The sequence below is a fragment of the Hirundo rustica genome, chromosome 23 (assembly GCF_015227805.2).
Source record: "Hirundo rustica isolate bHirRus1 chromosome 23, bHirRus1.pri.v3, whole genome shotgun sequence".
NCBI classification, from domain to species: Eukaryota; Metazoa; Chordata; class Aves; order Passeriformes; family Hirundinidae; genus Hirundo; species Hirundo rustica.
In genome coordinates, this window is record NC_053472.1 from 2073556 (window position 1) to 2143286 (window position 69731).

The following is a 69731-nucleotide window of genomic DNA, read 5'->3' on the forward strand; positions in this document are numbered from 1 at the left end:
CAATCTATATTATGTATATACAATACCCATTATGTATATAAAGATACATTATCTAGAATATAATTATTATCTATTACATATTGTAGTAGTTATAAAATTCTGTGACAGTATATATGTATGTGTTATGTACATATAATAGATATGACATATAATGTATATAAATATATTATCATGGAGTAATAGGATCCTATGATAATATAACATATATCTAATAGATGATATATATAGATATATAATACAATTAGTTTGTGATATTATATGTGTATTATGCACATATATATGATGCATACATACATAATGTATATTATATGTGCATAATATGCACAATATATTATATGGAATGGTTCACATATATTATATATTTGATATGTGGTTCATATGATAGGGTTCTACATTATAGAACCATATAATTCTACAATAAGATAGGTATATAATATCTATAGATGAATGTATAGAAAAGAGGTAGGAGCTCCTAAGGCAGCTGCAAAACAGAGTTGCTTTAACATTTCTGCAGAATAATTCTGGCTCCGTGGATTTTGTCTATTCTCTCATGTAATATTTTGGTCCAGCATCTTAAAACCGAATGAACCATTTATTATCAATAAGATGTGGAAAAGAGAGGTTTAAAAATCTCTCTGGGATGGAGATAATAATAGTGCTGAGAAAAGTGCAAATAAAGACAAATGCAAAGAGATAAAAGGCAGGAAGTCCTTTATTGAAGGGGTAAAGGCAGAGCCACAAACTGTCTTCAAAATTTAAAACAAATACAAACAAGAGGCTAAAAATCAGAAAATTGTATTTCCCCCCATCTCCTGAAGATGAATTCCAAAGCTTAGTTTTGGTTGGGTTTGTTGTGCTTGCACAGCTTGGTTGGTACACCAGGGAGGAGGGAAACACCAGTCAGATACCAGAGTGGATAAACAATGAGCAAAGACATCCCTTCTCCGAGCTCCCTGCAGCTTTGGGAGAGGGGATGTGGGAGCAGCATGTTAAAACAGTCTTTTAATCTCTTTTTTCTTTTTTTTTTCCTCCTTTCCAGACAGCTACTGTACAAAACCAAACAGAAATTTGTAATAAATACCTAACACAAGAGGCTCAGTACATTGCTACAATCCTTCACTGAAGGGAAACATACATATATATATATATACACATATATATATATAGCCTAATATATAAAACCTCTTTGACTTAAATCAGCGTAAAGGCTACTTGTTTTTACAGAAGCCTGGGGCAGGAATTCCACTTGGCATCACCCACACCTCAACACAGCATCACTGCCTCCAGTCCCCCTCTGCCAGGGGGATCCCCACCCTCTTCCTCGCTGGAAAAGCAGCAGGATTTTCCCTCAACAAGGAGTTTTTACATCTAGGAAGCTCCAGCGAAGCAGCTGCATGGTGATTATAAAAAAAAATGGAACAGCCCCTTGGTGTGCATGACTCCTGTGTGATAAATACAGACGTTTTCCTTGGCACTGCCTCAGACTGATATTCCTGACCCATCCTAAATGCTGGTGGTGACACTGGAGAGGAAACACATGCTGGCTTGGAGTTAAAACCCTTGCAGGCTCAGAGGGGAGAAAGAAAATAACCCCGCAAGGCTACATGACTTTAGCATCCAGCTATTTGTTATAACTTAAATTCCTGGAGATTAATTAGCAGATGTAGAACATTGCCCAAAGGTAGGTCTGTACCACAGCCCAAACAGCTCTGCATCCAAACTCTGCAGCTGGCCTTCATGGTTTTTTTTTTTCTCCTTTCCTAAAAAAAATAAAGGAGCCAAGCCCTCAATACCCTCAATCATGAGCTGTATCTCCCGTGGTTTTAATAGGAATTGTGTATGGGAGGTGAAACAGGAATATTTCATGTTTTTGGGTAAATGGTGAGGTTTCTGTCTTCAGCAGAGCAGCTCATCCCACCATCCCATTCCAAACCTGTCGGGACAGCCAGGAAAGGGTCTCACACGAGCTTGGCTTGCCCAGGCAAAAGGGACAAGGAAAAGGATTTGATCCATAAATGTGAATGGGGAATCTGAAACAAAAAATTCCAGCCCTCCTCCCCTTCCTATGAGAAAAAAGCAGATCCCACTGGAAATTCAGCATTTTGGTGCCAAAAAGGAAGCCAAGGCAGGGTATGAGAGGAGCCTGGAGATACTGAATTGCTCATCCAGCAACAGCAAAATCTTTCCAAATTCCATCCCTGCTCCCCAGGCACTGGCTGCTGCTAGCACACGGCCAGCGATTGCTTCGGAAAGGGCAAAGTTCAGGGTCTGAACAGCCATCTGTGCTGGGGCCAGGCAGCAGCTGGGCTGGGGAGAGGGCTGTGGCTGCTTCCCACTGGGAAAGAGCAGCTCCAGCCTTGCCAGGCTTGGTTTTGCATTGAGAATTGCTCAAGCAAGGCTGGAGCTGGCACCAGATCTGAGCATTTTCACATATCCCAGGAAAGCAGGGGTGAAGAGCAGCACTGGTCACCTCTGGCATGATCTACAGCTCCTGGGCTCATCCCTGCTGCAAACCATTATCTCCAAAATTACAGCAGAGCTGAAAAAATGAGCCCACAGGGGACTGAAAGCCAAGGATGGGAAAGGAAACGCTGGCACACCGGAGTGCCTGCTCCAGAGGTCATCGCAATAGGCACTTCACAGTCGGAGCACTGCAGAATTAGGAATTAATTAATCCTCACAGTGGACCTCTAAGATCAGGTGTAATTAGGCCTTGGTTTTATAGCTGGGGAAAGAGAAGGGTGGGATAACAGCTCTGGGAATAACCGCCAATGCTGGGGATGTTTGGACACAGGGGTTTGTCGCCTTGTAGATTATATGTCCAGCAGAAACCACCTCTCACCTGTCCTCCTGCCTTATTCATGCTAGGATCTGGCTCTCAGCTTATTCCTTCTCCCACTCACACAAGCAGTTTATCTCCCAAGTGAAACCCACAGCTGACAAAACACTCCTCATGCTCCAAGACACCCACACTGCTGCAGGGAGGGGATGGCAACCCAAGAGATCCCAGCCTGACCAGCAAAGACACCCACCCTGCACCTCCTTGACCTGGGACAGGACGATGGCAAAACCAGGTTCCACATTTCCTCCAGTGCCAAACCCCAGCAAACCTTACAAAAGCCATCTGCAGCCACATTCAACGGCAGCCCTTCAAAAACACCCCACAGATATGCTTATTTTTCCCTTTCAGTTACAACTTGCCTGCGAGCAGCCACCCAAAAAGAAAAGGAAGAAAGAAAGGAAAAGAAGCGATTCCTCCCTGTTTTTCCGCCGTTATTCTCCCCTCTGAGGTAGAAATCGATGCGGTGGGGACGAACCACTGGAGAGCCGTCATTTGTCTGGCGAGCGAGCCCGCGGCGCCCTTGCAGTCCTGCCCCAGTGCGGTGGGAGGCCGTGGCACCCCTGACTCGGCGTGGCTCAGCACTGCTGCAGCACGCAGGCCGCGGTGGCCGGCGGTGGCCCCGGCGAGCTGCATTTCTCCGGGGCGGTGATTTTACCGGCGTAATCGATGCAGGAGGCGTTGCGCGTCCGCACGCCCTCGCCGCACGTTTGGGAGCAGGGGGACCAGGGCCCCAGGCGCCAGAGAGGGCAGGGCACGTCTCCACAGGGCTTGATGTCCTCGGGCTTGAGGGATCTGTTGCAGGCAGAGGAGGTTTGACCCTCCACGTCCCGGCAATCCACCGTCCGCCGCTGCCAGCCGGAGCCGCACGTCTTGGAGCACTCGGACCAGTCACCCAGGACCCACTGGGAGGTCAGCATCGGTCGGATGACGTTGACCGACTTCTTCTCTTTGCCCTTCTGCTTGCTGAAAGGGACGTCCTTGGGGATGAAGAAGCTGTACTTGACTTTGGGTGGGAAGACCTCGCTGGCAATCGTCAGCAGCTGGACGGTCAGCGGCTCTGGGAGCTGCCGGAAGCTCTGCAGCCTCTCCAGAGTCGTCATGGAGCCGCTGTATTTCAGGATGGTGCCCTTGATGAGGATGTCCTGCTCCATGGCTGAGATGGCAAAGTCTCCGTTCAGCAGGTACTTGCCCTCGAGGGTCTTCAGCGCCAGGTAGTTGCCATCATGCCGGACCCCTCGATGGCTGCGCTGTTTGATGTCGATGTTGGTGGCTCCGGCGGGGATGGTGACAATGTCATTGTAGCCGTACCTGCACGGGGCAAAGGGACATGGTTACTTTTCAAGACTTACCAAGAGCACGCTCGTGTAAGGAACAGCACTCAGGATCCTGGCTCCGAAGCCATCATCTGGATCCCCGAGCACCCAGGAGCTAGAAATATTGCAGATGTTCTAGACGTGAGCTCAGTTGGAAGATTTCTCTGAATTGCGTGTGAAAATGAGCGATGCAATCAAATGAACAGCCCTGTGATTACCAGCCTAGATGGGAAATTCCCCTTACTCTCTATGTATGGAAATGGTGAAGCTTTTGGGATTGAAAGCCTGTCAGTGGTGTTGCTGAAGGGTGACATCGCCTCTCTTTAATACAGAGATAACATAGATGTAGAATAATACAATGGGAGCGAGTCTCTGCATACTCAACTCACTTTTTGAAGGGTTTTGCGGCCACCACTACAGTGCAGAAGTAACCCCATTGGAGGATACAGGGGACATTCCCATGCCAGGGAAGCATTTTCCTGCAGAGCCCCATCCCTGGAGCTCCACGGGTCCCGGGACAGCAGGCGGAAGGTTTCACTTGAGCCCTCAGCGCTGTGACTCACACTCTGGGGCCAGCACAGGATCATTTTTCCATGGATCCCCATGGTGGATGCTGCGGTCAGTAATTAGGTTCAGAGTATTTTGGAAAAAAGCCTTTGAGTCAAACTCGGCTCTCCGTCACCCTGGCCTCCCTCACCCTGATCTTAATGGGATCTCTTCTTGGCCGTAGCTCCTATGCTAATCTCCCTTTAGTCAACCACAAACAACTCACAGGAGAGTGGAAGCCCCGTTTCAGCTGCTCCCTGGAAGGAAACCATTTAGGAAATATAATTTGACTGTGTGAGTCACCTCGCTGCACGGAACTGGACGGTTGGGCTTTTGTTATGGTTTTCCAACAAAAGCCCTAAATTCTGCTCTTTGGCAAAGAGATGGTGGGTGAGGGAAGTGGCTGCCTCAGTGCCCTTGTCCCGGGATTCAAATTCACCCCCAAACCTAGGGAAAAGTTATTGAACATTTATATCACATGTCAGCCCTTGAATATGCGTCCAACTCACTGCACTAGCGTGAAATGTGCTTTGTAAACTCGCTGGGGCAGCAGGATTTATTTGCGGTGGTGCACCGAGCCCGTCACATCAGTTATTATTTTAGGAAATAAGCTCTACTTGGCTTGTATAATTTTGCCCCGAAATAAACTGAGCCTAAGCCCCGGAGTCTGGGGAGGAGCCCAGGCTCTTGCAATGCCAGCCAGCTGAGGATGCTGGCTTGGATCCTAATACATTCCTAGCCTACAACTTTAGGGACAGAAAAAGGGGATTGAGAGGGGATGCTGGTGTTTCTCCCACAGCCCATCCCTGCAGAACCTTCCCCCTGGCGCCTCACTTGGATCTGTTGAGCGAGCCGGATATCTTCCTGCAAGTGGAGCCATTGCCACCGCACACCCCGCACTTGTCCAGCTTCTTGGAGGACCCGATGACGTGATCACAGCCAGCCTTGATGCACTGCCCGTGGACGCAGATGGAGAGGGTCTCTGGGCCACACAGCGTCCCATCGATCACCTGGGAGAGGGGCATGCAGAGGAGTAACGAGGGCATGAGTTCTGACGTGGGGTAAACAGGAGTGATTCCCACCACCAGGAATCTTACTTTGGTGATTTCCACCACCGGAAATCTTACTTTGGTGATTTCCACCACCAGGAATCTTACTTTGGTGATTTCCATCACCGGGAATCTTACTTTGGCCTCAAAGACTTTGAATTCGCTCCTCCCTCGGGCTCGGCAGAAGAGTTTGCATCTGTCTCGGGGGGACACTCCCGCATATTTAGGAACCCACTCCAAGTGATTCCCTTCCAGGTCAGTGAAGTTGTAGCTGTTGTACTTCTCACACTGCTGCTCCCGAAAGCTTTTCCCTGAAAGGAAAGGTGAAACACGGCCCAAAATCCATGAGAAGCTGGAGCTGCTGTCCTTGGCCATCACAGAGACGTGATGGGAGCGAGCTAAGGATAGCGAGAGCACGTGGTGAGCGTGCAAACAGCGGAGGAATGTCATGAAGGAGGGATCCCACTCTCCTTCATCAGCCACACAAGGTCACAGCCCCCAGCAGGATGCTGTTGCTCCCCCCAGACACAAACACCCAAGGGAGAGCAGAGCAATGCGTTCTGTAACGTTTCCCTGCAACGTTCTGGAGGAGCGGGAGCGGAGCGGGCGTTTGGGAAGCGCCATCCTCACCGTCGGGCGGGCACTCCTCGGTGTGGCAGGACTGGTACTTGGTTCTCTGGCCCTCGCAGTAGCTGCCGCCGTGCCGGGGCCTGGGGCTGTCGCAGTGGCGGTGCGAGAACTGGATGCCTCCCCCGCAGCTCCGGGAGCAGGAGCCCCACGCGCTCCAGGGGCCCCAACCGCCGTCCACCGCCGGCTGCAAGAGGCCAGGAGAAGCTGCTGAATCCATCTCTGGGCCTGTCCATCCCCAGCTGCTCCCTCCCAGGGCGAGCTAAGGGCTGGAGCAATGCTAAAATCTGGCCCCAGCCCTGATCCAGGAAAGCGCTTTGGCACGTACTTCACACAAAGTTAATGCTGACTTCCACCGGCCTGTTCACATGCTTAAAGTTAAGCTGGGCTTTGAGCGCTTTGCTGACTGACTCTGAAATCCCTGCTAATTTCCTCAGCAGGGCAAAAACTCTCGATTTAATTGCAGATCCACACTGCTTGTTTTGGTTCAGATCAGCCCACAGCTCAGTAGCAGACTTTTGTCTATGAGCTGGACTGGCCAGTAATAAATATTAACGAAGAAGAGATATCCAGAAACAAATCAGCCCAACCCAAAGCCACTCAAGGAGCCCACGGGGGTGGAGCCAGAGATTTGGGAATCACAAAGGGTGAAGCCCCAGCCCAGCTGTATTGGGTCTGTGGTTGGTGGGGGGTACAGGGGTGGCTTCTGTGAGCAGCTGCCAGAAACTCCCCCCGTGTCCAGCAGAGCCAACAACAGCTCCAGGATGGACCCACCACTGGCCAAGGCTGAGCCCAGCAGAGATGGTATTGACCTTGGGGAGAATGTATTTAACAAGAAAAACAAGTTATTAGTAATTGGGTTCACAGAAGAGAGGAGTGGGAGTGTAAGAGGAATAGCTCTGCAGACACCCAGGGCAGTGCAGGAGGAAAGGCAAGGATTCCTCCAGGTACCGGAGCTGAGATTCCCCCAGAATTCTGTGGGGAAGGACCACGGTGAGGCAGCTTTGCCCCTGCAGCCCGTGGAGGGCATGGGGGTGCAGAGATCCACCTGCAGCCCCTGGAGGAACCCAGGCCAGAGCAGGGGAGTGCCTGAAAGAGGCTGTGAGCCTGTGGGAAAATGAGCTGGTGCAGGATCCTTGCAGGACCTGTGGAGAGAGGAACCCACGCTGGAGCAGGTGTGCTGGAAGGACTTGGGACCCTGTGGAAGACCCACACTGGAGCAGCCTGTCCTTGAAGGACTGACCCTGTGGAAGAGTGACCCCCCATTGCAGCAGTTTGTGGAGAACGTGTCCATGGGAAGGACTCGTGTAGGAGAAATTCATGGAGAATTGTCTCCCATGGGAAGAACGCCACGCTGGAGCAGGGGAAGGACTCTGACTCCTCTCCCTGAGCAGCAGCACGAACAGCCTGTGATGAACTGACCATAGCCCCCATTCCTTGTCTCCCTGTGCTGCTGGAGAGAGAAAGGAGAACTGGGAAGGAGGGAGGTGTGAAGGAAAAGTGTTTTTAAGGTCTTACTTCTCATTATTCTGATTTTGTTACTAATAAATTCAATTACCATCCCTAACCTGAGCCTTTTTTGTCCATGAGTAATTTCTCACAGTCCTTATCTCAACTCATGAACTGTCCTGAACTTCCCTGTCCAGCTGTGGAGGGGAGTGAGAGGGGGGCTCTGGTGGGCACCTGGAGTGCAGCCACCACACCACCATTGCCCGGTGTCCCCTTACCTGGGGTTTCAGAGCATCCTGCTGCACACAGCGCCCGTCCCAGCACAGCCCCTCGGCTTTGCAGGGGGTTCCGTCGGCCCAGGGCAAGCTGCCGTTCTTGGTGTGGCACAGGGGCTCCCCACTGCCCGTCCTGCACCACAGCTGGGAGCAAATATCCTCCTCCGTGGTGTTGGGGCAGTGCTGGAAGTCCTTGCCAAAGATCTGCTGGCATTGCTGGTCCAGGCTGTACAGGGCTCTTTGGCCGGGCAGCTCGGCAGGCAGGGACACGGGCTCGGCCGGGGCGTCCAGCAGGCAGTCACCTGGGCCAGGGTCAAGAGTTAGGCTGCAGGTGGAGCTTTCAGGGCTTGGTGCCACTGATTGCATCAAGCAGGGCACCCACATCTCTGTCCGTGGTCTGGTTTGACTCCCCCTTCACCCCACATGGCTCCAGGCACGGAAAAGAGCCTGAGCAGTTACGGAAAAGGCTGTTTTGAGTGATCACAGAATCACCAGGTTGGAAAAGACCTCCAAGATCATCGAGCCCAACCCTAACACCTCAACCAAACCACAGCACCAAGTGTCACATCCAGTCTTTGTTTAAATACATCCAGGGATGGTGATTCCACCACCTTCCCAGGCAGATCATTCCAGTACTTTATCATTCTTTCTGTGAAAAACCTTTTCCTAACACCCAAGCTTGGCACAGAGACATCATGATCCCCTTGTTTGTGACGCAGCTGACTCGAGCCTTACCGTGCCCTCCGTCCAGGAACTCGGTGAGGTACATGGCACTGCAGGGCGACCAGGGCTGGGTCTTGTTCAGGTGGATGAAGAGAGGAGCCATCACGTGGTGCTCGCCGAGGGGCCCGAAGAGCCGCTCGCAGTTCTTGGAGTCGTCGTGGGGCATGCTGAGCACATGGCCTGGGGAGCAGAGAGTGTGGCACAGCTGAGCTCCCAGCTCCCGCTCCGCAGCAGAGGCTGTGTGGGACCACCTGTGAGGTACCAAGCAGCTCCTGTTTCTGCCAAAGCTATTTGCTTCCACAAACCAGAAGGCATAAAAAGCTGCTTGCCCTGTCTCAGCGGTACAGCCTGCCGTGTGCAGGGCAAAGCAGCGCGAATTTGCAGAAACCCAGCAAGGGTTTGGGATGGAAGGAGATTAAAGCTCATCTCATTTCACTCCCTGCCATGGACATGGACACCTTCCACTAGATCAGGTTGCTCCATGTCCCGTCCAACCTGACCTGGAACGTTCCCAGGGACGGGGCAGCCACAGCTTCTGTGGGCAAAAATGAGTCAGAGCAGGAATGGTAAACCAAGACAGAGACGTGCTTGATCCCACGCCTGAGCTCATCACAACAGGTCAATCATACAATCACTAAGGTTGGAAAAGATCTCCAAGATCCTCAAGCCCAACCTGTGGCTGATCCCCACCTTGTCACCCAGCCCAGAGCACTGAGTGCCACCTCCAGGTGTTTTTTGAACAACTCCAGGGATGGGGACTCCACCACCTCCCTGGGCAGCCCCTTCCAATGCTCGACAACCCTCCCAATGAAGAAATGCTTCCTGAATTGGTACAATGCACCAATTCACACCAACTTGGGTACTTCTGAATCTTTCTGCTGGTGCAAACCAGCTTTTGCCAGTGCCAGGAGCTCCCCAAGGCTCCGTGGGTGCTCCCCAGCCAGGAGATGCTGGGCTGTGCCCCAACCCCTCCCAGCAGCAGGACTGGAAGAAGCAGACTTCCCCTTGGGAAGGGACGTGTTACCCAGTTCATGAGCCAGGGTGTAGGCTGCCTGCAGGCCCTCGTCCTCGATCACGGAGCAGCTCTTGTTGCGGTCGCACATGGTGCCGATATCCGCCACTCCCAGCGTGTCGCAGCTTTGGTGTCCGCAGAAGTCCTGTTTGTGCCAGGCAGGGGGAGCGGTCAGCGGGGGGGACGGGGCCCCACGTTCAGCCCCAGCATCTCTGTGAGCAGCCCACAGCTGGTGTGCACCCCAAATGAAACCACCGCCCCCAAGTGCTTCGCTGCAAGCTCCATCCTTTGCACGGCGCGGCATCCACCTCCTCGATCGACCCCTTCTCCCCCTCCAGGGATGCCGTGAGCCCTTTCCCTCCTGCAGCAGGGCATTCCCGAGGGATGCTGACCTGTCTGGTGAGGAGGATGGCAGTGTCGTAGTGCTCTGGGTGCCGGTCGCTCGGGGGGTTGAACCTTTGCTGCCAGCTGCAGAAGTTGCGCAGGGTGAGGCCGCCGTTGTCGGACACCTCCGGCCCCGCCGCCGCCTCCTCCACCACCAGCACCTTCACCACCACCAGGCTGACGGAGTTCCTCAGGCTGGGGTGCTTGTAGATGCGAGCTGCCATGGACATCAGGGTCAGGACGTGGTTCTGTGGGGGGAGAGATGGGCAGGCAGAGCCTGGGTGAAACCTCTGCTACGGGGAAATTGGTTTTGTTTCAAAAGAATCAGGCTCGTTAATGAAGCCCATCACACCCAGACCACGGGCTGACGGACTCAGCGCTTTCCTGGATGTGATGCTTTACACCTTGTGCTGGTTGACAAGCCCTGCATCCCCTGCTCCAAACGCTGTGCCACCTCTCCCATGAACCTTTTGCACCAAGAGATCCCTTCTGAAGAAATTCCTTGGGGAAAACCTCAGCATTCTGGAGAGTTCTCTGCATATTCCCGAAGCATTAGCCCTGCCCATGGCAGGAACCACCTCACTCACATCTCGCTGGAGCAAAACCACCCAGCAGAACTTCTGGTTGTGCAGGTCACAGGGCTCGGACCCAGCATCCTTGGCAACAAACTGGGACTAAAACACTTTGACAGCCAAGACTTTGCCCAGCAGCATCCCCTGCTTGGTGATGATCGGGGATTACTTAATATGTCAAAAGCGCCAGCGATGTTTAGGCTGATGTAAACATCTTATCAGAGCATCAGAATTCCTCCTCTGCTTGGCATCGCTCACAGCCCCGAGTCAGGAGAAAAAAATGCAGCTATTACACAATGTAGTATTGGGAAAGAGAAAGTGGCTTCTCTCCTCCCCAGACAAATTACACCCTGCGGTCTCAATTCAGAGCCTAATTAAACTGGAAGGACTCGATGGGAGCCCTCTGCAATAGCCAAGTTTCACCCAAAATACATTTCCTGAGCAAAGCCGACCCTGTGTGCTCGTCCATCACGGCGCTGCCAGGACAATGCCATTTTCTGAGACACAGAGTGCTGTTTTCTTAGCAAATGAGGGAGATGTTGAGTGAGATGCAGCATATTTGCTGCACCGAGAGCCGCTTGCCCGGGGCACTTGTGGCTATTTTAAATTATTCTGCCGCATTTTATCCCGTCACTGGCAGCTCCACGTAAACAGATGTTTCGTTTCAACAAGACATATCCCAAGCTCATTATCCAAGGGCAGGCCCCAGCAAGGATGATGGGAGCAGGGAATAGACTGGGTTATTTAGGCTGGCCAGGTCTCCACGCCGTGACTCACATCCAGCCCGGAGCATGCAGCTCATGTCACGGAGAAGTCACTGCCGAGACAAGGAGCTGAGGTGAGATCCCCATGAGGGGATGCTCCGTGAAACTTGGGGGAATTGTTCACCCTGTGGGGAAAGTCCATTGGGAACCTTGCTAAGAATAGCCCAAAGCCTTCCTAAAATTACGCCTCCCTGAAGATCTAGAAGGATGCGCTGCGCTGGGGCTGCTCATCATGGGGTCCCTCATTTTCAAGGCAATAAATCTGCATCCTTTTCTAACCCATTGGAGGTTTCTGTCCATAACAGTAGATTTGACCTGGGAGATGTCAGTTCATACCACAAACCCCCCAGGACACCAACTCTCGCATCCTCAGGGGTGCATCCAGCCAAAAACCTCTTTCAGCAGTAGGAGCAGAGGGACTTGGAAAACATCTGTCCACCTTCCTTGAGTCTGTAAAGGGAAGATGGAAAGCAAACCGAACAAACAGCTATTTAGTGAAGATTAAGAGGTCCAATTCACTTGTTCCACCATCTGGTGTCTATTTATACCCATCCCTGGCCTGTGCAGGAGTGGGTTGGGATCTGGATGGACCCTGGCTGCTCTGGGGAGAGCAGCAATCCACCTGCACTGCCTTGGCCCAGCCAAGGGCTTGGAGCCATGGACAAAAGCAAATTACGGACCCTCAGGGCTCAGGAGAAGCCAGCTGAGAGCTTTTGGCCAACAACTGGCTGGGGATGAGCTGAATCCTGCTGGTCCCATCCTCTCTCTGCCTTTGCAAACCGGCTCTGGCCTGACCAATTACCCAGGAGGGAATGCTGCCTTCTCCAGGGTTTCCTTCCCAGCACCCAGGCTGAGATGTGCGGATTGGGATCAGGTGCAGGGCAGTGCTTTGGGTTGGTTTGAGGAGCCCAGGGCTGCAAACACATTGGTTTCTGCCTTCTTGCCAGGCACTGCAGCCCTGCAGGCACGAGGAGCTTCCCTGCCAAGCAGCGGATCTGGCAGGATGTGTGGTAAACACAGCTGGAAAATCATCCTCTTACCTGCTCCGGAGGAGAGGACACCAGAGTGACCCAGAGAGGGTCATGGAGCATCCCTTCCCTGCCCCATGCACTGCATTTGTGTCAAGGCACAGTGGAGGGTGATGCCCCACCAACCTCCTGCCCCTTCTCCCCCCAGCTGCAATCCTGGGCTCCCTCTGCTCTCAGTATCAAATCCCACCCGCTTCTCCCTAAAAACGAGGAGGGATGACTTTTGTCTGCCACACCTGTCTTGCAGCAGCTCCGAGATCCCCTCTGCCACAGCACCACTGTGTCTGGGAGAGCCCTGCCCTGAGCCAGGCACTGCCTGACAGGAGCCCTCCGGCAGCAAACAGCACAGAGCGACAGGGAAAAGAAACACAGCTCGGAGCAAGGGGAACTGAGGGGGTTGGTGGTTGTCTCTACCCTCACTGAAGGACTGAGTTTTCTGACACAGGCTCTTGCAAAGTCCCTGCTTACATTCCCTTTCATGGGAACCACTCAGAAGCCGAAGCCTGCAAAGATCCTCAAACACTGGCATTTATTTTTAATTATTATTATTAGAGTGAAACGGCTCTTACGCAGACACTATTATTGTGGTGCGCACAGAATGATTTCATGTTGCTGGACCCACCCAGGACAGCAGGGAGCACCCAGAGAACACGCAGAGAACACCCCTGCCTCCCCCCAGCACGCTCCCCAAAGTGTGGGGAGCAATGCTCAGCCCAGCCTGGGGCTGTAGGATTGCTGGTTGGTTGGATTTTGTTGGATTTTTTCCCCCCTTGCTTTCTCCCTAGAAGCCAGCATTTCTGCAGAGAGGGAAAAGAAGAAAGAAATGTTGAGATTCTGGAGAGCAGGGGGATGGAAGGAAGCAAAGCCAGGGTCAGAGGTAAGGGCTGCCCAGACTTTTAAAAATCAGCTGGTAAAAACATCTCAGGTTGTTCTTTTCCCCAAGGCACCACCTGTGAGCTCCCCTGTGCCTTGGGTGCCCAGGGCTGCTGGCTGCCCTGCCAGCCTCCTCCTCTGGTTTTAAGCCCACGCCAAGAATTCCCTTGTAAAAATGTGGGAGGCAGCCAAAGGAAATGGGGGGCAAGCCAGGGGAGAGGGGCACACCTTGCCAGGCTGCCGGCGCCCTCCTGCCTGCCCATCCCTGTTCTGTGTGCCACAGGATTCTTCCCCCCTTCTCTCTCCCTCTTTGCTGGATATTTAAGGCTGAGACAGGGAAACTGAGGCACATCCAGACTGTCCCCACATCCCCAGAGGCAGAGCTGGAGTAAAACCCCATCCTAAGAGCATCCCAGAGCGGGAGTGCTGCAGTTTGGGAGCCAGCATGGAGCTGCTTCAGTGGGAGGCAGCACATTTCACTCCAAAGCCCTGAAATGCAGCAGCTGTTGTATATCCCAGCGTGAGGAGACTGCACCAGCCAGAGGAATATTTAGGGAGGCTGCCTGATCCTCCAGCCCCCTGCCCCAAAGAGGATGCAGGCTCAGGGTCACACTCAGAGGACAAATCCCAAAGCTGGTGATGGCAGCATCACACAGGTCCCCCTTGGCAAAGATCCCCTTTAATCCCACTCCTTTGGGATGGGTTTAGGAGGGGCTGGCTCCTTTTATTAAGGGATTAAGCGAATTTACCCACTCACACTGCAAAATACCCTAAAGCAAGAGCAGGACACGAGGGGACCTGGAGCTCCAGGGGGGCTCTGGGTTTGTCTCCTGCCCCTGTGGGTGTGGGAGAGCCGTGGCTTTGGAATTACCTCCGGTCCATCGGGGTGTGGGAGAGCTGGCAGCAGGACCCTGGCAATGCCCTGTGCCCTACACTCCTGCCTGGCCTGAAAGGGACTCCTAAAACCTCACCAATCTGAAAAAACACAGGGGTCAGCGAGGAATCCCAGACTGACCTGACTCTGCTGTGGCCCTCAGTCATTACCAGGGAGTCGGGAACAGCAGATCCCTCACTTGCAAGAGGAGGAGGGAAAGGGGATCACAGCCATGGTGCTTGTGGAGGAAAGCTTGGAAATGCGTCTCATCTGCACCCAAGAGACTGGAGAAATCCCACCACAGGAATCCCATTCGGCTGCCAACTGGCTGGGGATGCTGCAGCTGGGTTTTGGAGCTGCCTGGTGCTTTAGGTGTCTTGGCAGATGTTCCCAAGCCACGCAGAGCATCCTCACAAGTGCAGCCCAGCTGCAGGTGCTCAGCCCTTCTGCCCAGGGGCAGGATTAGCCCCATCTCCTGCCTCAGCTCCCCCTGCTCAAAACACCACTTCATGCTGTGAGTGATGCTCACAGCCCCCCTTCGTTTTCCAGCACTGGGGATCCTCTGCAAGAAAAATGGAAAAAATCCCGTGTCCAGCCTGGAGCCTCGCTCCCAGCCCCACATCAGAGGGCTCTTCCCAGTCCCTGCAGGCTGAATCTTGCCACATCTCCCAGGATTTATTGCCCAGCACTGTCCTGCTGCTGATGCCCCGACAAATCCCCCATCCCCTGCAATCATCAAGCCCAAACAATGACTAAACCCCCAAATTTCAGGTCTGGTTCTGCTCTCACTCCACCACTCCCTCCTGGTTTACATAAAAGTATTGATGAAGGTAGAATAAGCTCTTATTGTCTCAATTAGGTTAACAGCTGAGCTGTGAGGCTCAAATTGATTGGAAATAAATCATTAACAGCATTTTCCCACCGCAAGCATGGCATTGATTATAACTCTCAACGCTTGAGTGCATCTTAGGGTGACTCTTCTGCTCGAGCTGTTACAACTTATGCAAGAAAATAACTGGGAATACAAACAATGCTGGTGACCTTTAATAAATATTTGGTAATTAAAGTGTGGTTACGGGAAGAAAAGTCATTATATAAATACGGTTTGTTCTGACTCAACATTTCTACTCCCTGGGCATCTCTCCTAGTCAGCTCTCTAAGATCACCCCAGCACTTGCCACTGCTTTTTTCACCCCACAAGAAAGGTATTTAGGGAGAAGCAAGATTGCTGTGCTGCTCCCTGCATTCTTGCTCCAGAGAACAAAAGACACACAAACACAGCAGGTGGTTTTCTGGTTGCCGTTTCTTTAGCTGCTGCACCGGAGCTGGTGGAAGTTTTCTCCCAAATAATCTAATATGCTGTTACTCTATTCACCCCAAACAAGATCTTTGAAGGTTTCCTTCCCATCCCTGAGAGCTGATGCAAAGATATTGCTCTAGGGGCAAGGAAATGATGGTAAAATGGGAGCCAAGCAGGCAGCAGCACCCAGCCCAGGCTGGAGCAGCCAAGGCAGGGCAGGGTGTCCCGCTCCAGCCCCTTGGTTATTTGTTTCCTCTCCTGCTGCCTTCACAGATTTACCCAGACATCTGTTGCTTTTTCCCCAGCTCAAGCTGGGCATTATCAGGATTCCCCTCAACCCAAGCATGTCACCTTATTTCTAGCAATTCAGGCACCCTTGGGTGCTGCTTTAAAACCATCAGGTGCCCAGCTGGGTGCAGAAGGTTCACTGCACTATTTTTTTCTGCCCTCTTGGGGAATCAGAGACCAACTTCACACTATGGGGAGAGTAATTCCTACCACCATTTATATGCCTGTCACTTAAAAATTCAGCTTACTCCACTTCAAACTCTCTTCTGAGCACTGTGAGCACTCGAGGTACCTCCAGGAGCATCATCCCCCGCTCACTGACCCTCTGCTATCTGCTCCTGCCAGCCTGGCTTGGTGGCAAAACCCAGCAAGGGGCAAAACCAGAGTGAAGCTGAGCAGCTGAAATCAGCTGGAGCCCCAAGGTTTAGCATTTCCCAAGGTCCAGCCTGGCCTGAGCAGGGCTGGAATTAAAACACTGCTTTCCTAGGAGCAGAGAAGCCCCTGGGGGAAGGATAAAGCCGGTAGAAGAGGCAAAGCCAGGCTGCCAAAACCCAGCCCGTGGTTTCAGCTTCCAGGACTCTTCTCCCAACCTGCGGATGAGCGACTTCAACGCACAAAATTACCCCTTGCAAAGACCCCGGAGCATTTCCGACGGTGCAAGCCTGAGTTTGGAGCCGAACCACCATCCCTGCAGGGCAGGGCTGGGGAGCTGCCTTTGCCCGAGGGATGAAAACTGACCCGGCGCTGATGAATGAGGCACATGGACAACCCCGGAGATGGGCGGGGGAGGCTGGGACGCCTCGGTCTCTGCTCCTGGGGTCTCCCCAAAAAGCCTGGTCGGGACAGGGACTCCGCAGAGAGTGTTTAAAGAGGCTGAAGAATTCCCGTCGCTGCTGGCTGCGGGAAAGGGCTGTTCATCCATCTGCTCAGCCGCGAACAGGTGGCTCAGGAGCGGGGCTGCGCCTCACTCAGCCCCTGCTCTATTTCCTATCGCCCGGAGGGGAGCTGAGCCCATTGCTTGGCAGCGCGGCTCTTCCCTCGTAGCACGAAGGGCACTGCCCCGCCCTGTCCCCACCTTTGGGGACACCGGGCTGATGCGACATCGCGGTGCGCGGTGTGTGCGGAGACAGCTCGCTGGGTCTGGGGAAGGGTCCCCAAACGCTGAGTGAACCCCGCAGATCACCAGTGCGGCTCTGCCCCGGGGGTTTGCAGCCCCCACACAGCAAGGGAAGGTGGGGGACCGAGGTCGCTCAAAGTTGTCCCCGGCGTCGCGGGGCTGGGCGAGGGGGGACCGGGCAGCGGGCAGGACAGGAGCGGCCGGAGAGGCAGTGGGGCTGGAGGAGTGGGACAGCACGGAGCGGGATGAAGGGATGCACGCGTAGGAAGCACGGAGGATGAAGGCGACAGAGAGGGCAGCGGGAGCGCAGGAGCGGAGACTGGGACAGCAAGGGGCGGAACGACGGAGAGGCTTGCGGGGACGAACGCGGTGAGACAGCACAGTCCCCGGCCGCGGGGGACGGCAGCCCTTACTTACCTCCACGTCCTCCCCGTAGAAGCGCACCATGGACGCGTCAGCCACCAGCAGCGTCTCCACGTAGCGCGCCTGCGACACGAAGCGCGGGGCCCTGCGCGGCGGCTCGGCGCCGGCGCTGCCCGCGGGGCTCCCGCCCGCTCCCGCCGGCGCCTCCCGCCGCCTCAGCCGGTGCAGCCGCCTCCAGGGCGGCCCGGGCGCGGCCGGCCCCAGCGGCCGCAGCTCGTAGGCCGCCCCGTCCAGGAGGAAAGCGGCTCTGAGGCCTCCGCCGCAGCTGCTGAGCACGGCGGGGGCATCGGGGCTGCCCTCGACGGCGCCCGAGTAGAAGCAGCCCCGGCGCGGCGGCGGGGGAGGGCGGCGGCTCCCCAGGCGCTGGAGGCGGAGGCGGGGGGCCAGGAACGCGTTGTCGGGGCGGAGGCGGAGGACCACGGCGCGGCCGAAGGCGGCCAGGCGCAGGGCCAGCTGCCCCGACGGCGCGGGCAGGCGGGCGGGCAGCACGGGCTGCGCGTCCCGCGGAGGCGGCAGCGCCCAGGCGTGGCACAGCAGCAGCAGGTGGAGCGGGGCCCGGCCGCCCAGCAGCGCCCGCCGCCCCATGCCGGCCCCGCAACCCCCCGGGCTCTTCCCCCGCAGCCTCCGCGCCGGCCGCCGAGCCCGCTGTATTTATACTTTCTCCCCCCGGCTTTGACATAAGAGGTTTATTTTTGATCTCTCGCTGTTCTCCCCACTCCCCTCCCCTGCCAGCCGGAGCCTGGGGGAGGAGGAGAAGTGAAAGAGAGAGAGAGAGAGAGAGAGAGAGAGAGGAGGGAAAAAAAAAAAAAAAAAACAAAAAAAGAAAAAAAAAAGAAAAATAAACACACACCCACAAAAAAATAAAAAATATCCCCCCCAAACCAAAGGGAAAAAAAAAAAAAACCCACTTAAAAAAAAAAAAAAAGAGAGAAAACCCACCCCAACCCACTTTTGGATACGATTTGAGGCCAATCAGGCGCCGGCAGCCCCGCCTGCCTCCAAGTGTCAACTCCAGCCTGTTGCTCTCCCAGTATTAACCCCTTCTTCAGCCCCAGCGCTGCCATCACGGCTCTGATCCTTCCCAGGCTCCGGGGGTCCTGCCCCGGGAGAGGGGCTGGCGCAGTTCCCCCTCCACCACCACGGAAGGATTTACTCCCGAGGGCTGATTCTCCGCATCCCTTCCCGGCTGGAAAGCGCCCGGCCCGTGCCAGCTGGAGAGCATCTCGTTTCAGAAGGTGCCTCGGGAGGTTCCCATGTCCTTCCCTTAGCCAGGGACAGAGAGGGCTGTGGGCCCCAGGGAAAACTCCAACGGGACACACGTACAAGGAATTTCCATGCTCTGAACCAACAGCTGGATCCACATGGGGTTTCCTCCAGCTGGAATAAGACAACCGGCTAAATCAGACTTGTGGAAAATACCTATGAGAATATTACAATGCAGCCAGCTCCTCCTGTTGCTCCTCTTTTGTTTGTTTCTCTGTGTGTCTTGTGTGACTTCATTTACAAACCCTTCATTCACCCCGTTTCAGACCGAGCTGGAATTCCCAACTGCATTCCCTTTGCAGTGAGGAGAAACCCTGCAGCAGTATAAAAGCCCCAGGCTGTAAATCCAGGTAGCTGCAGTGTGCTCGGCGTGGCAAACACCAGGAGATGGGCAGAAACATTCTGTCCCTGGCTGGGAACCCACTCAGAAACAGGGAACAACCGGCTGTCACGGAGAAAGGGAAATCACTACGTATATGTTACTCCTTCTTTCCTCTTCAGCCTTCCTTCTCCATTAGTTCATGAAATTCCTGGCCTCTGGAGCACCCTTTGTGCGGCACTGGAACATCCTGGGATGTCCTTGCTGCAGTTTGGGGGTGGTGGATCCTATCCTGCTCCGTGCCCTGATTTTCTAAACCTTCTACAGGGAGTAACCCAAGCTCAGGACTTGGGCTGTGCTCCTTGAACCTTGCTGGGAGTGCCAGCCCAAGGACCAGCTCCTCCACACTTGGTTTTTTCCCCCTCAGCCTAATCTTGAAAAGAACTGAAAGAGCAAAGCAGCATTTGTCACCTCAGGATTCCTGGGAAACCAGAGGCTGGCCAGTGCTGAGTAATGAGGAGTGGGGTTAAAGGCTGCTCTCCCTTTACTCCGGGTTGTATTTACATCTCCCTCTCTATTATTATCTCCACTTAAAAACCACATCCCTACCTATACAGTAAACACACAGCCCTGGCTCCAAACAGCAGCTGCCCTGGGGCCACGGCTCTGGTCACTCCTTTTTGAAGTGTGGGGTTTGCAACGCTGGCAGAGGAGGAAATAATAATTAAAAATAATTTCGGATGCTTGTGGTGGACAGTGACCCAGGTGTGGAAGGGAACACTTCCAATCCAGATGTTGGGTGGCCAGAAAGCTGCAGGAAGGGAGGAGAGCAAGGCCAGGTGCGGTGGAGTTTGTTCTGGGACATGTCTCCGTATCTAATGGGATCCTCCCAACCCCAGAGCCTGGGCTGGTCTCCTCAGCAGCCCCTTCCTCTCCTGGCAGGGAGCTCAATCTGCAGCTGCTTCTTTCCACTGACTCGGGTGGGTTTTCCCTCCCTCTCCAGCTTCGTCGTGCTGGGGGACAATTTGTATTTTAACGCCGGCAGGAAGGTACAGAGCCAGGACCAGAAGCCAAAAGCGAGCCCTGACTCTGCCTCCTCCAACCCCAAAGCCCAGCGAAGGTGCCAACATCTCCCCGGGCTTTGCCGTACTGCCGGAGGGGAGGCAGGGGGGCGGTGGCCCCGCTCTGAACCGGGACAGGTGAGGCTGCAGGCGACAGGATGTCATTTATTCCCGGCTTTCCGCTCCCGGAGCTGCATCTTTGATCTGGGAGGACGTGCTTGCATCCCAGCTTGGAGGCGCCGCTGGTTCTCATTAGCGGCTCTCTCTGCGAACAGTAGCTGGAATTTCTCGTAGCCTCGCCGGGCTCCTTTACAAACCAGCCCAAAGACGCGCTGGGAAAGGGCAAAAGCTCACCTGTCCGCCCCTCCGCGGCTCCTCCCAGCACAGCGCGAAGAGCCTCGAGATTTTTTTTTGGGGGGGGGGTTCCTGCTCCTTCACCCCTGGCAGGATGCACCGTCAGCGAACCGCCCGCCTTCCCAGGGGCTGCCTGAGCATGTGAAAGCCATTAACTCCCCCGTCACTGTGATTTAAGGACCCTTTTGATCAAACGGCTTGGAAACGCCTGCGCCGATCCCCTCCGCGCGTCCCCGGCTCTGCAGGTCCCTCCTGCCCCCTTCCCCGAGGGCTGCTCCCGCCCGGCACCCGGCTCCCGAGGGATTTTTTTTTGCCTCCCGGGAGGAGATCCCAAGGGATTTTTTGGCTCCCGCGTTCCTGCTCTGCAGCAGCCAGATCGCCCCGTTTCGGGGGGGTCTGGGATGCTTTGCTGTCCCTTCCTTGCTTTGCAAACGGCTTCACGTCCGAATTCGCAGCTCCAGGCTGAGTTTTAGTTATTCCTTTCTGCCCCCGGCGCAGAGAAAACGCTTGGGACAATCATTTTGAGCTGCGAATGAAGCAGCTCCAAATCCCCAAAAGCTGAGACCGCTAGATGTCAGTGCTGCCCTGCGCTGCGGTGGGAAATCATAAATCCATCCCTGGGAATTTTCTGGGAAAGCGGGAGAGAAGGGGTCCTGCAGGCAGCTCAACCCCCAGCCCGCAGCAAAAAAGAGCATTTCCCGTCGTTTTCATTTAAAGTAAGCAGGTGGGTGGAAATGTCTGCCAGAAAAGCAGCTGGGCTTTAAATCAGAGTCCTGCCCCGTGTCCTGCCAAGTTACCTTCAGTGAAACCATCCTGGCTGTGAGGGTTGGGAAAGGGGGAGCCCCGGGGAAATGGTCGCTCCTGTGAGGAAAGGGGAGATTTGGGCTCGGTTCGGAGCCAGCGAGTGAATCAAGCCGCGAAATGTGCCGGTGTGAATCTGTAATCTCTGCCTTGCCCTCCCCTTCCCCCGTGGCCACCGCCACGAGAGGGCTCTCCTGCCTTAAAAGTGGTGCGGATTTAGGGTTTGTTGCCTCAAAAACCCCCATACCCCATTAAAAAAAGGGGTTTTCCTTCCCCTTAGTGCCGTATTTGGACGCCCCCAGGGTGCAGCAGCTCATCCCTGGGGATGGTTTGTCAGAGGGATGGCTGCTGTGAGAGTGATGCTGTGCAAATGTTAATTCTCCTGGATCCCCTAAACGTGAGAAAAGAGGATTTTTAGGAGTCAGGGAAGCTCAGGGACATCCGTGCTGGGTCTTGGTTCATCAGCTAATGATGCTGCCTCTGAGATTTGGTGCCCTTGATGCTGCACATATCAAGAGCCACAGCTGTGATTTGATGGTTTAATTTGATTTGATTCGATTTGTAAGAATTCCATTTCTCCTTTCTAAATCATCTTTAGAATTTTTTTTCATATATTTTTCTCTATTTCCCGTACTTATTCTCTATTTTTATTTGCATTTTGATTTGTAACGCCGTCACCCCTTGCCTTCATTCCATTTCATGCCGGCATTTCCAGAGCAAGGCTGTGGCACCAGAGGTCAGCCTTGCCTCGGAGTGGGTTTGGAGCCCCAGTTGTGTCCAGGTGGAAGGGAAGCAGGTTTATGGCTTTCCAAAATCAAGGGCTAAATCCTGACCCCAGCATTGCAGCCTCCTCCCTGGGGAGCTGCTTCTCTGCTTCCTGTCTGGGTCTTGGGGCTTCCAAGGTGCCCTGAGACCAGCACGTCAGTGAGAAGATCCTCCAAGGATTGTCTGGTCCTTCCTGAGACTCCAAAGCTGTGTCTGCTCTGGGGTTAAAACCCTCTGGGACCCCTCCAAGCCTGCTGTGGGGCTGCTTTTCCTATGGAGCAGCCCACAAATTCTCGAAATAAATATGGCACGTTAGAATGAGATACTCTTTTCTACAAATAATAATAATAATAATAATAATAATAATAATAATAATAATAATAATAATAAAAAATCTCCCCTCCTCTCTGTTCCACTCTCACCTGGTTTATGAAAACGAATGAGCTTTGTGATGGTTCTCCTGAGTGATGGGCACCCTCCAGAGCTGGCCTGTGGGATCCCCATCCCCCCAGGTTTATTCCAGGTGTGCGTGGCTTTCCTGACCCCTCAGGCTTTCCCAGACCTGCACCTCACCCCTTGAAAGCTCAGTGGCTTTGTGCACCTTTGGTGTCTGTGCTCCTGCCACCAGCATCCCAAAAAAGGGAATTAACCAAGGATGGAGCTGCCCCGGTGGGAGCTGTGCTGTGAGTCCCGGGTCGATCTCCATGCTGAAGGGAAAAGAAACACAAGATACTGGGGTTTGGGGTGTGTGGGACTGTCAGCTGGAGCTTCTAAATTCCATGTACTCTCTGAAAACACCATGGAAAAACCTGTGTCCCTGTTCCTCCAATGGGAGAAAACCTTAAATACCGAGGGGAGTGAGGAGAGGGGGATTTTGGGTGCTTTCAGAGGGAATGAACTGCCAGCACCCCCGGACCTGCAATACCAGCTGGAAATGGTGCAAAACCAGGAGTTACATCTCTTTTTTTCAGCGTACCATGCTACTGCTGCTCGGAGCCCTCCCAGATTCCAGAGGTGCCATTGTGTGTCAGGACATTGTGAGAGGGATGAACAGGCACGGGGGCCCCTCTCCTGTGTCTCCTGTGAGCAGGGGGAGCAGGCTGGTTGGATTTTTGTTGTGGGACTCAGAGGTGTGTGCTTGGAGAGCTCTAAAGCACAGATCCTCTTCTCCCACCACCCCTGTTGTGTAGGATGGTGCGGGGAGCTCCAGGAGGAGCACCCTGCCCTCCTCCTGTCCTCTCAACCAGTCAGAATAAAGCTAATTAAATTCCTCTTCCTGGTCCAAGGATGGCGCAGGTTTTAGGTTACTGGGTCCTCCACATGCTCAGGTTTCTTGTGGATCCCACCCCCAATGACCCTACCCAGACACAGTGAGATTTTTTTTCTGCAAGCCTTTATTTCCTGGAAAGCTGACTAACAATGCACTTTGACTTGTCCTCAACCCCTGGAGATGATCTTCCTTCCTGCCCAGGTGATGGGCAGGGGAGTTGGGAGAGCACAGCCTGGACTTTTGGGTGAGAGCCCAACCCTCTGGCATGTGAACATTTTATCCAAAACCCTCGAGTGGCAGTTTTCCCTGCCTTAATCAGCTTTCTGCCCTATCTTTGGCCTAAAATTCTTAAATAGATGGTCTATTTAAAACAAATTCTTTGGTGGACTGGAACATCCAAGAGATGTGCGAGGTTTGAGGTGGTTATTTTTTGCTCTATTTGTGTTTTAAAAGGAATACATTTGCATCACGGTGTTGAATAAAAGAAACAGCTTGGTGCTTCCAAGGAGATGCTTGGGATGAAGCAAGGGGAAGGTGGGAGAAGGAGAATCCACACTGCAGACCAGCCCACACTGATATTTGAAGATCTGAGTGAGATAGGTTTTACCTTAAAGCGATTTCTAGACAAAAAAAAATCAAACTAGAAGCAGAATCCACCTTATGTACTGTGATATATTTAATAATCTGCAGCTGCTCAGAGTGTTCCAAAGGCATCTTCCATCTCCATTCCCTGCTCTCAGTGTGCTCTCCCTCAAGTCACACATATTCATCCCATTTCTGGAAAGATGTGGAGTGACACCAAGGTCTCACCTGGGCCAGCTCCTTCCTTCAGCTGTGGGGTGCAAGCAGCTGCTGGTTTGTCCCCAGAGAGAAAAAAATCACATCATGTCCTCGAGCAAGGGGAAAACTAAAATAAAAATGTGCCTCCTCCTTTCGTGGAGTGCTCTGAAATGTTCCTGTACCCGCTGGAGCTGCCTGGAGAAGGTGACCAGGATGTGCTCCTCGTACTCCACAGCTTTTCTGCTCACCCTGGGCAGGGAAGTGGAGCGGCAGATGGTTTGGTTTGCAAACAAAACAACCCGCCCTGGCGTAGGTGACCCATCAGAGTGAGGGCTGGGGAGGCTGGGATGGAGCATCCAGCTGATCCATCCCTGTGCTTCCAGCCCGTGGATGCTGGCACGCCCTCAGCATCACGGGACACAGCCAGCCCCGTGCCTGGGGGAGCCGGCGCCTCAGCCCAGGCACAGCCAAACCACTCATTCCCTGCCTGCCCTTCCCCATCAGGAGGCAATCAAATGTTCTCCAGGCTGCAGATAAAGTTCCTGCCAGCTTGGTTTGACTCATCCTCTCGATGAGAGGTCCCAGATGGATGGGCTGGAGCTCGGGGACAGCAGTGACTGACTCTGGCTTGATGACCTCTAGGCTGGGGTAGCTGGTGGCAGCTCTGGAGCCTGTGGCATTCTGGATGCTGCTGTGGTCTTTGGAGAAATTCATCCTGCTGAGCAGAGCAAGGCCGTGGAAAGGAGAAATTCCCTCCTGGCACCTCGAGGTGCTCAAGGCTGTGTCCCTCTTCCCTTGCTCCTCCACTCTCTGGGCTGCCCATTGCCAAAACCCCTGGGCACGTTGCACTTTGGCCAGCAGACAAAATCCCTGATTCCCTCAGCCCAGTGCAGTCAGATGCGTTTTTTTGGGTCACAAGTTCAGCTGCAAGGCACACGACTGAGCAAACCACAGCACACTGATAGCAAAAGGAGCTGGGCTGTGGGCTGTGGGCTGTGGGCTCTGTGCCTTGGATTCTGTTTCATACGTGCACATTTCCTTCGGCTGTGCTTGGATTTCAAAGGATTCCAGCATTTGCTGAAGTCACACCAAACCCAGCTCGTCCATGAGAGACCTTAATTTTATCACTAAACCAAATCGTGGTGCTGATGAATCTGTTCCTCAGCTACAGGCTTTTGCTGAGGACTCTTCACTGCTCTCCAAAAATCCCATCCACAGTGAGATCTCTCTACCTCCCAAGAGCTTTAAGTGCCCCACACGCTGCTCTGGTGATCCCTGTGTTTGGTGGGCGTGGGGAGTTCCCGTGTGCTCCATACAGGTTGTCATACAGCCTCAGAGGAGAGGATTTTGCAGATGTTAACACTCATGGAACACTTTTTGGTGGCCAGAGGTGAAGGGGGGCTGAGGTCAGAAGTGGAAATCGCCTTTGCCCCCCAGCTGAAGCCCCGGAATGAGGGTGAGGTGGAGAGGGGTGTCCTGGGAGCTGCTTTGCTGGGGAGAACAGGGATCCCCGGTGCGAACGCGGGAATTGTTGGGGCAGTGTTACACTGTGGTGAGAGGTCTGGCGGTGCATGGAGGAGCACAGCCCAGATCCCTGTGCCTGACACCCCTGGCCTGTGGAAAACATTTGTCTTCCTGAATAAAGCTGGGAACAAAGACCTCAGCTGCCAAATAGCGGGTTCCCCACTCCACTGAAGTGTCCCAAATACCAGCAGGGAGCAGAGGATGGAGGGCTGGAATAGCTGACCTTTAAAGTTCCCTTCCAACCCAAACTATTCCATGACTCAATGGTTCTATGACCTTTTATCTTCCCTGCACACCCCTGTTGTAACCAGAGGCCCCCTCCCCTCGTGGTCACGGAGCTCCATCCCTTCACTTAGAGCAGGATTCAGAAAAACTGGAGAGTGGCAGGAGGGAGCCTGGCAGGTGGGAGCATCCCTGGGGAGCTGCAGAGTTTCCCCTCTTTGCTGCAGGAATAAAAGTGAAGAGGGTTTCCTCCAACTCCATCCCACCCAACACCCCAATCCTATCCTGTCCCATCCCCACATCCCACCTCATTCCATCCCATCCCAGCACCCAGCCCATCCTGTAACATCTCACCCCTTATCCCACCACATCCCATCCTGTTCCAACCGCAGCATCTCATTCCATCCAATACAATCCCATCCCACCCCTCAATCCCATTCCATCCATCCCATCCCACCCTCTATACCCATCTCAAACCCATATCCCACCCCATCTCAAACCCATATCTCACCCCGTATCTCACCCCATCCCAAACCATCTCAAACCCACATCCCATCCCACCCCATCTCAAGCCCAGATCTCATCCCATTCCATCCTATACCTCCCCATCTATCCCCATCCCACTCCATCTCACCCCATCTCAAACCCACACCCCATCCCACCCCATCACTCCATCCCCGTCCCGTGCTCACGGCGGTGCCGCCCCCGCCCCGCTCCGCCCCGGGGAGGCGGTGGCAGCCCCGGGCGGAGCGCGGTTCTCTCCCGGCTCCGCTCGGCTCCTCCGCCGGCCCCGCTCGGCCCCGGCCCCCGCCCCGGAGTGGCTGCGGCGGGGCCAAGCCGCGCCCCGCTCCAGCGCTATAAAAGCGCGGTGCGCCCCGCAAAGCAGGTACCGGCGGGGCCGCTCCGCTCCTCCAGCCTCCGCGGGTCCGGGAGGAGGAGGAGGAGGAGGAGGAGGAGGAGGGAGGAAGGGGGGGGGCCGGGTTCTGTTTTCTCCCCCCCGCGCCTCCCCCGAACCCCGATGCCGCCGGCCTGAGGCCGCCGAGACGATGCTGCCGCTGCTGCCGCTGCTGCTGCTGGGCGCCCCGGGGCTGAGCCTGACCTCGGGGGGACCCCCGGACCCCGACTCGGCGCTGGTCACTCCCCTGCGCCTGGACCCCGACATCAACGGGCCCGCTTATTTCAGGGGGGGCCCGGCCGAGCCCCCCCGGGGGGGGCAGGCGGTGGTGATCCAGCTCTCGGCTTTCGGGGAGGATTTCTACCTCCACCTCTCCCCCGACGCCCGTTTCATCGCGCCCGCCTTCGCCGCCCACTACCTGGGGGCGGCCGCCCGGCCGCTGCCCGCTCTCCGCCACTGCTTCTACTCGGGGGATGTCAACGCCGACCGCGAGTCCTTCGCCGCCCTCAGCCTTTGCGGGGGGCTCCGGGGGGCTTTCGGTTACCGGGGAGCCGAGTACCTGATCAGCCCGCTGGCGGGGGGCGCGGCCGGGGGGCTCCACCGCCTGCAGCGCCGCAGCCCCGGCCGGCCCGTCGGGGCCGGAGCGTCCCGCTGCGCCGTGGGCTCCGGGCTCACCCCCGGCGTGCTGCAGGCGCTCGACAAGTACCGGGGGCGTGCGGAGGGGAAAGGCGGCCGGGCCAAGCGCTTCGCCTCGGTCCCGCGTTACGTGGAGACCTTGGTGGTGGCCGACGAGTCGATGGTGAAGTTCCACGGGGATGACCTCCAGCACTACCTGCTCACCCTGATGGCCACGGCCGCCCGCCTCTACAAGCACCCCAGCATCCGTAACCCCATCCAGATCTCCGTGGTCAAGTTCCTCCTCATCGGGCAGGACGACAAGGGGCCCAAAGTCACCAGCAACGCAGCCCTCACCCTCCGCAACTTCTGCGCCTGGCAGAAGAAGTGGAACAAGGTCAGCGACAAGCACCCCGAGTACTGGGACACCGCCATCCTCTTCACCAAGCAGGTGGGTGCAGGGGGGTGGCCCGCAGGAGCTGTCCCCCCCCTGCCGCAGCCCCGCGCCGGGCTGAGGCGTTCTGCCACCTGCGTGCGGGACGGGGGAGGTTGTGCCTGCGGCTGGTCCCTCGTTCCCAGGGAACCTCCACCCTCAGATGATGCGGTGGGGAGCCCTCGCTGTCCCCCGGGCAGGTTTTGGCTAACAGCCGGGAAAAATCCCTGCCGTGGGGTGAGAGAGGCCGGGAGGTGTCCCAAGGCGGGCTGCCCCAAGGGCAGGAACCTGCTGCTCCATCTCCTGCCTCCGTGCCGGAGCTTGGCAGCGAGTGCCCCGCGGCTCTGGCGTGCACCCTGAAATGAGAGGTCTGAGCCCAGAAGAGGAGGAGCATGGTCCCGCTTCCCCCTCCTCAGCTGGGAAGAGCTCACAGCGGCACCTGCCAAGAAAAAAACCTCTCCCTGCTTGCTCTGACTCATGAGCGAGGTCCTCCTGAGAACCTGGAGCTCTCCTCGGCGCTGGCTGCGCTGCATGGACCCGGTTCAGGGCTGGAAGTGAGGCACCAGAGGTTCAGCCAGCGCTGCAGCCCTCGGGTGGGGGAGAGGGGACAGCACTGCCACCCCTGCCGTGGGCTGGCCGCATCCCTGTGCTGGGACAGAGGCTTGGAGCTGCCTTTGGTGTGGCTCCCTGGGGATGTGGGGTGTGGGGTGAGCTCTGCATCCTCCCAGCCCCACAGACTGGGTGACGCTGACCATCCCACAGCCTCTTCCCGTTGTTCCTCCTTCCCTGTGGTCCTGTCTCAGTGGGGACGTCAGTCCAGTGCCTGCACCCCAAAATCCCTGATGGGATGGGGATGAGCCCAGCTTGGAAGGGACAGTCACGTCTTATCCTGGCTGCAGCAGGCTTTGGCAGAAAAGTCTCCTTGTGTTTTCTCCTTCCGCTATCCCTGCCCAGATGTTTTTGGATTAGGGACAGGTGAGAAACTCCCCTCAGTGGCAAGGAGACCATTCCCAAAACATTTTTCCAGGTCAAGCGCGTGTGGGTGGGATGGATACAGCATCCAGCTCGGTTCAGCTGTCCCCAGCCTGGGCTGAGAAAGGGCTGATGATGGCCTGGAGCAGGAATGATGCTGTGCAGGACGTGTGAGATCTTGTCCTGTGTGTCTTCTTGTCCCCCCCACCCCGGGCCAGCTGTAAATCCTATGGGAACACAGACAGGATGGAAGCCCAGGCTGCTGGAGCAGCTCAGAGAGGAGGACACTGCTGACACCTCTGCAGGGACGAGCCAGCTCCACCTCTGGTGGAAACCCAGTGAGGTCACTGGAGCTGCACGTGGGTCAGAGTCGATCCCAGCGATTCAAAAGATGTGGATCACGTCTGGGCTGCATTTTTTACACATTGCTAAACCATCCATTCCTGAAATCCCAAAGCAAGCTCCGTGCAAAGGCACACGGTCAGGGAGACATCTGCCTTCCTTGAGTGCATCCATCTGTGGTCTCCTGACATCCTGGAGCTTATCTTCCTGCCAAAAAGCTGTTACATAAGCCCCCAACTTAAATTTCACCTCCGGGCTGGTTGATAGGCAGTTTTCAGTTGTGTCGATGAGTTGCTGACGGACGGGGCTCTCTTTTACTCCTTGGATTTGCTCCCTTCCAACATCGTTGCTGCTGAGGGATGGATTTGCCTTTGAGAAGCTGAGCCCTGATCAGCTGCTGGGTGCAGATTCCCTTTCTACCTGAAGGAAATACCCTCCTCTCCTTGTTAGCGGGTCCTGCAGAGCATCCAGCCTTCAGCTGCCCTCCTGCCTCCTGGAAATATCCCTGCACACCGTGGCAGAGGGCTTGTCCATCCTTCCCACCCCTCCTGGACCTTGGTGCCACGCCGGCAGACGTTTGCTGCTCGTCTTTGCTTTGCTGTAAAACCAAAGGGATGTTGCATGAAGGAACATCTGGCTGCAGCCTAGCACGTGGCTGGTGCTGTGGAGGGATTTGGAAAGCTCAAGCCTCAGCTTTTTGGAGTTGCTTCGGATGCACACGGGAAGCCTCTGTGGCAGGGAGAGTGCTTATGACTCTGAGCAGGTGAATTAATGCACGAGCCACAAGGATCCCCCCAAGAGACCTGTGGAATGTCTTGAGAAGCTCACAAGGGATGAGGAAAAGCCTTGGAAGGTCCCATGTAGGAGGGTCAGGCTGGCAGGAGAGTGCTGCTGCACTGAGCAGGATCCCTGCAGCCTCTTGGGGGACCAAGCATCCTCCCTGTGTCTGTGTCTGCAGTGGGGATACCTGAGCAAAGGCAGAGCCGGCTCCTTGCACGGCGCTCTCCCACCCTGAACCTCTTCCATTTCTCTCTGCTCCCCCTCCTGAGCAGCCTCAGCACGTGGCAAGGCTGCAGGAGGTGTTCAGGTGGGGAATCAGGACCTCTCATGAAAGCCCAGAGATGCTGCCTGGCATCCCCAGGCTGTCCTGCGGCGAGGAGTGAGGGAAATCCCCCTGGAGAGGCGCCGGTTGTGAGTCCCAGCGAGGTTCAGACGAGAAGTGGGTCAGTGTGTCAGCGCAGGTGTTGGGCCGGGAGCCAAAGCTCGCTGTGCTGGCGGGGAAAGAACTCTTCAAAGAGCAGTGAGGGAGCTGCCAGTGTGAGGCTGTGACGCTCCTCCCCGTGCCCCATCCTCACCCCCAGGCCCCCAGTGCTGGTCAGAGCACGGGCAGGGGGTCCTGGGCGAGCTGCACCCCTGGATTGGCTCAGTGGCAATGGCGCTGGGTCTCGGTGGTGTTTTGGAGCTGGGACTCTGTGCCTGGGCTTGCCAGCACCATTCATCAACCTGTGCCCGTCAGTGGTGGCACTGCCAATGCAATGAGGGGTTCCACCTCCTCTCCCTGCTGACAATGATGCACAACGGGATCAGGGCTGCAGCAGGGTCCAGGCTGCCCAGGAAAATTGCAGAGCAAAGCGCTGAACCCAGTTGTGTGACGGGGTTTTCCACCACCAGTGCAGACCCAGACGTTTCTTCACGTCACCTCTCTGGGGATCCCGGTCTTGCCTGTGCCTCTGCACTCTGTAGCCCCAGGTCTCCTGTTAAAGCCATCTCAGCCCTGGCTGGGGCTCTCTGAAGTCATCAGGACTGTTATTTACCCACAGCTGAACCTGCCTGCGCGGGAATGCCTTCAGCTTGGAAACCTTGCTGGAAATATTGGCAGAGCAGCTCCTGCAGGATTTTGAGCAAGGCGCTTTGGCTGGGCGAGTGCTGAGCATGAATCACACTTATTTATAGCATGGGAGAGCCCGGCGAGTCCCTTACTTTTCTTTTCATGTGGAAAACAGCTCCGTGCCCACTGCATGGCCTCCCCGGCAGCACCAAGGGAGGGGAGGATGCTCCAGCCCTCCCAAACCAAAACCACACCCTGGCAAGGGGAAAGGAGCACCTGGGACAAGGTGACTGCTAGGCTGCAGCATCGGTGTGTCTTAAATGGACTTCTGTTTTTAGCACGAGCACCTGGGGAAGGGCAGATCTGCCTGCAACGAGACCCTTCCCAGCCTCTCCCCCGGCAACATCACTGCAGGATCTGGCTGTCCTCAGTTTTGGGAGTGGGAGCCTGGGCTGGTTCCTCCTGTGATCACCTGGGCTTGGTTGCTCCTTGAAGGATGGCAGCAGTGTCTTAGAGAGGCAGCAGCACTTTCTTTAGCCTTGGAAACCTCTGGACCTGGTCCAAGGCTTTCTTGTTCCTTGGGAGAAGCTGAGAAATGAGATTGAGGGGTGGCTCAGCCCTGAGACCAAGACCAGACGTGTTCCCATCCACCCACCTGGGTCTAGTCCTTGATCTCACTCTTAAGAGAACCAGACTGGCTCCCCGTGACAAAACCAGCTCCACCCTGGCCAGAGGAGCTGTTTGGGTAGGAAAAGCTGCTGCCGAAGGCAGAGCAGGATGCTGCACACATCCCTGGTGCCAGGGTTAAGTGCAAACACACCACTGCAGCCTGGGCTGGGTCAGGATTGAGGTTTCCTGCCTCTGGATCCCGGTGTGGTTCCCATCCCTTTGGGCTTTCTTCCCGTCAGTAGCTCCCCGTGGGGGGCTGGGGATGAGGTGGGGAAGGGGAACTGTGACCCCCGTGCTGTCCCCAGGACTAACCCCTTCCCTCTGTGACTGGCAGGACCTGTGTGGTGCCACCACCTGTGACACGCTGGGGATGGCAGACGTGGGCACCATGTGCGACCCCAAGCGCAGCTGCTCCGTCATCGAGGACGACGGGCTGCCCTCGGCGTTCACCACCGCCCACGAGCTGGGTAAGGCTCCCAGCTCTCCTCCTCCTCTCAGGGGAGCTCCAGGAGCTGGCAAAGCCCAGAGTAGCCCTGGTTTCAGCCTCTGGGAGACGAGACAGACGGTATCCTAAAAGTGATAAGCTCTTCCTTGGGTACAAGACTCCCCCTGAGCCTGGTGGGAAAGGGCTGCTGAGGAAGCAGAAGGCTTTGCTCTGTGTTTCTAGGGTTCAGGAGTCCTGAAATAACAGGCACAGCTACCCCTGGGAGGGAGGAGACAGCGGGGCAGCTGCTGAAGTCACCGTCACCTTCTCTTCCCAATTTCCCTTGCCCTTCCTTTTCTGTGTGCTTTCCGTGTGCATGAGGTATCCGGGAGAGAGCTGGAATGTTTGCTGACTCTTCTGGGCTGTCCACAGCTGCCATCCTTGCGAGTCTCTGCCCTGCTCCGTGTCTCAGTCTCCCCGGTAGAATCTGGGGGGCTCCTGCTCATTGTGCTGTGCTGGGTTATTCATGCTGCCTCCCTTATCCCACCCCCAGGCCACGTGTTCAACATGCCCCACGACAACGTGAAGGCCTGTGAGGAGGTCTTTGGCCGGCTGAAGACCAACCACATGATGTCCCCCACCCTGATCCAGATCGACCGTGCCAACCCCTGGTCAGCCTGCAGCGCTGCCATCATCACCGACTTCCTGGACAGTGGCCACGGTGAGCCCTCCTGTGCCCCTCACCCCCCACTCTGTCCCTGTCCCCTAGGAACAGGGTCTGTCCCTGCAGGTGTTTCCTGGGAAAAGAGGGCTGGCTCTAGAGCTTTTCCTCTCCCAGCTCTGGAAACAAATTTAGAAGGAAATGGGAGGTTGGCAGCATTTCCGTAGCATCCAGACCTCCTGGGTGTCCCCAGCAGTGACATCTGCACTCAGGCTACTGGCAGAGCTCCAGGGCATTACCAGGAGATGGAATCATCTGTGTCTGGGGAACACCAAGATTGAGGGCATCCCTGGGGTACTTTTGGCCCAACCTCTCCCTCGTCTCCCTGCGGCAGCGCTTTCCCTCCCCAGGGAGGGAAACACAACCCTCCACACAACCCCCCGGGACCCGGCAGAACGCCTCTCCCCACTCCTGCAGGGGACTGTTTGCTGGACCAGCCCGCCAAACCCATCCCTCTGCCCGAAGACCTGCCGGGGACGAGCTACAGCCTGAACCAGCAGTGCGAGCTGGCCTTCGGGGTGGGCTCCAAGCCGTGCCCCTACATGCAGTACTGCGCCAAGCTGTGGTGCACGGGCAAGGCTCGCGGGCAGATCGTCTGCCAGACTCGGCACTTCCCCTGGGCCGACGGCACCGCCTGCGGCGACGGGCGCTTCTGCCTCAAGGGTGCCTGCGTGGAGAGGCACAACGTCAGCAAGTACAGGGTGAGTGTGCTGGGAGCCCCAGAAACACCCCGCAGGGTCACTCAGTGAGTACAGGGTGAGTGTGCTGGGAGCCCCAGAAACACCCCATAGGGTCACTCAGTGAGTACAGGGTGGGTGTTCTGGGAGCCCCCAAAAACACCCCACAGGGTCATTCAGTGAGTACTTCTGCCAGAAACCCCAAAAGCACCATCATTGAGTATAAGGTCACTCAGTGAGTACAGGCTGAGTGTGTCAGGAGTCCCCAAAAACACCCCACAGGGTCACTCAGTGACTACAGGGTGAGTGCCTGTGCTGGGAGCCCCAAAACCACCCCACAGGGTGACTCTGAGCAGGTGCTGGCTGAGATATTCCCAATCTCCTGATTGTGGAGACCCAGCATGGGGACAGTGACGTGGGAATGGCAGGAGATCCCTTGGGTATCATGGACTTCTCGAGGAGTGAGGCTGCTGCCCTGCTCCAGCCAGCCCTGGGCAAGTTTCACAGAATTTGCTCTGTAGGAAGGGACCCACAAGGATCATGGAGTCCAACTCCTGGCCCTGCTCAGAACCATTCCCAAGAGTCACACCACGTGCCTGAGAGTGTTATCCAATGCCTCTTGAGCTCTGTCAGCCTTGGGGCTGTGAGCACTTCCCTGGGAGCCTGTTCAGGGCCCCACCACCCTCTGGGGGAAGAACCTTTTCCTGATATCCAACCTAACCCTCCCCTGACACGCTCCCTCGTGTCCTGGTCAGCACAGAGAAGACATCAGCATCCACCCCTCGGATTCCCCTCACGGGGGAGGTTTGTGGGCGGCTGGAGGGGTTGAAGGGATGGAGATGCCGGGTTTGCACCCCCCATCCTGTCCCTCCCCGCAGGTGGACGGCGGCTGGGCCAGGTGGGCGCCGTACGGGCCGTGCTCGCGGACGTGCGGCGGCGGGGTGCAGCTGGCCAGGCGGGAATGCACCGACCCCGTGCCGGCCAACGGCGGCTCCTACTGCGAGGGCATCCGCGTCAAGTACCGCTCCTGCAACCTGGAGCCCTGTGCTGCTGCAGGTAAGGGTTGCAGCTCGGCTCGGGCTGTAGTAAACTAAAGCTGGAGCTCCAGGCTGGTGCCCGACACCCCGTCCCTGTTATTTTCAGTGCCAGGGAAGAGCTTCCGCGAGGAACAGTGCGAGGCTTTCAATGGCTACAGTCACAGCACGAACCGCCTCACTGCCTCCGTCTCCTGGGTTCCCAAATACTCCGGTGTCTCGCCCCGGGATAAGTGCAAGCTCATCTGCCGGGCTAACGGCACCGGCTACTTCTATGTGCTGGCCCCCAAGGTTGGTGAGAGACCCCCAGGGTCAGTGCCCGGACTGTGGGATGGCTCCAGTGCTCCTGGAAATGAATAGATTTTCCTTGTCTGGTGGGTGGGTGGTGTTAGATGATGTGGTAGAGGAGGGGAGTCCACCAGTCTGGGGGCTGGAGTTTGTCCATGGAGGGTGTTCCTCTGGAAGATGTCATTTTTACCTGTTCTAAAGGTGCCTCTGGCACATCCCTGTGGTCCTGGGATAGAGGGGGATAGTTTGGGTACTGGGGAAGCAACAGGGTGGACATCCAGGGGTGGGACTGAGCGGAGTCGTGTTAGCAGTGTCTCCTGTGCAGCTTGTTCCCTGCAATGGAAAAGGCAGGAAATTTTATAGACAGGAGCAGAAAAGGGATGTGGTCCCATCCATCCCTTCTCAGAGACCCCAGAATCCTGCCTGGAAAGCAGAGCATGAGCAAAGAGCGACGTGGTGCCTGCTGGCATCTCCTCAGCGCCTGTTGGATGGATTGGGGTGGGATGGGCACAGCTGGGAGGCCTCGGGAGGTGTGAGGGGGAAATGCAGCAGCTTGTTTTTCTCTCCTGGTTTAGGTTGTGGATGGCACCCCTTGCTCCCCGGACTCCACTTCGGTCTGCGTCCAGGGCAAATGCATCAAGGCGGGCTGTGATGGGAAGCTGGGCTCCAAGAAGAAGTTTGATAAATGCAGTGTCTGTGGAGGAGACAACAAGAGCTGCAAGAAGGTCTCGGGCTTGTTCACCAAACCCATGTGAGTGTTTTGGTGACCACCAGTGCTTCCCCAGCTCAACGCTTTGGTGTGGGGGATGCAGGAAGGTTGTGGAGATGGTGATGGGATGGATCCATCCTGAGCAAAATCTGCTGGTGCTCGTGTACATCACTGCACAGACACCTGGGCTGGCTCTGAGGGAGAAGCAGGACACATTTAATCTTCTGTTCACTTCTGCTGATGGAGTGCTTATAGCTGAATTAATGCAGAAGCCACGAGGATCCCCCTAACTGATCTGTGGAACATCTTGAGAAGCTCACAAGGGATGAGGAAAAGCCTTGGAAGGTCCCATGTAGGAGGGTCAGGCTGGCAGGAGAGTGCTGCTGCACTGAGCAGGATCCCTGCAGCCCCTTGGGGGACCAAGCATCCTCCCTGTGTCTGTGTCTGCAGTGGGGATACCTGAGCAAAGGCAGAGCTGGCTCCTTGCATGGCGCTCTCCCACCCTGAACCTCTTCCATTTCTTCCTTGAGCTGGAGGGGCTGAAGCTTCTTCCTGTAACTGGGTGACAGGACAGTCTAGACAAAACTCAGTTCAGCCAGCAGATTCAGAATGATCTTCACAGGAAGACGACAAACGCAGGGGTGGGAGGATCTCAGGGCTGCAGCTGTAGGGTGCAGGAGATGGGGACCTCTGTACTACCAACCAATAAGATTAAGCAGAAGCCATTTATTGTTCACATTAACCTGTGCTTGGATTTCAAAGGATTTCAATGTTTGCTGAGGTCACACCAAACCCAGCTTGTCCATGAGAGACCTTAATTTTATCACTAAACCAAACCTGGTGCTGATGAATCTGTTCCTCAGCTACGGGCTGTTGCTGAGGACTCTTCACTGCTCTCCAAAGATCCCATCCACAGTGAGATCTCTCCACCCCTACAGTTGTAGATGCTAATCTGCTTGTTCATGCATTCATGCATTATTTGATTTGTTCCTGCATCTTGTCCACACGTGCAGCACTCACCCTTCAGGACACCTAATGGGTCAAAGTCCATCATCATGTCTGCCTCCTTTAACTAGGTTTTGCATTCTTAGCAGTCAGTTTCTCAGGCTTTTTTTTCTGATTTTTAGAATAGTTTGTGTCTCCCTAACCTTGATACATTCCGAAAGAGCTGATAATAACAACGAGTACCTACGGGTGGTAGTTTGGCTGGAGCACTTTGTACTCCAAGTTACTCAGATACGTTACTGCAGTAGAGGGCTGAAGTAACGCGCGACATCCCTGTGCCTGATGTCCTGCCCTGCCCGCTCTTCTCTTCCAGGCACGGCTACAACTTCGTGGTGGTCATCCCCGCCGGCGCCTCCAACATTGACATCCGGCAGCGGGGCTACAAGGGGCTCGTCAGCGACGACAACTACCTGGCGCTGAAGAACGCGCAGGGCAAGTACCTGCTCAACGGCCACTTCATCGTCTCGGCCGTCGAGAGGGACCTGATGGTGAAGGGCAGCGTCCTGCGCTACAGCGGCACCGGCACCGCCGTCGAGAGCCTCCAGGCCTTCAAGCCCATCCAGGAGCCCCTGACTCTGGAGGTGCTCTCCGTGGGAAAGATGACCCCTCCTCGGGTACGCTACTCCTTCTACCTCCCCAAGGAGAGCAAGGAGGACAAATCCTCCTACAAGAAGGAGGGCAAGACCCCACCGGACCTCAACAACAGCGTGCTCAGCCTGTCCAACCGCTTGGACGGCGGGAGGCCGAGCTACAAACGCCCCTCCTACAAGTGGGCTGTGGGCGGCTGGGAGGCGTGCTCCGTCTCCTGCGGCGACGGCTTGCAGAAGCGGTCGGTGGCCTGTCGCGACTCCTACGGCCAGCCGGCCGCCGAGTGCGACGCGGCGCAGCGCCCCGCCGATGTCCGGCTGTGCGGGGAGCCCTGCCCGGCCTGGGAGGCTGGGCCGTGGTCGCCTTGCTCCAAGAGCTGCGGCCGGGGTTTCAAGAGACGGGCGTTGAAGTGCTTGGTGCCGACCGGGCGCCTGCTGCCCCGGGAGAGTTGCAATTTTCGGAGGAAGCCGCAGGAGCTGGATTTCTGCACCTTGAGGCCGTGCTGAGCGGGTCGAGGGGGGCCTGCGAGGAAGGGCGCGGTGTTCCTATGGCTGGGGGCAGCCAAGCAGCAGCCGGAGGTTGGGAGCGGGGGAGATGTCCATAGCGCAGAGCAAAAGGGGGAGAAATAAGAAAAGAGATGGGAAAAATATAAAGGGACCTGGGTGTGGGGACAACCCCACGCGCCTGGGAGAGAGGGCTTTTACCAAGCAGGTCGCTTGGAGACGGAGCGGGAATGAACATCTACCTCGAAGCCACTGAACGACACGGGAACCACCGGTGGAGGCTGGGAGCTGGGGGGGACAGATGAAAACCAGGAGGATCGTCCCTGCCTGTGATGGATCTGTGGTACAGGCAGGGAGATGCCCCTAAATTGCACAGATGAAGCCGCCCCCCACCTTCCCGGGACCAACCCTACCTCCCTTCTCCCTGGACTCCCCCAACACTCGTGCTGAACGGGACCAAAAGGATTTACCAATGCAACGACCACCGGTGCGATGAAGCGCTGGGACCGACACCTCCAGGGCTTGCTGGTGGGGACTTTGTTGTCCCAGCAGCATCCCTGGGCCAGGCTGGAAGGTGGTGGCTTTATTTTCATTCTCTCCTCGTGTTTATGACCTGACCAGTGTAAATTTTATGGTGCTTAACTCTGTATTTTTTTAACCTCCTTCCTCCCCTCCTGATGGATGTAAACCTTGCATAGCAGGGCCGGTGTTATTCCCAGGGGATCTCACCAGCCTGAGGTTTCCTATGGTGCTTTGGGATGGGGCTGTGTGAACATCCAGATGCTCCTTTACACCCTGGTCTGCCTGAAGCTTTTCAGGGCTAAAAGGGATCACAATGGACCTGAGGTTTGAGCTGTCACTCCAAAAAAGCAAGAAGCAGCTCTGCTGTGGTTCCACAGGGTCAGACGCAGCCCCCCCCGGTCACTGAGACTTTGCTTTGCTCTGGAAATGGTGCTCAATGCTCAATGGGACCAGTTTGTCATGCCCAGACATCCCACAGCCTCCAGCCCTTAACCAGGTTGGGGTGTTTTTCCTCTGTGTGAAGCCTCCCTGAGATATCCTGACCTCTATCAGAGCTGGGGCAACTGCCCCGGCGTCTCTTTTGAGCTGAGGGAGAGGGAGATTAATTTGGGTCTTTGGCTTTCCTGAGGAAAAAGAGGCTCAGCAGGGTTCAGGCACGCAGGGAAAGAGGGACTGTCGAACCTCTTGCTGCTGCAAAACATCTACAACCATTTTCCCCTCCCCAGTTATTATTCTGGGGTTGTTCTGTACCTCTGACGATTTTGTGGCATCGTGCCCGTTGTGGTCAGAGGCTGGTTTACCTCTCCCAAACCCCATTTATCCTTTAGGTCTCTTGCTCAGATCAAATCTTCAGGCACCACTGAATTTTTTTTTGCTTTGTCACTGATGAAGGTGCTTCTTAATCAACGAGCTGTGACTGTGAGCAAGCCAGAGCTTCTGGGTCAAGCTGCGCAGTTACTGGGATCAGCAGAAAGGGATTTTGGGGATGAGACACAGATTTTGGGTAGGCAGAAGGTGCCATCTCAGCAAGCAGAGGCTTGGAGCCTGCCGTGCTTGTTCAGTCCCTCGGGGGCACAGCACGGAAACTCCGTGGCCCCTTGGGTGGCTCCAGAAGGTCTCTAGCTGTGGGCAAGGTGGGAATGACAAGAAATGGGACAGGTGGCATGAGGGTTCCCTTCTTTGGTCCTTCCAGCAGCTCTCAGACTCCTTGTGACAATGTTTGTGGGCTCATCCTCCCTGGGGATCCTCCTAGAGGATCGATCTAACGCCTCTTTCAACACAATCGTATTTTAGGTCTCCACGCTGCTCCGCAGAGCCGGGAGCAGATGTTGTGGTTGCTCTGCACAGCAGGGAACGGGAGTTAATGTTCTTAGGAAATCCCTTCCAGGTCTCCATTCCCATGAACATACATTTTCCGAGGGTTTTCCTGCATATCTGAGCCCGCTGCGCTTTCCTCTGGGGACAGAGCTCTGAGGAGCTGCCCTTTAGTGTCTTGCCATCCCACAGCTGGTTTCTAAGCCACCGAGAAATCGTCAGCCTCATTCCTGAGGAGGGGAGGGGTTCCTCGTGTGTGGTTCTTTTGCTGAGGGTGCAGCAGAAGGACGGAGATGCCGATGGTACTGGCTGCTTTGTGTATACCATGTATACTGAACATCGATCTCTGCTGTTTGTGCGTCAATAGCAAACCTGAAATAAATCTGTATTTAAAGTTACACCTGGTTCCCGGGGGGACACGGTCCTGCAAGAGTTGTTTTGTCGGTGGCTGTGGGGCATTCCTTGTTTTATTGTGATCCTGACCCCTTTATAGTGTCAGCTCATTAACTAAAGAACAAAACTGACAACTTTTCAGGCTACCTAAAACCAGAGGCCAGACAGAATTCAGAGAATAAAAAGCAGTTCTGTTTATGGAAGGGCCCTCAGGGACATTTAGGGCAGACAAAGCCCCCCAGGGGCTGCACCCAAAATGGACAATGGTCACGGGTTCGCACACTTTGATCACTTTGGGCCATTTGCACATTAGGGTTCATCTCCCAATTACAGCTGCAGCTAATGAAGTCATTGACCCCAAGTTTGCTGCCCCCAGCTCACTTTTGTTTCCATCTCTCAGGCCTGAGGCAGTGAGGTGCCCTTGATGGCCAGGCCTGGAGAGGAATTGTTGTGTGTGAGCAAAATGGGGAAGCAGCAGCTCCCACTGTGTGTGGGGTTTGGAGTTCTGCACTAAAGAACTGCAGGGTTACAAACAGATGAAAAACAGAAAAGCTAAAATCCTAAGGCATCAAAACAATCACCTTTAAAAGCCCAGTGTTTTATTCTGATTTGGTTGTGCTACAGGATTGGTTATTGGTAAAACAGAAACCCAGCCCGGAGGAGCCCAGTGGTGAATCAGTCCCTGTGAGCCCCAAGGGAGCTGGGGAAGTTCAGTGGAGGAGGCTGGTTTGCCTTGGGCTTGAATCAGGATGTTCTTTTGTCAGAGTTACAGGAATACAGAGTTAAAAGGTTTGATGTAAACTGGAACAGCACTCTCACATCCTGGAACAACTCTGTCTGTGTGCTCCTCCCAAAATTCTCAGCACACCCTCCCTGAGTCAGAGCCCTCTCTCTTCCCTGTTGCACCATGGCCAACGGTGAGATAAAGCCCTTCCTTTTCCTGGGATGTGTCAGCTCAGGGATGCCTGATGTCACCCCTCCAGCTCTCAGCAGGTTGCCTGGGATTTTATTTTCCCCCAGCAAATGCCGTTTATTTCCCCGTTATGCTGTAATGATTTGGCAAATTTCGTGTGTTTTACTGGGGGGAAAAGCTCTGTTTGCTTTTCATCATCACAGAATCCCAGAATGGTTTGTGTTGGAAGGGACCATGGAGATCATCTCATTCCATCCCCTTCTGCCACAAGCAGGGACACCTTCCACTATCCCAGGGTGCTCCAAGCCCCTCCCGACCTGGCCTTGGACATTCCAGGGATGGGGCAGCCACAGCTTCTCTGTGCCATGGCCTCCCCACCCTCACAGGGAAGAATTTCTCCCTAATGTTTAATCATAAAGAAACAGACACAGCTGAGAACCTGTGCCCTCAGCAGCTCCTATAGGGAGCCTCCCCTCACAATAAAGTTCACTTTCACCCCAAAGAGATCCCACATTTCAAAGGCACCAGCTGCAAAATGACTTTAATGGGAACAGGGAGGGAGATTTCCCTCCTTATAGCCATAACTTTTGCCTCAGGTATCTGCTCAGGAGCAGAGAATCAAGTTAAATCCATCACCTTGCTCCTCCAGCTGACAGCCCCACGCTTTTAACCAGCTGCCCTTAAAGATCACCCAGAGAGACCATACCCCCACACAATCCCCAAATATTTGCCTGGTGAGGAAGAAATAAACCCAATATCGAGGCCAGAAACACCCTGTGGAAGGGAAGGGAGGTGTTTTTAGGCAGGGAAAGCTGCTGATGGCTTAGGGGACAACAGGTGGGTGACACAGGTGATGCCCTGCGCATGTATCCAGCCTCCAGCCGCAGAAACGGGCTCCTAGTGCAGGGGGAATGATGTGGAGTGTCAGATTCTGTGTCTGAGAGGAAGGGGTGGCTTTTCCCAGCGTCATGAGAAGCTGCATTCGATGCTTCTCTGGATCCCTCATTGTCCAGCACTGAAAGGTTTTATTGTTTCTTCCCCTTGCCGTGAATTTGTCGTTCTTGGATTCTCCTGTACCCAATAAAAGACTGAACTGCTTTTCCCTTCAAGGGACACTGCTGTGCCTTTGCCTGCAGGGAAGTGAAGGTCAGGATGGTCTCATGGAGCAATAGGCACGAGACTCATCCCCTCAGGCCAAGGAATCATGTCCAGGAATCCCCATTTTTGTCTAAATCCATCCCGGCTGAGCTGGAGAGCTGAAGATGGCTTGGGCAGAGCACACCAAATGTCTCCAGGAAGGTAAAATTCAATCCTGCCTCTGGGACCGCCTGCAAATCTGCTTGTTTACATTTGTCCTGTGCTGAAACCCAAAAATTTTATTTATTTTTTTTTTTTTTAATAAAAGGGATTGCCTGGAGTGTAAGGGAGAGAAACTTCGAGGGGTGAGGGAAATGCTCCTGCCTCCTCTGGTGTTCTAGTCCAGGGATTTGCCGTGGCCGTGGATCAGCTCCCTGGGGTTGGGATGCTGCCTTGCTATTTTTATATCTCTACACACACACACACACACACATAAATATATATTACTGCCATTACTATTAATAATAATTATAATTACTGGGCTTTGCCAGGAGACAAAAGCAAAACCAGACGTGCATTGAACTAATGGACCTAATTGATAACACATGTCCTGCAGAAAACCTCTCCTGGGAGAAGAAAGAAACTGGGAAGGGCTCTGCCGTGCCTGGGAAAACGGGAATGCTCGCTTGAGCTCGGGGATGTGAAACAAAACGCTGACGTGGAGGCAGGATGTGAGACCCCAGCCGCTCTTCCCCTTCCTTCATCAGCTCTCCCGGCACCGACACCTCGATAGCGCAGCTACGGCTGGTTCTTCCCGAATCCGGTGAAAAAATGCTGCTCTTCGAGCAAAAAAGGCCTTTCCCCCACTCTGGCACCTCTGAGAATGATCTGAATCCTGGGTCAGGCAGTCAGAGAAAGCCTGGACAGCTTTTCTGGTTGGGATGGAGCTGTGCTCCAGCACGGCCGGGAAGGGATGCTGAGCCCCCGGCAACGCCGACCCCACGGCAATGCCAGCCCTAGCAGCAGACTAAACTTCCCCTGTTGTCCTCCCAGCCAGCAAACTGACACGTTCCCACAAGCATTTCTTCTGCTTTGGGTTAATTTATTTTTTTTCTTTCTTTTTTTTTTTTTTTTTTTTTTTTTCTAATTATGCAACACGGTCAGTGCCAAATTTGTCTGGCCGGCACTAATCTGGCAGGCAGAGCTCATGGATTTATGGTGAGCAAACTCCCACCTCTTATTGACCAGCGGCAGGAGGAGGGTTTTATCTTTTTGGAGGTCTCCATCGCATACTTACACTCCTATAAATGCATAATCCTGGGAGAAGCCGTGGCAGGAGGAGCGAGACGGCGTCAGCATCTCCGAGGGAATGAGCTGAGTAAATCAGGCAGCTGTTAAAGATTATAATCCTTAACTAGGTAAAAACCCTTGGAAACTGCAGCCATGGGGTGAGTGGTGAGAGCTTTCCAGCCAACTCCCGGGGAAGGTGCTGCCTTTGGATTTAGCCTAATTAATATCAAGTTCAGCCAAGCAAGCCTGGGAGGTGGATGGGCTCCCAAATGTTTTTTTAATGTGCCTTGATTATTTTTTAAAGGTTGCTTATTTTATTTTATTTTATTTTACCCCTACTTGTAAATGAATTTAGCGCTGGTGAAAGGTGTTGGATTGACAGCCCTGGAAATATAAGTCCTCAAGGAACAATGTTTTGTGGTTGTGAGGGGAACAACACTGTGTGTAATCCAGACGTAAGGGTAATTATTCACAGCAACAGCTGCTTTTTGCTCTAAATTAAAAAATAGAGACCACAGGGATTCATCAGAGCATCTGAGACATTTTCAGGTGGCTGAAGCATTGGGCATGGTCAGAGCTGGCTAAACACACTGTCCCCTAGCTGCTGAGGCACTCAGGGCCACGTTTCAGTATTTAATTGTTGTTTTCACTTTAAAAACGGCACATTTTTTTCAGCCCTTAAGCACGGTCTTAAATGTCGAGCAGGGACCTCAGCACCTCCCTGCTCAACACAGCCTGTAAGCAAAGCTGGAAGCTTCCACCGAGGCTGAATCAAAGCCTTTGGGGTGTTAAGAGAGGAGAAAATACCCTAAATATACAAAACAGGGAGGGGTTTTTTTACTCTTATATGCTGTGGGCCTTTTCTGCAACTCTTATCCCTGGGAGTGTTTTCAAAGGGCAGCACGCAGCCTCTGGAGAGTACAAACGCATCTCCAAACGCTGCTCACTGCAGAGAATCCCCAGGGCTGAGCTCACTGAGGATCTCTGTGCTCTCCCTGTGCCGCCCAGGAGCAGCCCCGGCTGCAGGAACCCAGGCAGGAGAGGCAGGGAAGGACACCTGGAGCAGGGAGATGGAGGGGAAGAAGCAGCAGGATGATGAGGAGTAGGCTGAGCCTATCTAAGCATGGCCTATCTGGGCATCTTAAAGAAATCTCAGGGAATTTGGGGGTTAAAAAAACCCTAATATCCCAGTGGTAGATGTTACGTGAAATTAGGGAGATTAAAGGATGCTTTGTCCATCTTCTGAGGATTCAGGAGGTGAGATCTGGGGTTTGGGGTCTTACCTGGGGTCATGCAGGATCACCATGGCAAGGAATGGCCTCGATTACAGTTTTCCCAAGTTGCCCGTTAACCCCTGGGCTTCAGCACTTGCTTTGGAGGCGAGGATATATGAGGTGGAAAAACAAACACGAGGGGGAAACGGGCACTGAAAGACAGGGAGAACCTGGGCTGAGCTGTTTTCTCCCAAAGGAAAGAGAAAAAGAGCGAGCAGAGAGAAAAGGAAATGAGGAGAAAGAATAAAACCACGAGAAACCTCAAGAGGCAGATGCTAATGCAAAGCAGATGTTTATCCCACCTGAATCCTGGGGGTTTTGGCTGCTCCACATCCCTGGAGCGCCACAGGAGCTGGTGCCTGCTGTGCAACTGTCCCTGGAGGGGCTGACAGGACAGGGGAGAGGAAAGGAAAATCCCTTCTCTGCTGCTCACAGCGTGCTCTTTTGGGGTGTATCAAACTGTTTGAAATGTGGGGTTGTCTGAAAAGGAAGCTTGTGGTTCAGTCCCGTTTAAAATTTTTTCTGCTTTTGAGGAAAGCAAGGGAAGTGAAAAGTGATGACATGTCTGATGGCACATCTAAGGATTGCAGTCCCTAGACCGTGGCCTCAAGAGCAAGGACCTGGCATCTTGAAGAAAATGGGAAGCACTTTTGAATTTTAAAGCAATTAAGAATTCATTAAGAGCAACTAAGCTGCTCTTTATTATAGAAATCCTGTCTCCAGCATAAACAAGTCTCCGCAATTCCTTCCTTCCTTCCTTCCTTCCTGCCTTCCTGCCTTCCTGCCTTCCTTCCTGCCTTCCTCCCCTCCTTCCTCCCCTCCTTCTCTCCCTCCTTCTCCATTTTTCATGCATCCAAAGGATTTCTGGAAGTGTTGATTTTTCCAGTCCTGGCTGATGTTTCAGGTCCTATTTGGGCCTGACAGAGCCAAGTTTTCCACAACGACTGTGTCGCGTGAGTTGGAGGCGTCAGTGGTTTGTTTCCTCTGAGTAAAGAACAACCAAAGCCCCACAACTGGTGCAAAGTGAGGGGCATCCAAACATTTCCTTTGGAGCTGCCCCCAGGGAAGGCACAGTTGGTCCCTGGGGTGATGCTGAGCGGAGCATCGCCCGCACCGGGCACTCAGCCCAGCACGTGCCCCACGCCGCCACAGCCAGGCCTGGAAATTCCTCCCCACATCCAGCTGGGACTCACTTCTAACCATGCCACTGGGGGTATGTGTGTATATATATATATATATATATATTTATTTTATTTTATTTTATTTTATTTTATTTTATTTTATTTTATTTTATTTTATTTTATTTTATTTTATTTTAGTGGTGGGGTGTGTTTGTATGGGAGAAGAATAACCCTGCCCTTGGCTCTGCCCAGACTGCGGGGCTTTGTTCCGCTCCCTGCCAAGGATTCCTCTTGCCTTTTGTTTTTTCCATTGTTTCTGCTTGGTGGGAAGCCAAAAGCACCAGGGAACCTGTTTCTGATCCATCCTCTGTCTCCGTGCCGCTGCTGGAGGATCTCGGCCCTCTCCATGGTGCAGAGACGTGGCTCTGGGAAGGGTTAACTCTCCCAGCCGCCTTTCCACGTTTTTCCATTTAATATCGCCTCTGAGGAAACAAACAGAGGCGAATCCCACCCTCTCCCCAGAGACTCTTTCTTGGCTTGTTCCAGAGAACATGCAAATAATAATTATTTGTCCTATATTTTCTTTCTCGGTGCCTCGTTTCAGCAGCCTGGGGGACTGAGTAAACGAAACGACAAAACGAACAAGGAAGGCAATAAACCCAAATAAATAACCAAATGATAAAACCGGAGCGGGAGGGAGATGAAAAAAAAAAAACCAACAAACCAAAACCGACAACATTCCCCTTGCGGAGTGGAGCGGCTGAAAATGTGGGACAGACGGGAAGGGGATGTGGGACTCCCTTGATGAGTGCCAGCAGTGCACTGGGAGAGATACAAGCACAAATGCCTGGGAAAAGGCCTTAAATCCTCCTCCTTCTGGATAGTGAGTCCAAATGTTTGGGGATAAATCCTTCATGGAGCAGCAGTGAGGAATTTCAGTGCCTACATTTGCTTGTATTGTGGTGAAACCCTCTTGGGATGGGACCTTCTGGTTTTGCATCCGCCGTGCTGCTATTTCCATCCCTTTGACTCTTCTTTTAGTGTTCCTCATGGAATTTTTTGTCCCCCAAATTGGTTCACATATCTATATCTAATCTATCTATATCTGTATCTCTGTATCTCTGTATCTCTGTATCTCTCTATCTCTCTATCTCTCTCTGTATCTCTGTATCTATCTCTATATCTCTATATCTATATCATCTCTATCTCTATCTCTATCTCTATCTCTATCTCTATCTCTATCTCTATCTCTATCTCTATCTCTATCATGTCTACCTATATCTATATCTATATAATCTATATCTATCTATATCCCTATATGTATATATATATTTTTGTATCTGTATCTATCTGTATATATAGATATATACCTCTTCTCCCCTGACTGTAGGGTGTTGTGCCAAACAACCTCTGAAGCCACACCTAAACCTGAGCTCTTGCTCAAATCCAGGCTGCAGAGGCTCAATCCCTGCCCAAAATGTGGCTGCTCCTGCTGGACAGATTCCAAACCCACTGGGGTTGTGTTAGGGCTCAAGTTTGGATAAGGAGCAAAAGACATGGAAGGAGTTTTTCACCAGAAAATCTTGGATTTACAAGAAATCACATTGCTTTGCTGGATCAGAGACGGTCCAGCTGCAGGGGATGAACAAAACTCCTCTCTTGACCCATCACCTTCCATTTCTGCAGGTACCTCTTAAAAAAAGAGACCTTGAAGCACAAAAACAACAACAAAAATACCCCACAACCCAAAACTTTGTTGCTATTTTTCCCAAATGGGAAAAAATATCAAGTTTGCCGGTGCAACCCCGTGCTGTTGAGAAATTCCTGATTCCTAGCCAGGCTGCAGGTCCTGGTTGTGCCTGTGGTGTGCAGGCTGCAAATACCAAATTATAGATACATCATCATCATCATCAATCTAATAATATAACACAGTGATCACAGAAGTAAAGAATTTTTTGAGTTGGAAATGTTGACCCACAAGGATCATCGAGTTCAACTCCTGTTTGCTATTATTTTTATTATAATAATAATATTATATCATATAAAATATAAGCGATACACAATATAGCATACACCATATGTAATAATATAAATACAATAAAAACAGAGCCAATATCTTGCTCTGGATGCAGCCAGTATTTCCAAGGCATTTTCACATCTTACCAGAGAGCAATCCTGTATTTTTCTTTCCTGGAACAGCGGATTTGTGCCTTTCCCCCTAATCTCCCATCTCCGAACTCCTCGGAGCCGATAATGAAAAACTTCCCTCCGCGTTGGGCCCGCTGCTTTCCCAGATTAAGAAAGGCTCCTCGAGGAAGCCGACAAACCATAACAAACCCATTTGCTAAGATAACATTATTCCAGGATCGTGGCTGCCTTCCTACACGTGCCTCAGCTCAGCCCCTGTGGATAATAAACGTCCACGACCAACAAAACCTGCCTAGAGCGTGCCCTGCCACGGTGATCTCCACCCCAGCACACCCTGTGGGGGATTGGGGCTGTTTTGGGCTGGGTCAGAGCCAAACAAGGCACGTGGGAGTGGGTTTGGGGATGCTCTTGATGCCTTAGGATTTCAGCTTTTCTATTTTCCATCTATTTGTAACCCTGCAGTTCTTCAGTGCAGAACTCCAAACCCCACACACAGTGGGAGCTGCTGCTTCCCCATTTTGCTCACACACAACAATTCCTCTCCAGGCCTGGCCATCAAGGACACCTCACTGCCTCAGGCCTGAGAGATGGAAACAAAAGTGAGCTGGGGGCAGCAAACTTGGGGTAAATGGCTTCATTAGCTGAAGCTGTAATTGGGAGATGAACCCCAATGTGCAAATGGCCCAAAGTGATCAAAGTGTGCAAACCCGTGACCATTGTCCATTTTGGGTGTAGCCTCAGGGGGGCTTTGTCTGCCCTAAATGTCCCTGAGGGCACTTCCATAAACAGAACTGATTTTTATTCTGTTAATTGTGTATAGCCTCTGTTTTTAGGTACCCCAAAAGGCATCACTCTGAGCTGCTGCCTCCTGCACCCCACCCACGGGAAGGGCTCAGCTCCAGAGGCCTCAGCACCTCTCCCTTCTCCCTCTCTTGGCCCATCCCTGCCTGCTGGCCACTGACATCTGCAGAGGATAACCCGGTGTGCAGCAGTGTTTGTACAGGCTCAGCAGTCTCTGCTCCCATGTTTACTCACATTGGGCTTGTTTAAAGCCCACTTGACAGGAAAATGGATGCGTGTGGGGTTTTTTCTGTGACTCGGGACAAGCTGACGTTCTCCCCCTGCCGAGCCCAAGGTTGTCTTGGTGCAGGCACAGCACACCCAGTGCACAGTCCAGGGGTGTGAATGCATGTGTCAGAAAACAGGGAGAGGTGAGAGGAGAATGAGCAGAGCAGCAGGATGGATGGATTTTATTGGGAAGGAGGGAAAGGAATATCACTCCCCATCGATGCCACCCCCGTTTACACCAGTTTGTGATGAGATCTCTCCCATTTCAGGGCTGCATGAGGTGGAAAACCATGCCTGGGGGCTTGGATATTGGGTTAGATGAGGTGCTCAGCATCCCTTTCCCTTTGGAAAGCAAAGCCCACAAAGCCTCAGCCGTGACACTATCCCCCTACAAAGCTGGAAGTGAAGGTGTGAGAAAGAAGCAGGAGGGAAAAGGAACAATTATGAAAACCCTCTAGACTTGCAAAAGTTGGGATGCTCCTTCTCAGACATTAGGAGAGCTCAAAACCCCCTTATTTTCCTAAATTGTGCAAATCCCATCTCAACAAATCCTGCAAATGCCTGGTGAAGAAGGAAAGCAGGTCTGATCGCACCTGATGGCAACAGGATGGTTTCCCAGCAGGAGGCCTTTTTGGGCAGTGGGTTGTGGGAATTTTGAGGGAATGACCTTGGACTTACATCGGAGCAGGGGGAAGGGACGTTCCCCAGGGAGGAGGGAAACAGGAGCATCAAAGCAGGGAGAAATTCCTCCTTGTTCGCTGATTTCTTCAGAAATCTAAATGTCACAAATAGCCTGAGGAGGCTGCGCAGCAGATGGGATTTGGGCCCTTTGGGCCTCTGTGTTCCTGCTGCTATGAATCCATCATGGGAATCTGATCTTGGGAGGCTGCAAAGCTGCAGACCCAGGAGGCTTGGGCAGCTTGGGAAACTTCTGAGTTCTGCCTTGCCCTGAACCTTGGACGGGAGCCCAGCTCTGATCCTGCTCCATTTCAGCCGTGCCACTAAGCCCCTTCCCAGCCCTCATGCCTAAACCCTGCCTTGGTGGGTCCAGCTCTGCAAGACCCCCTTGAGCAGACCCCAAACATCCAGTGAAAGCCACTTTTGTCCCAAACCCACATCCTCACCCCTTTCCTTCTTCTAAGGACTCTTGCACCCAATGGGGTCATCTCTGCTGTCATCAAGAGCTTTCCCACTGTCCATTCCTGGCACTGTTGGCTTGCTCCAGCCTTTTGTCCCTTTCCTGGGGACATCTTGCATTCATCAGTGCAGTCCCAGCCCTCCTGCTCGTTGCACAACCCGGGTTGCAAAGCCAAGACCTGGACAGAATTTCTCCCTGCATCGCTCTGAGCGATCCTTGCAGGGAATTTATTTATCTCCTTTGTGGTCCCTTGTGCAATTTGTATAAAGTCAGGGTGCCGGCCTCCAGCAGAACACGCAGAAATTATGAGGCTGCTCAGATTTCAACATTTTGGCTTTAGGGTGTGGAAAAGAGGGGTGAATTTTCCATTAAATTTAGGAAATATATTGGAATTTATTGGAATTTATTGGAATTTATTGGAATTTATTGAAATTTATTACACAGGTATTCTGTGACCAAATCACACAATCTAGGATCAAGAGACAGCAAAGCATCCTTGCACACATATCATCTCCTGTGCGGTGTCCAGCAAAGTCTTGGGGGAGTTAAGGCTAGGGATGAAAATTTTCCAAGCTCTCTGACATTTTGGGGATCGCTGCAACCTCCTAAGCTCTGTCTGCCTCATCCTTTGGGTTTTCCTTTGGAAAAATTCCCAATTTAGCACCTGCTTTGCAGAGCTTTTCCTCCTCCCATCTCCCCAAAAAGGGGAGCAGGACTTGGGTCGAGCATTTGCTGGGTCCTAAACACACCCTAGGGGATCCAGCCAGAAGTGATGAACCTCTGGAGGTGTGGAACCTCTGGAAGCGCAGGGACCCCCTCAATAAGGGAGTAATTTTGGGTTGTGCTTTAACAAGAGGACCGTGGGTTGCCCCTACAGTGGTGCCTCCCCAGAACTCTGCTTTTCTCTCTTGAGTGCTTAATGGCTTGTGTTTATGAGAGCTAAAAATATTTACTCAGGGAAGAAGGGGCAGGGAGAGGGGACATTGCTTGAAGATTTTATAGGGCATGTTTGGGAAAGAGGCTTCTATAAAAATAATGCGGTATTAAAGAACAAAAAAAAATCCAAGCACAACCAAACAACCACGCGGGACAAGGCCCCTGCATGACCCCAAGGAAGTTTCTGGAGGATGGAGACCCCAGCAGGAGCCCAGTCCTTTGGAAACCTTGCCCAACTTTCATGGCCAGGAGGGTTTATGTTGTGACCTGAGCTTTCCTCAGCATTTTACCTGGCCCCGACCTCTCACATTCTGCTCCCAGCAGTGCCACGAGGAGGGAGATTTGGGGGTGATGCCGAACAAGGGCTCAGACAAAACGCAATGAGGGCTGCTGGTGAGGAGCAGGCGGAATTTTGGCAGCCTGGATGTTGTCTGGCCGGGGCTCTTCTCCCTCCTTGCATGTCAGAAATATGAAGTGCTAATTCCCTTCTCCCCGGGGGCTGGGCCAGCGTGAGCCGGGGTTATCAGCACGGGCAGGGCATCCCCCAGAAAGGCCGCGCAGGGGGGCACGGCCAGCATCCCGGCCCAAGGCACGGCCAGACCAGCTCTTTTGCTTTATTTTTAAAAGGGGTTTTGTTTCCAGCGAGAGGCTGATGACGTCCACCAGGCTGAGAAAGGAGCGCCTGTCCCCCACCACCATAAACCCCTTTTTGTGCAGCGGCCGTGCCGGTGCGCCGATGTGCCGACGGGCACAGTCCGCGCTTTGTGTGAGGCATTTCCAAGGGTGGACAGGGGCCTCGTGACACTGCGGAATGTCAGCACGGCCCTCTCCGCTGCCTTGACTCAATGGGGTATTGTCTCCAAGAGCTCCGGGTGGCGTGGAGCGGCGTGCAGCGGTGGCGCGGGGGTCAAGGACGTAGAGCCGGCACCCAAATCTTTCAGTTGTGCTTTTTAATGCTGAATCTTGCTCCCATTCCAGCGCACCTTGTAGGTCTGAGCACCAAGCACCAATATTCAATGTTAAAGTACCAATATTCAATGTTAAAGTGCCAATATTAAACGTTAAAACACCAATATTCAATGTTAAAGCACCAATATTCAACGCTAAAGCACCAATATTCAATGTTAAAATGCCAATATTTAATGCTAAAGCACCAATATTCAACATTAAAGCATCAATATTCAACGTTAAAGTGCCAATATTCAGTGTTAAAGCACCAATATTCAATGTTAAAGTACCAATATTCAATGTTAAAGCACCAATATTCAGTGCTAAAGCACCAATATTCAATGTTAAAGTGCCAATATTTAATGTTGAAGTACCAACATTTAATGTTAAAGAACCAATAGTCAATGTTAAAGCGCCAATATTCAATACTAAAGTGCCAATATTCAATGTTAAAGCACCAATATTCAATGTTAAAGTGCCAATATTCAATGTTAAAGTACCACTATTCAATGTTAAAGCACCAATATCTAATGCTAAAGCACCAATATTCAATGTTAAAGTACCATTATTCAATGTTAAAATGCCAATATTCAATGTTAAAGCACCAATATTCAATGCTAAAGCACCAATATTCAATGTTAAAGCGCCAATATTCAATGTTAAAGTACCAATATTCAATGTTAAAATGTCAATATTCAATGTTAAAGCACCAATATTCAACGTTAAAGTGCTAATATTCAGTGTTAAAGCACCAATATTCAATGTTAAAATGCCAATACTCAATGTTAAAGTACCAATATTCAATGTTAAAGCACCAATATTCAATGTTAAAATGCCAATATTTTATGCTAAAGCACCAATATTCAACATTACAGCACCAATATTCAACATTAAAGTGCCAATATTCAGTGTTATAGCACCAATATTCAATGTTAAAGTGCCAATATTTAATGTTGAAGTACCAACATTTAATGTTAAAGAACCAATATTCAATGTTAAAGCACGAATATTCAATGTTAAAGCACCAATATTCAATGTTAAAGCGCCAACATTCAGTATTAAAGCGCCAATATTCAATGTTAAGGCCTGACAAGACCAAATGAGGAGCTCAGGGTACAGCAGGAGTCCTCCAGAACAGGAATGGATCTCTCTGGGCTGGCAAATGGCTGCAGGGCCATAGGGAGCTCCCACTGCTGCTCCCTTGGGGAAAGAAAAGCATGATGAGACACACAACAAGCCCTTTGCTCTGGACCAGGGCTCATGGATGGTCTGCAGGAAAGCAAAATATTGGGAACAACTCTGCACTGGAGCCCAAATATGGTCTGATACAAATTTTGCGACTTTGCCTTTGTTTCAGTCGTCAGCTGAACCCAAATTAGGCCCGAGGCCATCAGTATTTGCTCACCAGCCGTGCCCGAGGTGGATGCGTGTTTGCACACCAGGGAGAGGAGCCAGGGCAGGGTCCGTGCACAGTTTTAGGGGTGACAGCCTCCCTGGTTGTTTAGGAGCCTTGTGCCAGCAGGTTTTGGGATAGTCGGTGACAGCAGCTGCATTTGTTGAGTTTTTGGTGTTTGGAACACGGAGAAATCAACACAAAGTTCCTGCGAGTTCCGATGGGAACGGGGCTGGGGCCGGAAGGAATCCGCAATCTAAACGCCCACAGACCCCGTGGACATCTGGACATGGACCTGAGTCCTTCCACGGTCCTGAGCCACCACTGAGGTCACACATTCCACGAGGAACAAGCCCCAAACATGCTCGATGTTGCAGACAGGAGCGAGTTTGGCCAGCAAATCGCTGCCTGGAATCCCGGCTGGCCTCTGGCAGCGATGGCACCAGGAGAGCATCGGCTCCTGTGGCACAGCTGCGGGCTGCTGGCACGTGCCCCCCGCAGGGACAGTGGCACCAAGGGGAAGCATGGCTTGGTGCTCTGTGTGGCCTCCAAAAGGAGAAATCCTGGCTTGCTGAGGTCGATGGGACCCCCCTGGTCCCTCACAGCTGAGCTCGGGAGGTGTCTGATTAAGGACAGGCTCCTCAGTAGTTCATCCTGAGGAGGAGAGGGCAGCATCAGTGCCTCTGTTCCCAAATTTCTTCTTCACCCACGGGGTACAATTTTCCCCTGTGGAATTCCTCGTATCTACTCAGACCACATCTGACGTCTATCTCCGGCACGTCTGGATGGCTGGAAAGAGAAAACAAGAGTTGTGAGGATGGAGATAAGGCTTTCTGATGCTGGAGATCTGTTTATCTCCCCAGTCGTGGGGTTTACCTGCAGCATGTAAGAAATTTTCCATGAAAAAATCATAGGTTTCTCCAAGACTCCTAGGAAAAATCTGCTTTCCTGCCTATCTCACATTGCATCCATGCTCTGCAGATAAAATCACTCTCTCTGCCCAACACGGATGATTTTTTTTTTTTTTTTTTTTTTGTGCTTCTTGGCCCCACCAAGTGGCCCTGAAGCCTGGCCACAAACAATGAGTCAGCTAATCCAAACCACACGGCAGGAAAACGCTCGAGGTCAACCCAGTGCACGGTCCCGATCCTGAAAAGCAGAACTGCATCTCGAGCAAAACCGATAATCAGACAGGGATGGAGAAACACCCTCCCCTTGGCAGGGCAGCAGAGTCACCCAGGGCCACCCAGGGCCACCCAGGGCCACCCAGGGTCACTCTGTGTCACCAAGGAGCAGTGCTGGCTCTGGTGGCACCCACATGGGACACAGTTCCCAGAAAGGTGTTGGCTTTCCTGTCTCCTGGACTGCTTTGCTTTGTTTTGCAGGCGCCTCCCATCTTCACCATCTCTGAACCAAATTCTCTGTCCCCTTGCTGCCCCATCCCTCTTCCTTTGGGGGTTATTTCCATCCCCAGCTCCCTGCAGCTCCCCCTGTTTTGTTTGCCCCTTCCCCACCTCTCTGTCCTTGGGAAGCCTGGCTGGAACACGCTCACATGGAGTTAAACCCGACCTCCCAGCTGCCAGCTCTGCCTCTGGCCTATTGCTCCAGCTTCATATTTGACTCTAATTCCACAATTTATACAGCAGAGAGCTCTGGGCCAAACTGACTGTCTCGGGACCCTGCCAGAAACCTCAGCTTTTCCTAAGCTTTATAAACATTTCCTGCCTCCATCCCTGCACCTGCTGTCCGTGCCGTGCCTCCAGCCAGGATGCTGGGCCATCCAGGGGATGGGGTGCCCACAGGGTGCCCCAGGCTGCCTGATCTCACTTGCATCGAGCCTGGCTGTTCCTCGTGCTGATGGGAAATGAGCTAATGGCACTGTTCCCCTGGGATAACACTGTTTTTCCTGGCAGGTCAGGCACCAGCCGTGTCCAAAATGTGCATTTCTGTTCAAAGCTGTTTGCAGTTTGTTTTATCCTGTGCAGCATCCTCTGGAGGGATGGGTGCCCACCCAGCTGCTACCTGATCCCTGTGTCCAGAACCCAGGGGAAGTTTGGGGTATTTAGGAGGAGGATTCGTTTGTGACTTTCTCTTCCTGCAGGGTTGTAAGATGCTCACTTGGGGCTGGAACAGAGAAGAACAAAACAGGCACCTCCTGTGTGACCTTGGGCATTCCAAGGGGAGGTTATGGGGGCAGGGACAGGCAATGGGATATCCAGGGATCCCAGAATGGTTTGGATTCAATGGGATCTTATAACTCATCTCACTCCAACCCCCCACACCTTCCACTGGACCAGGTTACTCCAAGCACATCCAAGCTGGCCTTGAAAAGCAAAGCTCCAGCTTGTAAGCCATGGAAGGAGAAGAAAGGGAAACCTTCACCTCCTGCCTCCAAGGCCACTTGCTCATCTGAACCATTGTGCTTCATCCTTTTCCATTTGCACATGAGAAAAACCAAAGCAGAGGGAAGTGGAACATCCAGGGGAGATAAAGCCAATGACACGATTGGGAGTTTTATCTTCCCAGACCACTGAGGAATTCTTTTTCAACTGAACAGCAATGTGCTTCTTTCATGTTATTTTTCCTCCAAATGTTTTCTGACCAAACAAAACCTGGGGGATGCAAAAAAGAAGCGGGGTCAATAAAAAGGTGCTTTTCTAGTTAATACCACAACGTGTTTGAAATAAAGTCAGCACGAGGCAATAAACTGTGCCTCAGCTTGCCGTAGTTCCTTTGGTGCAACAAATGCTTTTTAATCCTGCTTTTGCTGGGAATGGACCAGCTCATCCCAGCCAGGATGCTGCACATTACTGAGCACCATCTGCTGGCACCTGATTTATTAACTCTGTTTATTTGTATGCAACACGCAATGTCCTTTTCCTAATGGATCCAGTTCTGCTTTTTGGAACAGCCAAACAGCCCCTCTCCATCTGGTCTTGCTCCTCATCCACGCTCCGAGGAGGATTTCTGTGGGTGTCACACAAGGGCAATATCTAAAATAAATGTTAAAACTGGGATCAAAAAAGGACGGGCAGCACACGGTGGGTAAAGAGTTGCTCTGCAGAAGACAAAGGCAAAATCTGCAACTGAGGGCAAGAGTTCATCCATAATCCTGATCAAAAGGTGAATTCAGACCTCAAATTCATTACATTGGTGCTGTCCTTAGTGAGCATGAGACTGAAAGCAGGAGGTTTTGCAGAGCTCAGGACTCCAGTCCAAAGGACATAAAGCTCTTCCTCCTGTATGAGTATTCGAGCTTGCTCTGAGACCTAAACCAATGATTTCAGAGTCAGGCTTGCTTCTTGGTAATTCCTGCTGGCAGCTGTCTCCATCAGTCCCTGAACAGGCAGGTAGCTGCAGCCTCTGGCAAGTGCTGATTGACAGCTTCAGTGAGGAAATCAGCAGAAAAATCCTCACAGTTGGGGCTGATATTTTTCCAAGCGGAGCCTTCTCACAGGGAAGGTGAAAGGTCCTGGGACCCAGCACAACAGCCCTCGTGCTTATTTTGGGAGACAAACTGCAGGCTTTTCTCACCAGTGTCCCAAGTCCTGCAGGCCCTGCTCTCAGTGCAAAGGAACATCCAACCCAAATCCCTGTGGTGTGGAGGGAAGGAGATACTGGGAAAGGGATACAGCTGCTGTGCAGTGGAGGCATTAAGCTGGCACCGCACCGCTCTGCTGCAGGGATTTTAGCGCAGGTTCTGTGGCAGTGGTGAGCTCAATGGCTCCATCACAGCCAGCAGCTCCTTCACCGGCATAAATCCATGTGAGATCCAACTTGCTCCCTCTTATTGCAGAGGAAACAGAGGGTGGTGATGCCCCTTAGGTGAATGGACGGTGCGATGTTACAGGGGGTGATGCTGGAGCGGTGTAAATGAGCTAGGGTTTGTGATTCCCAGCATGGATGTCTCTCCGGTGCTCCATTCTGCTGGCAGTACGGGAATGCGAAATTTTCATGCTTCAAAGCCCCTCTTCCAGTCTGAGCTGCGTGATCCGAGCCAGAGTGCAGCCCCAATCCATCATCCAAAAAAGGGATGTTTGTATATTTATGTAAAATGACAGATTGGAGAGACCCAGCGCTGGAAACCAGATGCTTTCCCAAGAAATTGAAAGGGCTCAGGATTTAGAAACACAGGAAAGCAGAGAGAGCCTGTGACAAAAACATCCCTGCAGCTACTGTCTTAAAAATCTCAATCCTTGGCTTTCCACAGGCTGGTGGGCTGGGAACGGCAGCAAACCCATGAGCACCACAGGGCATCTCCTGCAGAGGAGATGAGACATGACCAGGGTCACACAGTAGGTCCATGCTGGAGAGGAAAGCAGCAGCCACTCGTCCCTTGGGATTAGAGGAGGTTCTCCATTTGCAGCTCCCAACTATTTCACCAATGGATAAGCCCTTAAGGGGGTCAGTAAGCCAGAAAGTTCGGATGAATTGCAGAAGTGAACATCCACCATCACAGAGAGCTCACTCTCTTTCCAAACAAATATCCATCAGGAGGAGGAGGAGATGTCTGACGGGGAAGTTTGTTTCTATAAACAGTCTCTTCATCCCCACAGTCCCACTGGATCCTCCCCATTTGGAAATGAAAGGCAAAGGACAGAGGGCTGAAACCGAATCCCGCAGACCTACCAAGATATGAGGGCACACGGTGATTTCATTCCTGGCTTGGATTTCTTCTCTTCCCTTTTTTTTTTTTTTTTTTTTTTTTTTTAATATTTGGATTTGGTCATGAGCAGGAAAAGCTGCTCTTATTACAGATGAAAATCCACCATGAGATCCGATGCCAGGCAGGTGGAAAGCAAATCTCCTGCAGGAGCCCCAGATGTTGGGCAGTCCCTGCTGACCCCCAGCAGCTCCTGGCACAAGCCAAAGTCTTTCCCACCTATGCCAAGTGCGTTAAAATCCATCTGTGTGTTTCTGTAGGCCATGATCCTGCTCCTGGGAGGAGATTTGTCTCCTCAGCCAGCCCCCTGGGAGCAGAGGTGTGTCCCCACCACAGTCCCACCTGCATGGGGTCTTGTCTGGGTTTGGAAAGACAGGCGTCTGCTAAGGAAGGCAGGAGCTTCCCGTGGAATGATGAATTCAACGCCCCTCCCTCTGAATTATTATAATTTTAAAATTGAGGGGCTCTCAGGCAAAGACATGGGAATAGGAATAACAGCTCTTTAGGAGGAGAATTAAAATAAAAATGTAGTAGTACAAAAAAGCAAACAAATAAAAAGAAAACCCTGTCAGAGTCAGAGCCCAGCCTGACCCCCTGTTGGTGGTGCTCAGGGTGCTGGTCCCAGCCCAGCCCAGCCTCCTGCAGTGACAGATGTGGTTCTGTGATCCAGGATCCTGCAGCAGGGTGCAGTTTCCCTCTGCAGCTCCCGTGGTGCTGGGATGGCTCCGGGGCTCCTCTGGCAATCCCGTGCACACGGGCTGTGCTGCTGTTCCCAGGGCCAGGTGTGATCCAGCCGGGAATGCCGGGCTCCTCCCCTGGCTGCAGCATCTCCCGATGGAGGATGGAATTGTCTCAGCCCTGCAGTGAGCCTGGATGGGCCAGGAACAGCAGAGATCCCTGCAGGGAGGATGGGTCCTGGAAGGGATAAAGAACGGTGACACACCTGGATGAACAGCTGGTGACAGAAGACAAACTGCTGGTGACATCTTGCGTTGCAGCCCAAGACAGGTCTGTTCGGAAAAAGCACTTCCATCGGATTCAGTAAAGGATGCTGCTCCGGCTCTCGCAGGTGGCACATTCCTGAGAGCAGAGAAGGGTGTTAACAGCTCAACAAAGCTGTTAAATATATGCAGGGGGGGTGGCACACAGGCTGAGTCCATAAAAACACAGATCAGTCCCCAGGCGCTACCCAGGAACAGGGAAAACTGATTTGTTAGAGCGTTTTGGAAATTTCTCTGCCAACGAGATGGGATCATCTGCTGGCTCCTGGGTCTTGCTGGTCTAGGGGCAGGAGGAAATTAGCAGGGTTTGTTGCTGAAGCCCCTAAGAAGAGGTTTCTGCACTGTTGTGCCCAGCGGTGTTCCCTGACGTGTTCCCTGCACAGCCCAGGCTCCGGCCGTTCCCAAAAGCCCACGCACAGAATCCTGTTTCATTTTACTTGCTGTGATCAGCCCTGTGCATGACGGGGTTGACCACTGGTATGTGTGGCAATGCCAGAAGTAAATGAAACCCTTCCCTGGGGAGAAGGGTCAATTGCTTTTGGCCGCAAAATTTGCAAAATTTTCATTCTTTTTTTTTCCCCTCAAATGTCTCCTTGGAAAACACCTCTGCTTTTTTTTTTTTTTTTAATTTTTTTTTTTTCCAAAGGGAAAATAAGCCCATGCTTTTGATCATGCAAGTAAAAAAAAAAAAAAAAAGAAAAAAAAAATCATTTATATCTTTGAAAGCTGGATAATTTTAGCCAAACATGGGGAAGAGAATTTGAACAGAATCCATGGCCATTGGAAGGGCTTTAGAGGGTTTGGAAGAGTCTGCTGACAGGGGAGCATTAGGCTGTTGACACCTTTCAGATGCAGGGGAGCTGAGCTTCCTGCTACAGCACCAAAACGCACTGGGGAGGATGGCAGGCAAGTTTTTCTGGGATCTGGGGTGCTTCTCCCTCATCCTTATCAAAAAATAAAGGTTGGAACAAAGCAATGGCAGGGAAAGAAAGCACGAAAGATAAAAGGATCAAGAAACTCACTGATTTTTACAATTTAATATCCTTCTTTGAGTGGGAGCTGCTTTAATAATATGCACAAGGAGTGAATAATGCTTTCAAATATTCCCAGAGAGTGAATAATATGTAATAATATTCCCAGAGTATTTGTTTGACTAATTTCCCCCAGTTTTTGAACTGAGATCTAATGGCTCTGGATCTTAAAGGGGAGATCTGGCTTCCTTGGAAGTGTGGATCAGGCTCCGAACACCAAATGAACCCAGGTTCAAACATCACCAAATGGTCAGCTGATAGACATCCAGCAAGTTGTTGGGTCACTTTTCCCTGCTGATCCACAAATAAATCACCTGCCAATAAATGGAACCAGAAGTGGCTTGGCCAGGTGTTCCACTGGGGCCCCAAGGGAGCTGTGGTGAAGAAAGGGGAAAATGGGGGGAAAAGGGAAAAAAAAACACCCACCAAACTAATAAAAAGTAAAATATTAACATCCCCAGCTCGTTTGCTGCTCGGTGCCTCCAGCAGCTGTGCCCGTGTCACGGAGCGAGCTGCAATGGCCCAGCTGGGAGGACGTGCCAAAAGCAGGATATGGGAAAAGACTGCTTTTAAACACAGATGGATGAAACCTTTATTCCCTTTTAAATTACATTTTAATGCACTGGCTACTCTGGAGGTGTTGGTGGGGCTGCCTGGGCCTGAGCAGGTCTGGGCTGAGTGTCCCCAGGGAACCTGCAAAACCCAGTCCTTAGTGACCTGGGCTGATCTCTGCTGCTCCAGCCCAGCCTTCCCCATCCTGCTGTTGTTTCCAAACCCATCCTTGTGGTCTGCATCACCCCCAACTGCTCTGCGTCAGCTCCACCCCAGTTTCAGTGCTGAGGGCTCTCAGGAGCGGCTCCCAGCCTTTGTCCCATGCTCAGCTCCGGAGAAGCTCCTCTTCTCTTTGGAGAAGCACATCTTGAAAAACCTGGCTTCCTCCCCTTCCAAAACACCTCTTGGAGCATTTGGAGGCCTCAGCAGAGTTTCTCACTGCTAATTGTCCATTAATTAAGAGATTTGGTTACTTTGGCAGCATAAATAGGGGTTCAGTCCTGGCATTCCTGGTTTCTCCCCTCTTAGGACAGCCCTTCTGCCCTGCTGGGGCAGCGCCCCAGACCCAAGCAGTGACACCCAGAGCCAGGTGCCACCCTGGGAATAAAAAGAAACCCATAAATGTGTCCTGCCCGAGGCAGACAGACAGATCTGCTGAGCTCTGTGCGTGGAAAGGCGTCTTGGCACATCCACAGCCCAATACTTTTGGGGATTTAGGTGAGTGGTTTGAGTGGGAAGGGGTGACAAATGGAAGGTTTGGGTGCCTCTGAGGGGGGAGAGCTGGCAGAGGGACGTGGAGGGTGGATCAGGCTCCTCACCCTGTGTGAGAGGGGATGGTCTGAGCACTCCAAAGCCCACCAGAAAGCGCAGATTTACAAATAAAGAAGGGAACTAAAAGAAACTTTTCAGTTTGTTTTGTTTTTCCATCTGGAAGGAGAAAGAGAAGGGAACATTCCCATGCACCGAACACAGTGTTTAATTTTTTGTTGTTGTTGCTTTTTTCATGTGACTAAGCTGAGCTGTACCAAGTCACCTCAGCCCTCTCAAACACAGGATTTTCTCACTTTTTGGTAAACTGCAGTTACCATGGAGAGGGCTGAGGCAAGGCAAATGCAAAACACTGGAAACTACACCCAAACTCACCGCAGCCATATCAAACAGCTAATTAGAAAGGCTGTCCATGTGTTTCCCATTCCCTGGAATGGTTTGAATCAGTGGCCCTGTGATTTATCACCTGTTTTCTGTGTGAACGGCTCAGCTCTGCTCTTGTGCATGTGTTTGAAGGGGGATTTGTGCTGCGCAGTGAAAGAAGGAAGGGAGATATTAAGGATTTTAAAAACAACCCCAACACAATCATCAAATAACCACTTCTGCCCCTTCCCCCAGTATAAATCTCCCACTGGAATGATGCGCTTTGGATCTTGATGGGATTTCTAGCCTTTGGCAAGAGGGAAAAAGGAGACAGAGTTTTTGTCTTGCTTTGATTTTGGAGAGGGAGAGATCAGAGAGTGCTGGGCCACTCCTGGGGCTGCCTGATGCTGTGCTCAGATGGAAATTCAGAGCCTGCCTCCCTGGGGCTGTTTCCTTTCCCACTGCACTGGGTGGAGAAGCAGGAAAGGGGTGGCTGGAGGGAGGAAAGAGGGAGAGGAAGAAGAAATCCAAACTTCCCACAAGTTCTCTCTTTGTGTGATGTCTCCCTGCTAAGCAGGAAGAGCTTGATGGTGGCAGAGGTGCTCCAGTGACATGGCTAATGGCTGGAGAGTCACTTGGAGGCGGTCCTGGTAGGAAGCAGAGTCCATCCATCCATCCATCCATCCATCCATCCATCCATCCATCCATCCATCATCCATCCATCCATCCATCCGTCCACCCATCCATCCATCATCCATCCATCCATCCATCCATCATCCATCCATCCATCCATCCATCCATCCATTATCCATCCATCCATCATCCATCCATCCATCCATCATCCATCCATCATCCATCCATCCATTATCCATCCATCCATTCACCCATCCATCATCCATCCATCCATCCATCCATTATCCATCCATCCATCATCCATCCACCCATCCATCATCCATCCATTATCCATCCATCCATTATCCATCCACCCATCCATTATCCATCCATCCATTATCCATCCATCATCCATCCATCCATCCATCCATCCGTCCACCCATCCATCCATCATCCATCCATCCCTCCAGCATCCATCCATCCATCCATCTATCCCTCCATCCATCCATCCATCCATCCATCCATCATCCATCCATCATCCATCCATCCATCCATCCATCCGTCCACCCATCCATCCATCATCCATCCATCCCTCCAGCATCCATCCATCCATCCATCTATCCCTCCATCCATCCATCCATCCATCCATCCATCCATCCATCCATCCATCCATCCATCCGTCCATCCATCCATCCCCTCATCCATCCTCCGATGCCCATCCATGTGTCAGAGATGTGGGTCTTCTCCATCCTGTCTGTGACTCCTCCTTCCCCTCGTGCCATCTCCTGCCCATTTAAGGCGTTGGGGTTGTCCCTCTGCTGCCCAGGTGTCCCATCCCCACCATGGACAGTGGGTGACCTGCCAAGGGAGTAACAAGCTGATGTGAAAACATCAGGGAAATTCCCCCCTGGCCCTGATACCTCCTCCCGAAGTGTGCTGGGCCAACAGTGCTGCCATGTCCCTGCTGCCCCTCCGCAGGGCACAGGGGAAAACACCCCGGTGTTCAAAGCAGGGCTGGTTCCTCCTTCCTCCCGCCGGGACAGCCTGAGCATCCCTCTGCGTTCTGCTCTCCACAAAGCGAGCTGAGCTGGTTTCATCTCTGCACTCCCCCGAGCTGCCAAGCAGGGATGGCCTGGGATGAAGGTGGCGTTATCCAGGTGGGCCATTCCCAGTGAATCCCCTGGCTGGGATGGGTGGGGCTGACTGGAAATCCTGCACGTTCATCTAACCCATCCCCAAAAGCAGCTGCTGGCCTGAGAGGTGGCTGCACCTCTCCACGAACCGCATTCCACCTTCCCTGCCAAGACTGGGGAAGAGAGGGAACAAAAGCTGCTTTCCTATTGTTAAGAGATGATAGGAAAACCTTACAGCTCCCCTGAGCTCAGTGTGAGAGATACCAGCCCCTCCGAGACCCAAAAAGGAATTATTTTGGGTTTGGGGGGGGCTTGAGAGTGAGGATCAGACCTAATGTAGGATCCCAGAGTGGAGAAAATCTCTACTGAAGGGGAAGCTGAAGCATGGAAGTACAGCCAAACCCCTGTCTGGCAAACAGCGTTATTTGCCCCATCTCTTCAGATCACACAGAGGTCTGGGGAAGGTCTCTTCCAAGAAAGGTCAGATTTGTGCCTCAGTTTCCCCTCTTGCTGCAGAGGAGAGGGATGGTGTCAGGGAACACAGGGTGCTCCCCTGGGAAGGAGGGAAGCAGTGACCTCCTGGGAGGCAGCTGGGAGAGCTGGTGAGGCTGTTGTGTTCTAACTGGCACATGGCTGATTTCATTGCAATCTGCAAGGAAGGAAACTGGCCTCCAGCAGCAGGAGAAAAAGAGACATTTCCTAAGAATTTCCAAAAGTTTTCCCGCCCTGGAAAAAAAAATGGAAACAGTGAGCGTGAGCCCTGAGATTGCTGCAGTACCCAAACCCGTGCGACCCCACCGTGACAGCCCTGGCGCAGGGCTGAGACCCCGCAGGGAGCAGGGTACAATCCTGCTGCATTTGGTGAGGTGGATGCACTTCTCAACACCCTCTCCCAGATTTGTTGGAGCTGCTGCTTGGGAAGATCCTGGATTTCATTCCAGCCTTGCAGCGCTGACCCTGTGAAACCACAGAGAAACCACCAACACCTCATTCTGGGCCTCTGGGTTGCTCGTCCCAGCCTCGGGCTGTCAGCAGGAGCAAATTCCACTCTCAGCTCTGGGCCCTGGTGATGAGAATGGACCTGTTTTATACAATGGAGCTGCTGGTGGGAAGTTTCCCAGGAAAGCCAAGTGAAGGGCAGGTGGTTTCACCAGGAAAAATGAGGAGAGGCTCTGCTGAAGGCCCCGAAACCTCCCAGCAGGAGGGATGAAAATGGCAGAGATGTTTGCAAGGCGAGAGGGAGCGAGGCTTGCAGAGAGGAATGACCTTTGCGAAGTGCTCTGAGGAGAAGCAGCTTGGAAAGGAGGATCACTGCTACAGATGTGTGAGGGATGGATCCAAGATTATCCAGCTGGGATCCGGCTCAAATGGGCGGCTTTTCATCAGTGCAATACACTCCCTTCCATGGCAGCTCCTCTTCCAACGCTGCTCCCAGAGATTAAGGTGTCCCTGCCCATGGCAGGGGGCTGCACTAGATGGTCTTCAAGGTCCCTTCCAACCCACACCCCTCTGTGATTCCACAATTCTGAGATTAAACCCCATTCCTCCTAACTTTTTTATCCAAATACAGAGTCAAGTCGCTGTTTGGTTGGTTTTATTTTGAAAATAAGGCGCTTGGGGGACTCTTTCCCCAGTTTGGGGGCTGAAGTTTTGCACGGGGTTGCACGAACTTCCTTCAGTCTTACCTATTTCAGCCAGCAGGTCTCTGGATCAAAATCAGAGCTGCCAAAACGAGAAGCCTACGCACGTCCCAGACGCTCACAGCCAGCAACGGGGTGTTTGTCACCCTGCAACCTGCAGGAATTGATGGATATGGAGGAGCACAGCCAAGATTTGCTTTGCAGGCACACAAGTGCCTCATACAATGGAAAAAAAAACAACCCAAAAAACCAACCCAACTCCTAAAAACCATGAGGAGCTAAACCTGCTTGATCCACAGGTCTCCCTGTGCTGGTGGAACACAGGAAGGCTCTGCAGGTGGGAGTGATGGCAGCAGGTGTTGCTGGCCCAAATTTGTTCCTGGATTTGAACCTCATGATCTCAGCCTCTGCAACAGCTTCAGTTAAGGATAATCACCCAGGTAAGCACAGAGTTCATCCCTGCCCTGGGCACCTTTCTGTGCTTGGAGTCAGGGCTGCGCTGTCTTCTCATCTATCAGGAAGATGCTGTGGGGTTTTGCATTCTGTTATGTTTAATGGGTTATTGTTTTGTGGTGTTTTTTTTTTTTTTTTTTTCTTGCTGGCTGTTTGTTTGAGAAATTTCTCCCAGGGGAGCCTTCTTTTAATGGCTCGCTTGCCAGACAGAATGACATCAGACAGACGCTCGGAGGAATGATGAAAAGGCAGAGCCTTATTTCTTAATAACAATCTCTGGCAGAACACAGAGTGGAGCTGAACACGCTGGAGAGCACCAGGACCTGATGCTGAGGGGGCACAGGGCAGGGGTGGGAGGAGGAGGAGGAGGAGGAAGAGGAGGAGGAGGAGGAGGAGGAGGAGGAGGAGGAGGAGGAGGAGGAGGAGGAGGAGGAGGAGGAGGAGGAGAAGGAGGAGGAGGAGGAGGCGGCTGCTCTGCCCAGCTTGGGCACCAACACCTCCCCATTAGCCAAGCGTGCTGCCAAAGTGTCAGCAGGGAGTGATGGGGAATGGGTTTTGCCAGAGAGTGGGGTTAGATGGGAGATTGGGGAGGAATTTTTGGCTGTGAGGGTGGTGAAGCCCTGGCACAGGGTGCCCAGAGCAGCTGTGGCTGCCCCTGGATCCCTGGGAGTGTCCATGACCAGGCTGGGCAGGGCTTGGAGCAGCCTGGGATGGTGGAAGCTGTCCCTGCTCATGGCAGGGGGCTGGGTGAGTTTAGGGTCCCTTTCAACCCAAATCATCCTGTGATTCTGCCTTTCTTCAAAGAAGAGGAGGAGGAGCAGCAGAGGATGCTGCTGTCCTTGCCCTATCCTAATTATCCGTAATCATTTTCCATGGAAGCTGTGCAAGTCTCCACCATCCTGCTTTCAGCTGGGATTTTCTGTTTAATTCTTGGGCCCCACTGCAGTGCTGTTACTGATTTCTCCCTAAAAAAATGGCTCCAGTCTAAGAAGATCCGAGACCTTCATTGTAACCTGAGCCTCGAGTGTCTCTCAGCCTCATCCCTTACCCAACCCTGGTGGACAGAGCTCCAACCAAGATGTCCTTGCTGAAGGAGGTGTTGCAGGAGCTCACTCCAGGAGCTCACTCCAGTTTCTGAGGGGGGTTTGCTTTGTCCCCATCCAAAGCCACTGGTCCCCATTGCGAACAGAGCACCTTTCCCCCTCAACTCACCATTGTCCTGCTCCTCTCTGAGCAGAGCCAAGGTTTGCTGCTGCTCCCAGACAGCTTCGTGCCAGAGTGTGAGTGTGATGAAGTATATAACACAAGAGGCCTTACTGACCTGTTTAATTTGAATAATTTCTTTCCTCGCAGCTCATTCCTCAGGATGCGTTTTCAAGAAGAGCAGGTCTCTGAGCTGCTTGGGGTGCTTCACAGCTCCCGGATCCGTGTTTTCACAGCAATCCTGCTGATTTCTGCAGTTCTCTTCCCCATCTCAGCATCTAAAAGCAAGAGGTCAAAGAGATGGTCAGATACTCCCTTTTGGATGTGGGCAGAAGACCAAGAAATAAGTGATCAAAAGTTCACGGTTGCCTCAATACCCGATTACAGACCCGTTGCAAAAATCCAACAGTTCCCTGTCAGAGCCCCCAAAAATTCTGAAACTAAACTAAAAGCCATCTAAAACTGCAGTTACATCTGGCTTTCAGTTCCTTCTTGCTGCCTTCTCTTTTAAAGTTGCTCATAAATTCTTTGGATACAATTCCTTTTGGGCTAAACTTTTCTAAGTTTGGCCATCCCTCAAAAGTACGTTAAAAAGTAAATAGAAAACTTGAGAAAACGGGTTTGGCAGTTGACATAAAGTAGTCGTGCAAAAATCCTGTCCTGCCTTCACTTTCCCCAAACCAGATCCCCCCACCCCAGTCAGCCACACTGCACCAGAGTGCAAACTGGGATTTGGTTTGAGACCCTTGGAGGGGCCGGGTGGAAGAGGGCTCGGGTCTCCTTCATCTCAGCCCCTTCCTCCTGGCACTTCTGCAGAGAAACGAGGCCAGATTGTTTTCTTTACAGCTCCTTTCCCACAGTTGTTCCCTGCTCCACACCGCCATGGGATGCATCACTGAGGCAGGCAGACGGGGTTTGCAGGCTGGGCGAGGAGGGGATGGAATCTGGGATAACAATTCTGGGGTGGCATCAGCGAGGAAAAACCTACGTGCATAGTCCATGGTCATGTACTGTCCCCAAACCCTTTCATTACTCAGCTAATATCCTGTTTCCTGAAGTGTTCAAGGCCGGGTTGGACAGGGCTTGGTGTAGGGAAAGGTGTCCCTGCCCTTGGCAGGAATGGGATGAGCGTTGAGGTTCCTTCCAACCCAAACCATTCTGGGTTCTTTGGTTCTGGAACATGCAAAACGTGGCACGGAGAACGCTAAACCCCAGTGTCCTCTACACACCCTGGGTGGATTCGTGCCCTCTGCAAATCCTGGGTGGATTTGTGCCCTCACCATTCTAAGAAGTGGCTGAGATGGTTTAAGGAAACACAAAGCTCATCCAACAGCCTGGCTGTTCCAGAATTGTCCCTCCTCTATTCCCTCACCATGCTCCTATAAGCAGATTTTGTGGGACACTCCGCAAGAGTGGAGTAAATGAGGCTGGAAAACCAGCCACCAGTAAATGAGGCTGGAAAAGAACATTTTCCTTCTCCTCCCTATTTTCTTTTAAAGCACCGAATTACCCAGGAGCTGTAAGAAGCAGCCCGGCAGCGCTGGGAAGATCAAAGCAGGGATTTCCTGGGGTGGGAACGCTCCCCTCACCCAGGAGCTGGGGATTTGCCTGGGGAGCAGAGAGCTGGTTGTCAGCTCAGCACAGGAGATCATTTTCCGTTCATTGTGTGGATCACAGCGGCCATTCCCAGCCTGGGGCAGGACGGTGGAGCCATGCTCTGGTGGGTGACGAGCAAGGGACGCAGTGTGGTCCTTCCTGGGCCAGGGAGGAAGGGGATGCCTGCCTTAATCCAGACACACACAGAGGGGTTTGTAGGAATTGGGTGTTTTCCTGCTTTTATTTGTGCTGCTTCTTTCCTCCAGGCTGAATTCCCACTTTTCTGCAAGTCTGCAGAGGATGGACACCCTGGTTTAACCTGCAACACACAAACACAGGGTTTGAATGAGTAAATCCTCCAAAACTCAGTCCTTGGGGATTTATTAGATCAAATTTGTCCTCCAGTTTTTTGAAGGACACCTCTAGGATCCAAGACCATATAAATCATGATTTCTCCAACTGCAGGCAGATTGGGAAAGGGTCTTTAGATAATCTGTGTAATTTAAATGACTTTGCCTCATCTGAAAATACCTTAAAGGAGCTTAAAAATTGCGGAGAAGAAAATGTTTTGCCCCTCAAGTGTGCTCTGGGAGCAGGGATCCTGGATCCACATCCAGAGCTATAGTGGCAGTTAAAACAAGCCCTTAATACAGCATTTGTCTTCCTTGTCCCCTTGCAAACCCTTCCTCTTAAGTGCAAACCCAACTTTACTGCCCATGAGCACATGGAGATTGGCTGGACCCTGTGATGTTCATAAATTGGATTTGAACAAAACCCCCGAACAACTAAGGCAGAAAAAATCCAACCACAGCCCAATTCCAACAGCTGGCATCGCTTTCCCTCCCACCAAAAATTGTCCATCTCCAGCTGGGATGGCAGCTGGACTGCAGGCAAATGGGCTCGTGTGAAACAGATAGTCTTGAGAGGTCCTGGAGGAATTGGAAGTGATGCCTTGGGAAGGCTGAGCTGGAACAGGGACTGCACAGAGCTGGAGAATAAAGTAGATATTTATTGAAAGGCCTTTAGGGTGCACCTTGGGCAGGACAAGAGCCTGGACAGGGCTGCACCCAAAGTGGACCCAAAATGGACCCAAAATGGACACAAAATGGACAAACAGTCGCAAGGTCTGACACTTTGATAAGTTTTGGTCCATTTGCATATTGGGGTTGAATTGTCCAATTCCGGCTCCAGGCTGTGAGCTCCCATCCTTCTTGTTCCTCCCTCCAGCCACCGTTGTTTGTGCTTTTGGGCTGAAAGTTGTCCTTGGTGTGCAGCAGGAACAGGATTTGTTTTGTGTCCCTGCTGTGTGCAGAGAGCGGAGGGACACTGAGTGTGAGCTCAGAGCTGCACCCTGGGCAGCACAGAACATGAAATACATGGAAGATAACACTTGAGGCATCTGCAGGACTGGAGACATCCCTGGAGAGTGCTCTGGAGTGGTGGGAGGGTGGGACAGCAAAGGCTTCTTCCAGGAAAGAGCCAGCTGGGATCGTTAGATGCAGCTCCTCATCACTGCCAACAAAAGTGGCCTTGGAAGGCTGGGTGAGAGCTGGCCTTTCCTGGAAAGAGGGGCTCTGGATGGCTGAAATCTGGACAGCACATGTGCACCCTCCTTTCCTGTGTGAACTCCTTTGCTTTCTCCTCTCCCGCTCCCAATTTT

General features: G+C 52.9%; 2 protein-coding genes across 2 annotated transcripts; one reads left to right on the forward strand and one right to left on the reverse strand.

The window, feature by feature from the left end:
* Window positions 1-744: 744 nt before the first annotated feature.
* Window positions 745-18044, reverse strand: ADAMTS8 (ADAM metallopeptidase with thrombospondin type 1 motif 8). The gene is made up of 9 exons (XM_040085253.1): window positions 17454-18044; window positions 10229-10468; window positions 9849-9981; window positions 8837-9004; window positions 8105-8403; window positions 6381-6564; window positions 5889-6061; window positions 5536-5711; window positions 745-4150 (listed from the first exon to the last, which is right to left on the reverse strand). The coding sequence occupies exons 1-9, from the start codon at window positions 18042-18044 to the stop codon at window positions 3418-3420; spliced, it is 2697 nt and encodes an 898-aa protein (XP_039941187.1). The 3' UTR covers window positions 745-3417.
* An 8820-nt stretch (window positions 18045-26864) lies between these two features.
* ADAMTS15 (ADAM metallopeptidase with thrombospondin type 1 motif 15) lies at window positions 26865-39915 on the forward strand. Its single transcript, XM_040085036.1, has 8 exons — window positions 26865-27779; window positions 31907-32039; window positions 32550-32717; window positions 33135-33418; window positions 34273-34450; window positions 34538-34719; window positions 35292-35467; window positions 36744-39915. The coding sequence occupies exons 1-8, from the start codon at window positions 26865-26867 to the stop codon at window positions 37522-37524; spliced, it is 2817 nt and encodes a 938-aa protein (XP_039940970.1). The 3' UTR covers window positions 37525-39915.
* The last annotated feature ends 29816 nt before the right edge of the window (window positions 39916-69731 follow it).

Bases quoted from the DNA above. Each gene is read 5' to 3' on its own strand.
- ADAMTS8 (XM_040085253.1), bottom strand. From the start codon at position 18,044: ATGGGGCGGCGGGCGCTGCTGGGCGGCCGGGCCCCGCTCCACCTGCTG. The intron at 9,982-10,228 runs GTCAGCATCCCT...TGGCACAAACAG, and splicing joins CCATCCTCCTCACCAGACAG to GACTTCTGCGGACACCAAAG. The intron at 6,565-8,104 runs GTAAGGGGACAC...GGCCTCTTGCAG, and splicing joins AGGATGCTCTGAAACCCCAG to CCGGCGGTGGACGGCGGTTG.
- ADAMTS15 (XM_040085036.1), top strand. From the start codon at position 26,865: ATGCTGCCGCTGCTGCCGCTGCTGCTGCTGGGCGCCCCGGGGCTGAGC. The intron at 34,451-34,537 runs GTAAGGGTTGCA...TGTTATTTTCAG, and splicing joins GGAGCCCTGTGCTGCTGCAG to TGCCAGGGAAGAGCTTCCGC. The intron at 35,468-36,743 runs GTGAGTGTTTTG...CTTCTCTTCCAG, and splicing joins GGCTTGTTCACCAAACCCAT to GCACGGCTACAACTTCGTGG.